This window comes from Eubalaena glacialis, chromosome 13, assembly GCF_028564815.1.
Source record: "Eubalaena glacialis isolate mEubGla1 chromosome 13, mEubGla1.1.hap2.+ XY, whole genome shotgun sequence".
NCBI lineage: Eukaryota > Metazoa > Chordata > Mammalia > Artiodactyla > Balaenidae > Eubalaena > Eubalaena glacialis.
In genome coordinates, this window is record NC_083728.1 from 27,652,193 (window position 1) to 27,716,752 (window position 64,560).

Here is a 64,560-nt window from a genome sequence, read left to right on the forward strand (position 1 = left end):
AAATGATACTAGATGGCAATATATGAATGATAGTGAACTATTAGAGAACTGCTGATACATGGGAGGGAGAAAAGCTATGGAGGAGAGACACAGAGAGGGGATCAAGAGATGAACAGAGAAAAACCAAAGCAAAGGGTGTTCAGAAAAGGAAGTTGTCCCACCCCCACCCAGAGAATCCACAAGAGATATGAGGACTGGGGTAGAACTGGATTTTTCATAGCACAAGGGATGGAGAACTCTATTTCTGTTTGAGGCTGACATCTAAATGCCATCCTTATCTACCCTCTCTCTCTCCGCGTCCAATCTGTTAGCAAGTCTTGTCAGTTACAGCTTCAAAATCCATTCAGAATCCAACCATCTCTCATCACCTCCACTGCTACCACCCTAGCCCAGGCCACTATCAGCTCTTACCTGGACAACATCAAGAACCTCCTCACCTTCCTGTTTCCAATCTTACATGCCCCCAAGTCCCCATCCCAGTCTATTTTCCACACAGCAGTCAGTCAGAGAAACATTTATCACCTGACAGAAGAGGACAGTTACTTGTTTATTGTCTGTCTCCCCTTCTAAAAGGTAACCTCCATGAAGTCAAGGTCTTCTATTTCTGTTCACTGCTATATGCCCAGAGACTAGAATAGTGCCAATGTATATAGAGTTAGTACCAAATCAATATTTGTTAAATGAACTACACAAGTTGTTATGGAACTGTACACCACATACCTCTAGGAAATGAATAAAGGAACTGCGCTTTGTATCACTCTGTGGGCCTTCAGGAGGCCCAGGGATCTGCAAATCACATCTTGTTTTGTTGCCCGTCACTAAATCTACAATGGCTTGTACATAATGGTCACTGAATGAATAAACAAAAGGAATATAACATAGGTCTAATATCATATATAGTGCCTAGGCCTAGCCTGGGCAGAAGATGGATGCATTTATATCTCGTGGCACAGGAATAGATGACTGGTACAGAGTAGAGCTCATAAACAATATCAAGTCTAAAAGAAAATACACTATTTATTGATAACATGGACCTAGCAAATTCTGTGCCAACTATGAGAAATACAGATATGATTAACATAATTTTTATCTTCAAGGACTAACATAATTTTAGTTATCTTCATCTCTACTAGTTTGTAAACAAGGACAAGTAACTCAGTGGTATAACTGTTCTACTAGAGATATACATAAGAAACATTTGGAAGGCACAAAGAAGGAAATCTTACCTTACCTGAGGAGGTCAAATGGTCAAGGAAAGATCTATGAAAAAGATTTTACTAGAGCTGAGTCTTATAAGGAAGAGTTTACCAGATGAGAAAAAACACATTTAGAGAAGAAGGCACAGTCTGTTTTGAAGGCATAACAGGCTTCCAGAGTGGTTCCTAGGAGGGAGTTGACAAAATATGGAAGGATATTCTGACATAAGACAGAAAAAAGTCACAAAGCTCTTTCCTTTAAGGACAGAGCCTATGCTTTTAAAAGTTCCTAGACCCTCCTCTCAAAGTACCCACTTCCCCAATAAGATGTGACCTCCAAAGGGGCTTGACGGATTTAAAAACATCAAATAACAAAGTCAGGGAGGGAAGACAAACATATTTATTCCAGTCTAGGTCACTGGAGGACTTAAAACGTGTACTACTCAGCGCCCCCTATTATCATCAGCACCAACAAGGGAAGAACGTGCCTGAACAGCAAGCTCTACCCGAAGCCAGCCGATGGCTGCTGTGAGGTTCCCGTCAGTCAAGTCTCTTCCTCGTCATGCAGTTAATGAGGCTTCCCCCCTCGTAGCGAAGGGCTCCTTAACTCTAAATTCATTTTGCACAGAGAAGAGGAAAGAATCTTACATACTACTGATGGTTCCTCATTTAATCCATGACTTAAATCCTATCTCAGTATTTAACTATCTTTATTTTCTGATTAAAATAGAAAAAAAAGGGGGGTGGGGGGTAAGGGCAACAGAAATTACACTGTACTGATACAGAGACTTTAAATTCTAGTCAGAGTTAAGACCCATATTAAAGGTCAACTGATGGTTCCAAGGAAATAACTACATGGAGTCTGGTTGAGACATACATGAGTTGAGTCTCATTACTAGCCACAATACTGTAGGAAAACAGCTCTCAATGAAATTGGAGTCCACACTTGTCAGGCATGGATAGGAAAAAGCCTGGAGAAATGGGTTCTCTCCATGCCCCCGTGACAAAGAAGGCTCCTGGTTTAATGGGAAGAGTAGCTCCAGTTCCCAGACGGTGTCCACAGCTCAGAGCCGAGTTTAGCAGTGGAATCGAGTGGAGAACTTAGGCGATACAGGCACGGTCAAGGGCTGGTCACTTGACTTGACTTCCACACCCTGGTACCTTCGTACTGGATTTGCCTTGTGTACCTGCAGAGTGAGAAAAATAAAGTTACCATTGATAAGGATGTTAGAGAACTACACTTATGGGTGTTTTTATTCCTCTTCTTGAGAACATTTTTGTATAGTTTTGCAAATCCCAGTCACTAATTTGGGGGTTGGGGGGAGGCAACACAGTCTAGCAGCAAAGCACAAGAGCTCTGGAGCTCAAGTAGGTTTCTATTCAGGTCTTGCTGGATCCCTCAGCTTACACCTATCTCCAGTTTGACTGTTCAGTACTAGGGTATAATAGGGCTGTACTCAATTGCAGCAGAAAGGAGATACACATTAAGAATTTGCCAGAGTACAATCTTAAGATTATTGAGTCTTAATATTCACCAAAAGCATGGACAAAAATAAATAAATAAAATAAAATAACCAAGAAGGGTTGCCAGGAGAAGGCATGGTCCCATCCAGTCTAAAATCAACCCTGAATCAAGCCAGATTAGTAGAGTTCTATGATACAGACAAACACAAGAGGCAGGACTCAAGCGCTGAAGAAAAGTCAAAACACTTGAGGCTGGTTTTGTGAGTACATCCAATCAGCATATGGTAGCTTGGATTTTTTCAGGAAGCTAGTCCCTTTAATAGTTTGTCCCTAGAGCCCTCCTGTGGCCAGTCACCTCTACCAACAGCTGTATCAGCTGCTGGCTTAGCGCTTTTAGACAAAACCTCAACAACTTACATATAGCTATATTCATCCTTTTACTAAGCATATGAAATTCCATCTAAAACTGTGTTCTTCCTTATTAATGCAGTTAATGTGGCTTGCTGCCCTCCTAGTGAAAGGGTCCTTAATGTGAATTAAGCTTTCTTTTTGGATAACTAATATTTAAATCATTATCTAGTGTTAACATGGAAGGGTCACCTGGACCGATACGCACTATAACTCCAAGGAATTTGAATCAAGTATTAAGAGGAAAATGAAAATATAGTTGTCACACAATTCCCATGTCCTTCCCTACCTATGTATTCTAATTGTAAAACACATTGGTTTCCTTAAGCCTTAAGGCAATAATAAAAAGTTAAATAAAGAGTCCTACAAATATATCACTGTGCACTGGTATAGCACCTGATGTCCTCCTTATTTAGACCCCTGGAAGAAATTCTGACTGAATTCAGGATCAAAGATAAATGTATTTTTTAAATAACTAGCTTGTTTATATCACTTAGCAGATCCATGGATCACAATGTATACATCTTTAGTCTCATTCACTCCTCAACTTTGTCACCACCCCTGGTTTGTCTGACTTCTCATTTTCACTCAACTTTGATGTGTCCTTGGAGGCCACCTTAGATTCTTTCTGGAACAAGGCAAGGTACAGATAAAACAAAACAGACGCAATCATGTGTTAGTCAGCGCTCATGCTGCCCAGTTACCAGTTCTTTCCGTAGTCTGGCCAGCTCCTCCTTCTGTTGCTCTTCCTCCTGTTGCCTGGCCTCCTCCAACTGCTGGGCTTTCTGGGCTTCCACCTCAGCCATTCTCTTCTCCAGCTCCTGCCGCTCCTTGGCTCTCTTCTCAGTGGCCAGCTGAAAAGTTTCTTGAACTACAGAACCAGAAAGGCCCTCTGAGTACAGAAACAGAGAGAATATTGGTGCACAAGCAAGACTTGCATAAACCTAGCCCCACAGATCCAGCAAGTGATAGATATGCATGGCAACAGAAAGGTGGAGCTCTAAGGAAGCCCAGTTGGGAGAAAGGTGGAGTAAACCACATACAAAAAGTCCTAAAATTTTAAGGGCCCCTATAAATCATCTAATTAGGAGAAAAGCAAGACCTACACAGGTGAAACAGCTTGCTCAAAACTACACAGTGATTGTAGACTACATAGACAGATTTAGGAAAAGAATCCCACTTTTCTGAAACACTGCCCAGTGCTTAAGGAATCAAATGTTTTCTATCTAAGGCTTGCTTTAGGGTGAACTCCAGAAAGAAGTCCTGGCTCTCCCTCACTTACTTGCTACCCTCTGGGTGGGGAAAGTAAAATTGTTGTTGAAATGCCAGGTGCTTGTTCTATGAATCTGACCCCAACACACTCTACAAATCAACATAGTTGCTGGATTCAATAAAGAGCTAGGGGAGAAAAAACTAGATCCTCTACAGGCAGATGCTTCTGGTTCACACAGCATTGTACTGACACAACTGAGTCCCAGGAAGTCTAACCATTCTGCCCCAATCCCCCAAGAATACATAAAATACTACCAGTAAGGGATTTTTTCTCTCTCTTAGGAACAAAGGGCTCCTGGGAGATGACGGTGTTTGGACGAGCCTTGAAGCAAGCTGCTTCTTTCTGCTGTTTTAGTTCTTCCTCCAGCTATTAGAAAGAAAATCTGTCAGATAAGCAGCCACACTACTTTCCATAACTACCATCTCAATGACTCAAGTTCGAATGTTTCTGAACAGTTTCATCTACAAAGACAGCAGGTGATTTAATCTAAACTCAATTAAAATCCCTTTTACATTAAGTAGATCAGACTAACAACATCTGAACCCACTGAGAACTAGAAAATACCTTTAAGATACTTTTAAGGCCTATCTTAACATCACAAAAAATAAACAAGTAGACATTAATATACCCCTGGATGTGATCACCTGTAAAGTATTCTCCCTCCCAACCCCCAAAAGAATCTAACCAGAATTTAATCAAGCCTCTACATCTGACTACTCATTTATAGGAAATACAGGAGATAGAGGAACATATTAATAAACACGTTGGGAATACAATGAGCAAAATCCAGATTGTAAAACCTATAGGAAAACTCTCACCACTATTATTTAACATAGATTTGGAAGTGCTAGCCATGGCAATCAGAGAAGAAAAAAAAATAAAAGGAATACAGATTGGAAAAGAAGAAGTAAGGGCTTCCCTGGTGGCACAGTGGTTGAGAATCTGCCTGCCAATGCAGGGGACACGGGTTCGAGCCCTGGTCTGGGAAGATCCCACATGCCGCGGAGCAACTGGGCCCGTGAGCCACAATTACTGAGCCTGCGCGTCTGGAGCCTGTGCTCCACATCCGCAACAAGAGAGGCCGCGATAGTGAGAGGTCCGCGCACCACGATGAAGAGTGGCCCCCGCTTGCCACAACTAGAGAAAGCCCTTGCACAGAAACGAAGACCCAACACATCCATAAATAAATAAATAAATAAATAAAGCTTTTTTTAAAAAAAAGAAGAAGTAAAACTGTCACTGTTTGCAGATAACATGATACTATACATAGAGAATCCTAAAGATGCCACCAGAAAACTACTAGAGCTAATCAATGAATGTGGTAAAGTTGCAAGATACAAAATTAATGCACAGAAATCTCTTGCATTGCTATACACTAATGATGAAAAATCTGAAAGAGAAATTAAGGAAACACTCCCATTTACCAACGCAACAAAAAGAATAAAATACCTAGGAATAAATCTACCTAGGGAGACAAAAGACCTGTATGCAGAAACTATAAGACACTGATGTAAAGATGATACAAACAGATGGAGAGATATACCATGTTCTTGGATTGGAAGAATCAACATTGTGAAAATGACTATACTACCCAAAGCAATCTACAGATTCAATGCAATCTCTATCAAATTACCAATGGCATTTTTTACAGAACTAGAACAAAAAATCTTAAAATTTGTATGGACACACAAAAGACCCCAAATAGCCAAAGCAGTCTTGAGGGAAAAAAACGGAGCTGGAGGAATCAGACTCCCTGACTTCAGACTATACTACAAAGCTACAGTAATCAAGACAATATGGTACTGGCACCAAAACAGAAATATAGATCAGTGGAACAGGATAGAAAGCCCAGAGATAAACCCACACACCTATGGTCAACTAATCTATGACAAAGGAGGCAAGGATATACAATGGAGAAAAGACAGTCTCTTCAATAAGTGGTGCTAGGAAAACTGGACAGCTACATGTGAAAGAATGAAATTAGAACACTCCCTAACACCACACACAAAAATAAACTCATGATGGATTACAGACCTAAATGTAAGACTGGACACTATAAAACTCTTAGAGGAAAACACAGGAAGAACACTCTTTGACATAAATCACAGCAAGATCTTTTTTGATCCACCTCCTAGAATAATGGAAATAAAAACAAAAATAAACAAATGGGATCTGATGAAACTTAAAAGCTTTTGCACAGCAAAGGAAACTACAAACAAGACGAAAAGACAACCCTCAGAATGGGAGAAAATATTTGCAAATGGACAAAGGATTAATCTCCAAAATATATAAACAGCTCATGCAGCTCAATATTAAAAAAACAAACAACCCAATCCAAAAATGGCCAGAAGACCTAAATAGACATTTCTCCAAAGAAGACATACAGATGGCCAAGAAACACATGAAAAGCTGCTCAACATCATTAATTATTAGAGAAATGCAAATCAAAACTACAATGAGGTATCACCTCACACCAGTTAGAATGGACATCAAAAGAAAATCTACAAACAACAAATGCTGGAGAGGGTGTGGAGAAAAGGGAACCCTCTTGCACTGTTGGGGGAATGTAAATTGATACAGCCACTATGGAGAACAGTATGGAGGTTCCTTAAAAAACTAAAAATAGAATTACCATATGACCCAGCAATCCCAATACTGGGCATATACCCAGAGAAAACCATAATTCAAAAAGACACATGCACCCCAATGTTCATTGCAGCACTATTTACAATAGCCAGGTCATGGAAGCAACCTAAATGCCCATTGACAGACGAATGGATAAAGAAGATGTTGTACATGTATATAATGGAATATTACTCAGCCATAAAAAGGAACGAAACTGGGTCATTTGTAGAGACATGGATGGATCTAGAGACTGCCATACAGAGTGAACTAAATCAGAAAGAGAAAAACAAATATCGTATACTAACGCATATATGTGGAACCTAGAAAAATGGTACAGATGAACCGGTTTGCAGGGCAGAAAGAGAGACACAGATATAAAGAACGAACGTATAGACACCAAGGGGGGAAAGTGGCAGCGGGGGGTGGTGGTGGTGGTGGTGTGATGCACTGGGAGATTGCGATTGACATGTATACACTAATATGTATAAAATGGATAACTAATAAGAACCTGCTGTATAAAAAAATAAATACAATTCTAAAATTTAAAAAAATGGATGAAAATTAAAAATGAAATTCTATAAGGTCACCTATAATCCCACCGTAAATAACTATTATTAACATTTTAGTGTATAACCCCTTTCATATCATATACATGTAAACACATATACTTTTAAAATAAATGGTCATATTATTCATATAAAAAAAAACCTATTGGAAAAACAATCCAGTTTATTCAACATATAAAATGCAAGTAGAGCAGCCTTTAGATTAAAAGGGATTTAGAGATTTATCACACAAATATAAAATGTGGACCTTTTCTGGATCCTGATTTGAACAATTCAACTGTTTAAAAAATGAGAGATTAGGGGATATATGAATGCTGACTATTTGTCACTATTAAGGAATTACTGTTAATCTTTTTAAGTGTGCTAATAGTATTGTGGTTATGAAATTCTTTTAATCCTTATATTTTAAAGTTACACATTGAAGTATTTTTGGATGAAATGAGATGATACTTAGGATTTGCTTCAAAGTAATCTTGTATAGGCAGAAGTATCCAGTGTAGAGATGAGTAGGTAGAAGTAAGATGAAATAAGATTTTCCATGTTTTGATCCCTAGAAAATCAGGTGACAGTTCATGGAAGTTCATTATACTATTCTACTTTTATGTATGTCTGAAAAACTTTAAAACATTCTATGTCATGGTCCTTGAACGAGAGGTTCACTACTGCTTCCAAAGCAACTGTCCTAAGTTCTCCTAGCGAACAGTACCAACAGGGAGCCTACATTTAGTAACTTAAGCAATCATATCGTTTGGGCTTCAAGAGGGATGACTTTCTACAAACAAAGATTAGGCCAAGCCCCTTTTGGACAGAGTCCAGAATAAGAGACAATATCAATACTGACAAATTTAGGAATTCAGGAGATTTTTTTCCAGACAGGTCAGAATTAGATCCAATTAAACCAGCCAACAACCAATTGACTGTTTTAAATCACCTGTCATCTATAAAGAGCAAATAGCACACTATGTTGCGAAAACAACATACCATATTGAGAATCTATTCTCACCTCACAGTTTCTTATCAAAGCACCAACAGAAAGGAGTGAACATTTAATGAACAAGTCTAATAAATGGAATAGATGAGATCTTTAAGAATCTCCTGACACAAAAAAAGCCTAACAGTTCTCACATTCCCCAGGTGATCACTTACAGCAGAGATCAGCAAACTTAAGCCGCAAGCCAAATCCAGTTTGCAACCTCGTTTTGTATAGCCCTTGAGCTAAAAATGGTTTTTATATTTTTAAAGGGTTGAAACACACATACACAGAGAACATGTGACAGAGACCACCTGCACAACCTAAAATAATATATAGCAAACTTTTTTATAGAAAAAGTTTGCTGACCCCTGATTACAGTGACAGCCCCTAAAATAATCCGGTATGTTAGTTCCCAGAAGAAGTTCAGTGTAGTCGGTCTACCTATTGTAACAAATCAACAATCAAACAATTCATATTTTAGCTGCTCTCCCCATCCCCACCTGGTGCTTCCAAGTCTGTGCCTTCAGAGCACCTCTTCTGTCGGTCTCAAAGCAGAAAGGCTCAACCTGGGTTGTATTCTTCACCTTCTTCTCCGGCAGGTTAATGGTGTCAAAATGAGGCAAAGGAAGTGCCTTGAATTTGGGCACCTAATAGAAAAGAAAATGTAAGATTTAAGATAAGGCCTTTCTAGCCAGAAAGCAACAGCTGCTCCAGAATATTTGGATGAATCTAAAAAACAGGAAAGGCCAGTCTTCAAAGCAGCATGGTGTAGCAGAAAGAGTAATGGGTTCAAAAGGAAATTGAGGTTTTCCTCCCAATATTGCCAATAACTAGCAGCATGATCATGGGCAAGTCACTTAAGCTCCTTGTGCCAGAATGGTTATTTAAATTACTTGCCCTATTTATACTTCATAAGGCTCTTAGAGGGATCAAAGGAAGTCAGTGATTTATAGTTAAAAGTGCAACATAAAAGATTACCTTTGAGGGATCAAAGAATAGTACTATGCTACTTGCAGAAATGGAAACACCTACCTCCCCTTTCTGCAGTTCTTTTATTTTCTTCTCCTTCTGTAACTGACGTTCTTTGTCTCGAGAATCAAAAGAGAAAGGGCATATTTCCACAGTTCTCCCCACTGGGATTTGGGGCTTAAAAGGCATTCCAAAATATGGCACAGGTTGAGCTCTTATCGCTACTGGCTCCTCCTCTTCCTAAAGAAAAAAATGCAGTTTAGAAACAAGATTCCTCACTCTCTCTCACCTCCTCTGAATGTGGAGTCAGAAGACGTTATATAAGAGAAGTCATTAATTAAGGCAAGTCACTCAACCTCTCAGGTGTCTTAGCTTCCCTTTCTATCAAAGAGGGGTATCTACCAACTCTCAGGGGTGAAACCAGTGTGAAAGCATTTGATAAACTAACACAATTACTCTTAAAGGATCTAAAATTTTTCACAGGAAGATTGTAAAAACTAAATGAGATCAAACAGTTTGAATAAAATGAAGAAAAGTACTAACCAAGCATATACCTTGGCCTCCTCTTTGACCCAGACTTCAGACTCCACTAAAACATGTGACTGGGAGTATTCCCAGTTGCCAAACCCAGAATAGGACCAAGTAAGTTGATTGGATTCAAGCTGGTAACATAAGATTACTGTGTATTTTAGTTTCAAATGAACCTATAAAAAGGCTTATGCCTGAGATCTGCTGTAAAATTACCCTAACTCTGGATATTTATAGATAAAATGGGGGATGTAACAAGAAACTAGCCTGATCAATGACAGTTTATATATTCCAACTTCATGAACCATCACCACACAGTCACCTTTGCAACCCTTGGATTAATGGAGATAGTTAAGGACAGGGTGGATGTAACTGCTTAGTATGAATTTTAAAAGTCCCTCACTGAATGGTGACAATAGCTGGGGCAAAATAGAGTATAGGTCTTGGGAACTTTTGATCCACGTTACAACAGGGTGATTTCCAATGCAACAGAAACATAACTCCAATACGTTACAACCAGTTACCACTGAAAGCCAAAAGATTCATACCCTTACTAACTACTTTGTTCTTGGAAGAGCAAAAACAGATGATCAATCATTCATACCCATTGTTAAGACAACTCCAGACAAGAGTGATGGCCTTTGTATTCCACTAAGTTTAAGAACGAATAATGCTTAGATTGATTATGTAGAAGGAGTAGAAACCCCCATCCCAGGGAATCACCTCATCTTCTTTGGTGGGCATTCTGATTCTGTTCTTCAGAGCAAAGGCCGGTGACTTGGGGACAGTGATTGGAAGTACTTTCTTTTCAGGAACACCCTGGAAGGAGTAAGCAACTCAATTAGATATCCTAGAACAATCTCTACTAGGCTGTGTGATGAGATCAATCCCTTTCTTAGAAGTTCACATATCAGGAATCAAAAAAAGCTATTTATTTCAGTATGTTGTTAACTTATCCAACTAAGACTGGTATGTATTAACGCTCCAAAGGTGGATTAACATGACAGAAGAACAGCAAATAACAAAAACATAGTTTGAGTTGTATATTCAACAAAAATAGGATTCATCAAAATCTTTTTTGGTATTTATGAAAAACACTACAAAATAAACTGTCAATATTTTATTGTTTCTCTCCCATTTTATACCCCAATCCCTTAAAAACAAAATCAAAAAGGACTTCCAAATGTTATCTAGGAACAGAATAGATACTGTCCATTCTCTTAAACCTATTCCACATACACCTCTAAAATAAGAACTTATATTTAAAAATATTAACCTCAAAAGGCAAATGGAAAAAAGTACTGGGCAAGGGCTAGCTTAATTTCCTTTTGCCAAATAACTGGACAAAGAACAAGCAGTTTACAAAGATATACAAGAGGTTCAATCTCAACTTTTAAAAATATAAAGTAAAATAAGGTATTTTTCACCTATAAGACTGAGTAATAATTAAAAGACTGGTTAATACCAGTGTTGGCAGGTGAAGAGAAATGGGCACTCCTATAGAGTTGGGTAAGGTACAGGGCACAAATTGGTACAACCTTTAGGAATTAGCTACTAAATCTTTAAATGGTCATACTCTTTCACCCAATATTACATCTCTAGTATTTGATCTCTAGTTTAGTTTTTAGGTATATTTCAATACAGCATTTTTAAATTTAAATGAATAAAAAAATTGCAAATAACCCTATTATCTATCAAAAAAGAACTGGCTAAATCCTTTCTTAAATTGTGGTACATAACTAATTGTGGTACATGACTAATAAGAACCTACTGTATAACTCTACTCAGTACTCTGTAATGACCTATATGGGAAAAGAATCTAAAAAAAGAGTGGCTATATGTATATGTATAACTGATTCTCTTTGCTGTACAGCAGAAACTAACACAACATTGTAAATCAACTATACTCTAATAAAAAATAATTTTAAAAAATTGTGGTACATCCACACAATAGAATATTATACAGTCATCAAAAAGAAGAAAATAAATCTTTATTACTGACAGAACAGTATTCATAATATTGAGGGGGGAGGGACAAGTTGCTGAAACAAAAAATATTATTATTTAATATTATTTCTGTGTGTTTTTAAGATGTCTTTTAAGAAAAACAAATATATGATATCACTTATATGTGGGATCTAATTTTTTTTAAATGATATAAATGAACTTACTTACAAAACAGAAACAGACTCACAGATCTTGAAAACAAACTTATGGTTATCAAAGGGTGGTGGGGACAGGCATAGGAGCTGGGGATTAACACACACACACTACTATATATAACATCAATAATCAACAAGGACCTACTGTATAGCACAGGGAACTCTAAATATTCTGTTAATAACCTATATAGGAAAAGAATCTGAAAAAGAATGAATCTATGTATAACAGAATCACTTTGCTGTACACCTGAAACTAACACAACACTGTAAATCAACTATACTCCAAAAAAATTTATTTAAATAAATTAACTGAATTAAATTTTTAAAAGATACTTGCACATATACTAAAAAAATAAAATAAAATGTATATATAATTAATCTAAGCATGGAAAATAAAATATGGAAAGAACACCAAGCTGTTAACTCTCACATCTCTTTGAGAGTAGATTAAAAGAGGGATTTAATTTCTATATTCCTTAATTCTAATACATTCAACTCCTCCAAAGATTTTTTTCCCCCTTTGTGATTCCAAAACACTGCCAACATCTCAAATCTTTTCAGACTGAATTATGTATACCATACTATGCACATCATTCAAAACTAATATAATTCTAACTCTCATAGAGTTTACACTATCATGAATCTGGCAATTAACCCTAACTGCAAAATGGTATCTCTAGGGCTACCGTCCTGCACGAAGTGTATGACCAGATCAATTTTAAAAAATCAAAACAACCTTGAGACATCCTCAGTAACTCCTTATTTCTTATACCCACATCCATATGCTGCCCCATCAGCTCTCGATTCTGCTTCCTCTCTAACTCTTCACTGTCATGACACAGGCCACATCATCTATTCCTGTACCATTCCACTAGCCTTCTAACAGTCCTTCAGCTCCTCTCATTCCACCAGTCCATCTTCTTATACAGTCAGAAGATTTGATGTTACTTCCTGACTTAAAATTCTTTAATGGCTCCTACTGCCTACCTACAACAGTATAACATATTCCTTGGCATGAAGTACAAGGTGTTTCATAATTTGGAACCCTGCCTGACTTTCCAGGCCTATCTCTTGCCCCTCTTTAGGCATCACCCTCTATCCACAATGAACTACTGACAGCTGCCAAAATTTAACACTGGTTCTCATCGCAATACCTTTGCTTATGCTCTCTCAGAAATGCTCTGGCTGCTTGGAAGCATCTAACCCTTCTTTTCAAGCCTCCACTAAAGCATCTCCTCTGATAAAACCCTTCAATAGATCGCTCCACTCCTCCAGACCTACTGGCCCCACTCTCCCCTGTATATAGTCTATCATGGTACATATGAAACTTCATTGCACTTGTTTATTTAGGTATTCATCTCCTCCTGCTAACCTATGAGTGCTTTGAGAGTGGGGACTGTTATTCCATCAACCCCTAATACCTAACACAGACCTTGGCAAGCATAAGGCATTCAGGAAATGTTTGTTGAATGAATACAGTAAGCATGAATAACAGAATTTATACTTTGGACTTGAAGCCTCTTGGACTCTAATTTATACCCTGGGAGACTTCTTAATCCCAACAATGCTGCAACTGCTCCAAACATGTTTGGAATATCTTCCTTGGAGTGGCCTTCAAAGCCAGTTTTAGGGCCATGCAAGGCAATTGCTCAATCTTTACTTTTAATTAAGCAAAATTGTTTCCAGCTCTATTATTTTAGACAACTCAGAAGTTTTAGTTCCCAATGACTTTAGACCAGCCCCTAAGAGCAAATTAATCTTTAAAATATGAAGACTTGCCATTGTTGAAGAGATCCAAAAGACTGTGCCACAGGATCCAAGACCAGTGGCTTTTCCAAAATGCTTTCTACAATATCAATCTTTGGAAAGAATTAATAAACTCTCAAGGTGACCACTGTAAAGGGAATGCTCATTCTGCTGTGAAAGTTCTCATACATTTTCTAAAGAAAACCAGAATCACTAGTATAGTAAAATTTAATACAGCAGAACTTGTAATCAGAGTGACAAAAGTCTATGAAATGGGTTTTCAAATAATGCTTGCCAGAAAACGACAACAAAAATCTGTTGTTCTACAACATCCTAGACACCTGTGGACACCAGCCTGTAGCTCGAACACAGCCAAGGATATGCAGTAATGGGAAGTACACTGAGCAAGGAGTCAAGAGGTCTGTTTTAGCCCGGCTCTGATTCCAGTCTGTACAACCTGTATAACATGAGATAGCCTTTTAGTCCTTGGTTTTTTTCCTTTCATAAAATATAGTAATTGAAATAAATATCTGAGGACTCAGTTTTTAAAATAATGCTGCTTTTCCTATTTTTCCCCTCTCTCTGCATCCTCCCATCAGAGAGATGTGCATTTTAAAAGAAATCTCTAATAAGTAAGCCATGAAAGAGATATTTATGAGTAGGATCAATCCTCATAATTACTTGGGGGAGAGGGAAAGGTGATTTATGAAAATCAACCTTGCAGCAACTATTTATCCATACCCCATCTCCACTGCAATCAAAGCCAATAGGGGGCTCAATCAGAAATAAAGAAAAAGACAGTGGGTTTCTAGAGACAGAGAAGGCTTCTTGTTTTATTATTTTAAGGTTTTTTAGTTATAAGCTCCTTGAGGGCAGCGATATTGCCATTTGCATTCCTTTGCATTCTCCACAGCACCTACAAGAAGTAGTAATTGTTCAATGAACATATGTTGATTAGCATTACTGTCCTTATTTGTTTACATGTCAGTCTGTTCTCCCAGACTGTGAAAGCTTTGAGGACAAAGGCTGTGCCTAATTCCATTTGAATGCCCAGTGTCTAACACAGGCTGGTGCACTTCAGCTTGTACTGCTGCTCATGCAGTTACCCAATATTGCAATGCCCATGCTGTGATGCTTAGGTGCTGGGGAAACAGGAGTGAACAGTACAGATATACATGGTCCCTGCTATCAGGGAGTTCACATTCTAGTGGAGGAAAGAGACAATGAAAAAGTAACAAATCAAGTATTTCCTGATTTTCACAAGTGCTCTGAAGAAACCCAACAGAATGTGGAGCTGAAGGATTATGGGGGAAACTCTGAAAGGAAGCTGAGGGAAAGCATCTCTAAAGAGGTGATACATGGTTAGAAGTGGGCAATGTGGGTGGACAGATGACACATTTTGGAAAAGCAGCCCAGGATGGGGGATGGGATGTTAGGGGTGAGCACTTCTCCCTGAGGCAGGATATGCCCCCAAGTGCCCTGGGACAAGTTCTCAGGCCTGTCCCAGAGCAATTAGATTACCATGAAGCAATGTTAAATCTCAGGTAGTATGAAAAAAAATTTTTATTTTTAAAGCCTGCTGGTCTCCCCAAGTCCCTAAAATGTTGCTGCTAAAATTACTCACTGGAGAGCACAAGAAACACCGTAAGGACACATGGAAAGAGAGCTTCAGCACCAGGGGACACGGATGGGGACAACAGTGGCAGACAGACAGCTGCATTTGGACTCTGGGAGGCAGGCTCTTCTGCTGCCTGAGAGTCCAACACTAGAAGTTAAGACACCTAACCTCAGTTCTGCCACCAACTTTTAAAAACGTTTCTGTGGGCAAGCCACATTCTTCTTTCAAAGCCTCCCTTTCTAAAAAATGAAGAGAGTGGAAGGGAATAAATACATCTTTGCCTCCTTTTATGCTTTGCTTCTCTAGAATCCAAAAGTTGAAGTGATGTCACTGGAAATTTCAGTAGGGAGAGAGCTGCAAAGAGCCAGCATCAAACTCAAAAACTGCATTTGCCAAAATAAACAATGATAACAGCATTGTGGGGTAGAATAACAGTGTTTAAGGAGATGACAGGTTCAAATCCTGGTTCTGCATACTAGACACCTCTCAGCATCTCTTTCCTCATCTGAAAAGTAGGGTTAAAAATAGAACATTATCTCTTAAGAGTTGTTATGAGAAATAAATAAGATAATCTGCCCAAAACACTCAGTACAACGTAAGCATGCAATAGTTATTACTATTAACAACATGACTGCTTACTGTGTGTCAGACACTAAGGTCTTCATCAGGGCTCTCTCTAATCTATGCTGCACCTAACAAAGCAAAACTCCAGGGGTGGAGCCCGGAAATCTGTTTACATAATAAAATCCCAGAGGATTCTGAGAACCAGTTGGATTTGGCAATCACTTCCCTACAGCATACCATAACCATTCAGCAGCATCTAACATACTTACCTAGTGTTTTGCTCATCTGTTTATCCAGAATTCTCAACAAGGCCTTACCTGGTACAATGCTACTCTAAGTTCTCACTTAACTCCTAATGAACTCTAGTCACCCTTCCCCACTTACCACTTCACCCCAACATTTCCAAAGTACAACAAACTGCCAAACCAATTTCCTAAATCAGTGTTTCTAAAAATGGAGTTTAGGTATTACCGGTGATATGGAAAAGGATGTTAGGTAGGATGTAGACCATGTTTTTTTAAAAAATAATCACGTATTTTCCTAAGAACCTTTCAGTTTAAAAGGTACCTTCTATTTTAACACAAGAGCATGGACCCTGGAACCATATTCAGATCCCAGCTCTCCCACTGGCTAGTTTGTGATCTTGGGCAAGTTATCTAACCTCTACAAAACAGACTGATAATAGTATCTACAGTGTTTACTTCATAGGGTTGTTATGAGAATTAAGTAAGTTATCATATAAAGAGCTTAGAATAAAACTTGGCACATAAGCTTTATAGAAGTATTAGCTATTATTGTTGTTATTCATGGCAAAAAGTACTGATTTTCCATTTACATAATGATTTAAATGTTCCCCTTAAAATTACTTTTAAAATGAGTTGATGATTTTAAGAATATATAAAGTCAATTAAAGTCAATATTGGTATATGAGATACAAAGAATACAGTAAAAATCGAGAGGGTGATAGGTAAATTAAATAAAAAACAAAAAACTTGTAGCAGGGAGAAAAGCCAGGAGCTTGGAGAAAAAGATGTTATTAAAAGTAAGGTGCCAAATGCACGTTACAGAAGCCTCATGGAAGTCATTTCTCTTTTCTGGGCCTTGGGTTTCTGATGTGTAAAATGAAAACATTGAGCCCTTCTGGGTCTAGGATTCTGAGGTCTGCATACAAACTACAGTTCCCTTGTTGTATTCAGAACAATTTCCTCAGCAGGTAATGACAAAGAAGGCACAGCTCTTGGAGACTAATCACTTGAGTGGGCAGAGGTTTCTTAAAAGTTTGTGTAACAGAGTCTGGCCTATCATACGTATGCATCACAGCAAAAAAGAAAAAAGAAAGAAAAAGAGAAAACGAAAAAAGAAAAGCATTGTGAATAGAAAAGAGGTCTCATGTGCAGAAAGTTCTCAAATTGAAAGAAGATATCGGGGAGGGAAGAGAGGAAGAACCATTTGTAAGCATCATCATGCTTTTTTTAAAGCCTGGAAAATATAACTTCAGATTGCTTCTAACTTAGTGCTAAGAAAATAAACAAAACTAAATATCCAGTCAAAGGTAATACAGTTGTCCCTCAGTATCCTGAGGGAATTGGTTCCAGGATCCCCAAAGATACCAAAATTCGAAGATGCTCAAGTCCTTTACATTGGTGTAGTATGTACATATAACCTATGCACATCCTCCTGTATACTTTAAGTCATCTCTAGATTACTTATAATACCTAATACAATGTAAATGCTATGTAAATAGCTGCCTGAGAGCAGCAAATTCAAGTTTTGCTTTTTGGAACTTTCTAGTTTTTTTCCTGAATATTTTCAATCCATGGTTAGTTAAATCTGCAGATACATAACCTATGGGTAAGGAGGGCCAACTGGATATTGGTGCACAGTTTCACTTAAAACTATGGGGACCCTAAAGGATAAGCAAAAAGAAAGAGGATGGGAAAACAGTTCTTAGTACCTGGACACAAGGCGATCCAAACTGGGAGAAGGATGTTTCCCCATCTGCCCGGAAATATACCTGAAAACCATCTTTGCACTTATGCAGGTGCTGAACTCCATTACTTCTTCTCTGACTGTGGCATCTCTTCTGGATTGTATATTTTCTCTAAAATCATGACTGTGAGCCCATCATCAAACTACAACCCACTTCTCTAATCTAGGTTCCAGCTGCTCCTCTTGATATACTTCTTTTCTCCAGCTTAAATGACCCATTTACAGTTCCCAGTAGCCACCCCATGCTTTCCACCTTTGGACTTTTTTAATGTTACTCCCACTGCCTGGAATGCTCGGCCAGTCCATTTCATTTGCATTTCTACAAGTCCAAATTCCACCATAGAGTGGAGAGGCAATATAATGAAGTGTTAAGGTCACAAACTCTGGAGCCACAGTGCCTGAATTCTTATACTTGTTCCACTACTTACCAGCTGAGTACCCTAGGAATGCTATTTAACCTCTCTGTGCCTCAAGTGCCTCATCTGAAACTGGTGAGAATTAGAGTAGACAACCTGAAGGGGTTCTGATCAAAATGAATGGGTTAATATACAAAAAGGGCTTGGAGCAGTGTCTGGCACATAGTGAAAGTGTCAGCTATCATGACAGTAACGACAGGAAGATGACGATGATGAGGACGACTACTATACATTGCCAAGGCTCAGATCAAATGCTTCCTCCTCCACAAAGCATTCCCTGAACCTTCTATCTGGAAGAAATCATTATCTCCTTTGAATACTTACAGCACTTTTAACTGTCACCTCTCTTAGAGCACTTCTGTCACTCTTTATATTATTTATACCTATACTGTATCCCTTACTGGACTTTAAGTTTCCTGAGAGCAAAATCCACCTCTGACATGTCTCTTTATCACCCACAGCTCCTAATATGATGCCCTGATCACGTATCTACTCAAACATTTGTGAATGGGTGGATCTGTGGTCATGAGCAGGGCACTTCTGCCAGCTCACAGAGCCTCCCCACTCTTACCACAACATCTTCCAAGATCTTAGTAGGGCAGGGCCTAGAATGAAATTCAAAGTGTTCATCCTCCAATTTCTTCTTTGACTCTCGCTCCTGGATCCTCTTCTCAATTTCCAAATCAAAGCCAATAGGCTGAGTGGATGGCTTCACAGGAGGTTTCTTAGGCAAGATGGGCCCACCTTCAAGAATTCTGGGATCAAGTTCCTGTGCTTTGAATTTGTATCTGTAAGGTGAGAGTTTAAGTGACAACCACAAAAAATATTTTTTTAATAAAATGAAAACTACATAAACAACAAAGTAGGCCAAAACCAGAAAAATAATACTCATTAAAATTACCCATCATGCACAGCAAAATTTCAACTCTCTTCATAGCCATTATCTCTACCTCTAGAGCAAAGAATAAATGAGACAGTCTAATATTCCCATCACTTTAAAGATTGGGGTCTCTCTGCAAGAGGAAACTCCCCCTTTTAAAAAGAAGTAAAAGAAGGGGACTTCCCTGGTGGTCTAGTGGTTAAGACTCTGAGCTCCCAATGCAGGGGGTCCAGGTTCGATCCCTGATCAGGGAACTAGATCCCGCATGCCACAACTAAAAGAGCCCTCATGCTGCAACTAAGACGCGGTGCAGCCAAATAAATAAATAATTTTTTTTAGAAAAAGAAAGTACAAGAAGGAAGAAAGACGAATACAGGAGACAAACTCTAGCTCTAATCACATTAAGTTCCAGCTCCCTCCACTGATAACAGCTGTAACAATCCCTTGGGTAGCCATAAAAGGGTGAGATCTACCTAAACTAACCTCAGAGGACACTCCTTGTTGGAGTTCTCCCACTGCAACCTCCACAATAGTGTTTTACCAGTTTACACTCCAGGACAGCTCCATATTCCCTCTTTCAATCCTTTCATCACAGTGGCAAGGCAGAGCCTGTAGCTCAAATGCCATAATTCCCAAGGCAAGAAAAATAGTTAACTGTCCCCCTTACAGAACTGAAAAGAAAGTAGGCACGTTCTTGGAACTCCTCCTCAAACACTGGCAGTGAAACTTACTGCTGCAGTTTCTCGAGCTCCTCAGCCTCCTGTTCCGCTGCACTTTTGCAGGTCACAGGTCTTGCACGCTGTTTGGTTTGCAGCACAGGAGTCTGTGGGTCTCTGCATATCTTGGCCACAGATTTGGAGGGTAACAGAGCTGTAAACCGAGACCACAGACATTCACTTAGCTCTCCAAGACCCCGTTTACCTGTAGGTGCTGACTCAGCTAGGCAGCCCAGAGATGCCAAACCACAGAGTGGCTGGCCCTCTACACTCAGCTCAGCTCATGTCAGTCAATCTGATAAACATTCAGTCCCTTCTCCCCTGTCACTCTTTATTGAAGAGTATGATGAAGGTAGCCCTTGGGTAAACTCTGCTATCATCTTCTGAATCTGAAATCCATTTATGTCTGATGGATTCCTTTTCACTGCACAGGCCTGTACTGACTTTCTAGTGACAGTGCCAACTATTTTGCTTGTTATTGACAAATAAGATTTTCACTTATTCCAGCTTTAAAATAAGGCCTTTCTAAAGACCAAGTAATAACTCCCAATATTATGAATTCCCTAAAAGTGTCTACATCAAAACATCAAGACCACCTCTCACAGAAAGTCAAATGGAAAAAGTAAGAAAAAACTAAGTCAAAGCATCAATATTAAGATCATCACCACCACTCATAGAAAATATTGATTTATCTGGCCAGGAGCAACCTTGTCAATTTTCATAATTACATAGAATGAATCTTCTAATTTAGACCTTATTACCTAACAGTGGGAGATGGAAACCAAATCTACTTATTTTAGAAATAAGCCAGCCTTCAAGTATACATATAACTATTTTTGAGCTATAACAGTACAAAGTTTTAAATAAAAATTGCAGAAAATAATTTTTCTATTTGCCAGGACCAAGATTCTAAGAGCAATGTATATAAGACTCTAACAGTCATGTATTATTTGGAAAGTCATGGTTAATATTTACATTTCCATTAGAATAAAGAAAGACATTTCATTATCTTCATAATATAAAATCTGACAAATGGTTACTAGAACATAATAACAATATTAGGAAATGCTGTCCTTAAAGGAATTCATCTGGCTACCTAACATAGCACTAAACAGTGCCTATGCAAAGGCAGAAAAAATTTAGAAACCTTCAAAGTCAAAACAAAAGGATTCTGCTTTATCCAGAATACTACCCTACACTCTTGACAACTATTGTATACCACACCTCCACTCCTCAAACTTCTTTACCTTCTTTTCGTAGGAATTATTTTCATAAAGATAGATGCTATTAGATTAGATTACTCTTATCTGTTCACCACCAAATCTACAAACTCACCAGTACAAAAATATACAATGGAGAAAAGACAGCCTCTTCATGGTACTGGCACAAAAACAGAAATATAGATCAAACTCAGCAGCATCTGCACCCATTGCTCTCTTCCACCCTCCTTTCAAAGAACAATCACTCCACTTGTGCTAAGTATCCCTCTCCTACCTGCCTGCACAGGGACTTAATCATCGGTTATCTCTTTTCTCTCCTCTATCTTCATCTTCTTTCCCTGCTAAGGACTTCTCAGCATACAGACCTAGACCTGCTCTCCCTATCTCGCACCTCCCTTGATTCTTACATCTCCCTCCACATGCACAGCACTTACCATAATTTGTAATGATCTATTTGTTTATCTGTCTCACTGAATTAGAAACTTGATGTTGAGTAGCACCAAGTCTGTTTTGCTCACCTCTATACTCCCTACACCACACAGAGTGTCTGCTTTGTAGTGGTAAAACATTTATTGAATCGCTGAACAAAAAGCACACAACCTTAAGTGAATGGAATGCTTTCATTTTCTGTAGGTGAGTAAATGTACACTGACACATGGTAAAGATAGCCTTGATGTGTAATGACATCTCAGGTTAACTTAATTCCCCTTGGCCAATTATTGATCAGGAGGATCAAGGTGGTTGATGGGTATAAGTGGACAGATAGCTGGGTGGTTTGAGAAATGCTCAACTATGTATACATCTGTTGTCTGCGTACAGGAACATGCCATGCTTTAGTTCAAAAGTGAGGATTTCAACTAAAGGCAAATTTGCGCCTAAGATGTAAGGAAAGGGAATTCTAGGGGAGGCTCCAGCCAGGTATGATACTGGAAAGAAACTTACTAATATCATCCTTCTTGCTCCTCAAGTGATATCTGTTAGGGGTTCGTTTATGGAAGGCTTCAACCTGCTGTGCAAGGGGCACATACGTAGAAGCCGTCTCACCAAATGTTCTTTTCTTTCCCTGGGACAGGTTGAAAGGCATAACAATGGTGCATCCCTTAGTCACTCGGGCCTGAAAAGAAAGAAGTTGTTCCCCAAATGAAGTGTTATGGAAGAGCTCAGATCTACCACAAGCCACAAACTCAGTACAAAGGATCAAAAGAAAAAGGGCCTGTGTAAAGCCAAGATGATTATTCTTCTTAAGTTGTCAGTCCTTGAGCAAGGGTTATAAACAGTCTATTCCCATCTTTTAAAAAGGGGGAGAGGGGAATTCCCTGGCGGTCCAGTGGTTAGGACTCTGTGCTTCCACTGCAGGAGGCGCGGGTTCAATACCTGGTTGGGGAACTAAGATCCCACAAGCCACACAGCGTGGCCAAAAAAATTTAAAAATAAAAATAAAAATAAAATAAAAAGGGGGAGAAAGCATCTAGTCCTTAACAAATTATCTGTTCTGTAAGAGTACATAAGGTGATTTTCCCCAAGCATGTTAATGTTTTGAAGCAATCAAGAGCAAGTTTTCTTAGAAGCGAAAAAAGCTGCAAAGGTATCCCATCCCCAGTCCCATTTAAAAATTTTTAATTGGGCTTCTGGATCTGAATCAGGTCAGGCAGCTGCCTGAATCAAATTCTCTCCACACATCCTACCAAAAACTGACTGATGAAGAAGCCTACTCTTTGGGTCATTAATTTTGATAAAATTGGTCTCTGATTGGAAACAAAATTCTTCAAGGACTTACGTCCCAAAGGAAGAAGCACAACCCCAGGATTTAAGACTGCAAAGGACTGACTTCAACAAGTGATGATGGTGACTGCAAATGCAAGGAGAAATTCTTAGTGCTAGCATTTTTATTTAGGATTGTTACTGTTTTTGTTAGTGCTCTGGTAACAAAACTGGATTTGAGTGGTCTGCCCCAATCCCATTTTCCCCATAAACCCTGTTATATTTTGCACACAACTTTGCAGACACAAGATTTTTTCACAAATTTTGTAATAGCACAAGCTGTAACAAGCCTGTACCTACGATTTGCCACACATAATTCTATGTGTTTTGTGTACATTCTCAATTCAGTTTTCACAGCAACTTGATAAGATGCTTCCCAGAGACATAGAGTGATTTATCCAAGATTACACAGCTAACAGGGGCAAAGTGAGGATTTAGATCTATCTTAACTCAAAAACATATGCTTCTCTCAATTATATTATTGTAAGTAGTGACCACAAATACTACACCGGAATCCTCACTGAATTATTAACAAGAATATTAATTTAGTCTATCAACTTACAGGAGATGGAGGATGCTTTCGCAGTTCAGATGTAAAGTTCACTTCCTTATACTCCTCCTGGTTCTTAGGATGTTGTTTGATTCGCTCATCTGTGAGGAAGTGGAAGTCAACTGATTTGGTTACCTGGCTCACTGATTTCTTCACAGGGAGCCCTGAGTGAGGAGCAGAGTAAAACACACAGATAATACTAAGAATAGAGAACATAAAGTAAGTCTCCTTTTATCCAGTCCTTTTGGTATTTCTATTACCATGGATCTAACTTTGTTCACTCTCTACATACAAGCCAACACATGAAACAGTCCTCAGGGACACCAATATATGTGCCTTATTCATTTAGCACTATTGGGTTTGAGGCCTTTCGGTCAGAGGCAAACTGTAATAAGGTAGCACAGGGGAGAAGAATCCCACCTCCCAGTTGTGGTCATAGCTCTGGAGACAGAGAAACTGGAATACTTTTGATAGGAAAAGCTATGAATTGACTTTAAAAGCACACTTAACTAAGCATCTCTAAGAGGGATACCCTATAAACTCCAGAGATGCTTTTCAACCCAGTAAGCAGAGCTTCACAGCTTTGACTCCACCAATAATAATTATGCCAAAGCAAAGCAGAACTCTGATCCCTTCAGCTCTCTCAGTCATACTTTCCTCCACAACTACAACTGGATTCACTCAGCTGTCTTTTCCTCTGACTAGGATAAAATGGGAAGACAATAACAAAAAACTGGTCTGCCCAACTGCTCTATCTTCTGTCTCAATCCTAGTTCCTTCTTACTCTAATACAAAGAAGAAGAATTACGAGAAAAAAGGAGGGAGGAATTAACTGCACTTAGAGAAATGAGGTAAGAACTCATGGAAAAAGGCCTCAAAAGATGGGTGTGACTTCTTCAGTTAGAGATGGAGAGGAACAGCATGCTCTAAGAAAGGACCAACATATGTAAAATGTTCTAGGGAATGATCACTGGGATATGAATGGTACCCATGTCCAGGTTTCTAAATAAACATATCTTTTTATGCTGACTACTGACCAAGAAAGACTTTTGTGCTTTAGAGACTTTAAAAACCCTACCAAGATTATGAGAAGCACCCCCTCATAAATCAGACTCAATCAGAACCAAGCTGACCTGCTCCTGCAAGAGCAAATTTCTTGAATTCTTCATTCTTTTTCCGCATCTCTACCACCTCTTGCTGCATTTTCATTCTCTTCTCCAACTCCTGCTCCTCAGTACTTTTTAGAATCTTCTGCCTAAAAGGCAAATCAGTAAAGGAGATGACAGAGGAGAGGAGAGGAGAAAGTGACTCAGTGGTTAAAAAAATCTAAAGGCATTATATAGATTAGATTTTTAACCTGTGATAAAATAACCAACAAAACCAAAAAGTATTACCTAATAAATTGATATTAACTTAGATAACACTATGAAAAAAAGATACAAAATTTATTCTAAAATATTGAAAAAGTTTCTGAAAAAACAGCTAAAATAGACTATAGAAGATATTACAAAATATCCACAAATTTGACTATATAATGATTAACTTTTATGCCACAAGAAAAACTAAAACTAAAATACCAGTAGTAATATTTTCAACAAACATGGCAAGAGGTTAATATACATAAAATATATACTGTGATAGAGAGAACAGACTTAGGAGTAAAGCCAACCAGAATTCAAATCCCAACCCTGTTGTTTCATTTTCTGCCTATGTGATCTTGAGAAAACTATTTAACCTCTGTGAGCCTCAGTTTTCTCCAATATAAAATGGGTAATATGAATACTTGTTCTCACAGAATACTTGTGACTATTAAAACAGATAATGTTTCTGAAATACTGGACACATAGCACAAGTTCAATTTAAAGTAGCCATTCTTAAAAAAAAAATAACAATAAAATAAAGTAGCCATTCTTAGTAATGAGAACATCACTAAGACCACTTATAGATAAATAGAAAAGGAAACAGATGATTCACCCAAGAGGAACTTTGGAAAAGATGCTTACAATAACAGTTATACAATCTTGTCAGCAAACACATAAAAATTAAAATAATTTGATGCCATCAACATATCAGTTAAATTTGAAACAATTTTTAAAGTAAAAAAAATTCAATGCAGATGAGACTACAAGGAAATAAAAATATTCATTCAAAGTTGATGGCACTGTAAATTCACACATTCATTTCGGAAATAAAATTAGCAATAAATATCAACAGCCAGAAAACTGACCATAATCTTAGATCAAGGAATTTCTCTTTCCTTTTCCTGAGGAGACTACTCAAAGAAAAGGATCTGCCTGTAAAGATGTTCATTGATTCCTCATAATAGTGAAAAATCGGAAACATTATTTTCAACAGGAAGTAGTTAAATATAATTTGATAGAATGCTAACAATCTATCAAAAAAAGGGTAAATGTGAAGATTTTGTAGCAGTACAGAAAATAAAACAGTCTCATAGCGAGTGAATAAAGCAGAACCCAAAGATTGCTTACACACTGATTGTAAAAATATGTATTTTACTTGAGTAAAGTCCAGAAGGGAGCTTGGCAAAATAAAAACTGTTCAATTTAGGTAGTAAGAACCTTCACTAACTTTTTCCTTCTATGTTTCTTTTACGTTTGTTTTAATAGTTAATTTTTTTCAATCTGTAAGACTCAAGCACCCACAAGGACATAAAACAATTTACCTTACCATGGTTACGGCTTTCAGAGTTTCCCAAGCTCCATGTGCATCAAACAGACTGTAGATGTACCCATTTGTAATTTTACTCTACTGACTCTAAAGCTGAAATTCAGGATAGAATCATACCTTACAGGTGGGATACAAGGCACAGTATGTCTGCCCTTGGCTTTCTCTGGGGAAGACTCATTCTTTTCAGAAGTATCTTGATGAGCACTGCCTTCTTCCTCTTCCTCTGGCTTCTTTTTATTGTGAGAACTTGAGTTGAAAAGGACAATATTCTCTCAATTCCCTACAGCATATCCAGCTCTACCCTCCTCCCCAGATCTACCACACATGGCTTAAATTTTCTCATTCTTCAGGACAACAACCATGTTTCAACAGCAAGATTCTTCCAATAGTATCATCAGATCATATATACCAATGGCTACAATGGGTAAACTTTGAGAATGCCAAAAGAAGTCAGGGTAAGAGTTGTCTGGTGATGGTTCAAGAGGGCAGGAAGAGATTCCAACTGCTCATCATCAAATGAACAAATGCCAGACAGCTAGTTGTCTTCTCAATATTTATTCCACTTTCTTTCTTATTAACAGAAACCCAATTTTGTTTGGGGCAGCAATGTATGAAGGCAAAAGTATTGTACTTGCTTCAAGGGTCTCTACTGCAACTAGAGGGGATCTAATTTACAGTTCAGTCAACTGAGGTATAACATAAGCGTTTCTGGAAAATATTTCACTTTCCTGATATGGGTGCTGCCCCTCTTTCTTTGCCAGACCCTTCTTCTTCTTCTCTCAAACATGGATATGATACCTAGAGATATAGCAGCTATCTTCAGATAATGAGGCAACAAGCACAAAGAAGAAGCTAAGAAACACAGAGCAGCCATCTTGAGCAACAAGTATGAAAAAAAAAACTAAGACTCAAAGAGATGTCATTGAACCAAAGCTAGCAGCAAACTACTTTCAGACTTCTGTGAAGCAAATAAATCACTATTCTTTAAACCTCTCTAGTTAAATAGGCTATTACCTTCAGCAAAATACATTCCTAACTGATAAAAATAAGAACAAGCACCATGTATTCTGCTTGCTATTACCATAGGAGCAAACAGGGTAAAATCTATGTCAACAGACAGAAGCTGTGGCTACTTACACTTTCATTTTTTTGGAGGGTGGAATTTCATTGATGATTACAGGAGTAGCACATCTCTTGGCTTTCATTTGTACATGATGTTTTTCTTTCTGTTCCAAATTCTTCTGAGCAGAGAGCCTAAGAGATCTTCTATGGTAGAAGAATCGACAAAACTTATTTGTAATGAATACATTATATAGTCAAATTTGTGGATATTTTGTAATATCTTCTTTGTATTCATTTGTAATGAATACTCCTCAGAAATGTGAAAATATGTCAAACTACAAAGGGCTATAAAAAGTATTATTTCTGCTCTAAAAAAAAAGTGGTATTATTTCTGCTCTAAAAATCTAATACCTTCTTGTCTTGCTGATAGTTTTTGAAAATTCACCATAAAATGTTGATACTTAAGTGCATTGGTGTTTGTAAATTAGACCTCAATAGAGCTGATTTAATTTTGTAAAAAGGCACTGGCAATCACCTAGTACAACTTCCTCCTTTTGGAATTATGAGTAAAAGTAAAAAAAGATGAGGTAACTTGACCCTGTTACACAGCTAGTTGCTGTCAGACTTAAAATTAGAAATCAGATCTCCTGGAAATTTACTACCAAGTGTTTATTTTCTCCTCTTTCTTTTAGCCATGGCCCCCTATTTTTGTTAAAATATATAACACATAACAAAAAGTACACAAAACAAAAATTAAGTTAAATGATTACAAAGTGAAGACTCATGAAATCACCACATAGACTAAGAAACAAAACAATGGCAGCAGATGCTATCTTGACTTTTACAGTAATGATTACTTTTTCTTTATCATTTTACCATGCATTCCATAAACATGGTCTGTTAGTTTGGAAAGGAAACAAAAAACATTACGTAATAATCAGACTACTGGGCTTCCCTGGTGGCGCAGTGGTTAAGAATCCGCCTGCCAATGCAGGGGACAAGGGTTCAAGCCCTGGTCCGGGAAGTTCCCACATGCCGCGGAGCAATGAAGCCCGTGTGCCACAACTACTGAGCCTGCGCTCTAGAGCCCAAAAGCCACAACTACTGAGTCCTCGTGCCCCAACTACTGAAGCCCGCGCACCTAGAGCTCGTGCTCCGCAACAAGAGAAGCCACCGCAATGAGAAGCCCACGCACCGCAACGAAGGGTAGCCCCCGCTCACCGCAACTGGAGAAAGCACGCACGCAGCAAGGAAGACCCAACGCAGCCAAAAATAAATAAATAAAAATAAATTAATTAATTAAAAAAAAAAATCAGACTACTGCAAGCATTTTTTCTGTCTTGGTTTATTTTACTCAACATTATGTTTGTGAGATTCAACCACATTGACTCACGTAGTTCTAATTCACTGATTTTCAATGCTGTGTAACATTCATTGTAGGAACATACCATTATTTATCCAGCCTACTGTTGATTCTCACATAATGTCTCTTGATGTACACATTGTTGTTGGGTATGTTAAATTGTAAGATCGCTAGGTCATTGATAGACATTGGTTTATCAACTAAAGTTATTTTCCAAGGTGCTTGTACCAATTTATGCTTACACTGCCTAATTTATAAAAGTCTACACTGCTCTACATTCTCCAAAACACTCAGTATTGTCAGATGACTTAATTTTAATCATATAAATTGGTACAGAGTAGAAACTCATTGTGGTTTTAATTTGCTTTTCCCAGTGAGACTGAGCACCTTTCCACATGTTTACTGGTCATTTGGCCATCCTCTTTCATAAAGTGCTAGTTAAGTCTCTTGGTTGTTTTCTACTGCATTGTCAATCCTTTTCTAATTGATTAGTAGGAATTCTTTATATTCTGTGAATATGAGGGCCTTTGTAGGTTTTTAGTGTTACAAATATCTCCTCCCAATCTGGGGGTTGGCTTTTCACTCTCCTTATGGTTATCATCTGATTAGACAAATATGCTCAAATACAACAACCTCCTTCCCTAAAAGCATGTCAGTGTTCTTCTGTGTGGATTCTATTTAAGAAATCTTTCCTTATTCCAAGGTCATGAAGATATTCTCCTATATTTCCTTACATGAGCTTTAGCTTTCACATTTAGATCTACAATCCACCTTGTACTGACTGTTTTCTATGGAGTGAGGTAGGGGCTAAGTCTCATTTTGTTTTATGTGGCTATCCATTGTCCAATCATTGTTTATTGAAGGGGGAAAAATAAAAACACCCTCTCCCCAAAGGTCTGCAGTACTACATTTGTCATATATTGTGTCCATATATGAGACAGTAAGCTTTTATTTGATTCCATTGGTCTCATTTATCCTTGGGTAATACCACAAAGTCTTAATTACTGTAGCTTTATAATATTGCTATCTACTAGACACTTCAAAAGTATTTTGACTATTCTTGGACCTTTGCATTTCTGTATAAATTTTACCATCAATTTATCAATGTCCAAAATGAAAACCTTTGGGATTTTTGCAGAGAGTGCATTGAATCTATATATCAGATAAGGAGATTTGACATATTTACATTATTGAGTCTCTCAAACCATGAACATGGTTATGTCCTGCCATTTATTTAGATCTTGTTTAATTTCTCTCAAGTCTTAAGATGTATTAGTATATATTCAAATTTTTATTAGATTGCATAGAGCAATCTAATTTTAAAATCTTTATCATAAAGAATTTAAAACTTAGTAAAAAGTGAAGAGAATAATATAATGAACCACCAGGTACTACTCATCATTCAGCTTTAAAAATTTCAACTTATAGCCAATCACACTGTCAATTTTCCTTCCATCCACCCACCCTCCCCAGCTTTTGAAGCAAATCCCAAATTTCAGATCTTTCATCTGCAAATAATTTCATATCAATCTCTAAAAGTACTCATAAAAACAATTACATGGAGTAATGCAGAGTGCATTTATCATGCAAATCTTCTTGCATATTATTACAAAATGTACACAATATATAAAAATATGACTATTTGAAGGCACTGAAAAGTGACCAAAAGCAGGCAGAAAAAAGAGAAACATTTATCCATGAAAAGCAACTACAAAGGTTAAGAGTTATGAGTTAGTAGCTTTTTTGCCTGAGGGCACACCCCAAATGCCGCAGCTCCAGCAGCAGAAAACTCTAATCTCACTGGCCATAGATAATGGAAGACAGAATTCAGGCCAGTACAGCAGCTGGAAACTTAGGAGGAAAGTCCCGAAAGTGAAAGAGCTACAGAAAAGGTATCACCCGAAGTCTGAGCCAAAACTCTGCACAAATTCCTATGTATTACTATATATGCTAACTATGCATGTTTAGAGGAGACTGGGGGGCCCAGTGAAAAAGCAGAAACTGGTGAGGTGTCCATCCTTAAAAGACATAAATGCACTAGGTAAGACTGGTGAGTTCGCTGGGTTTTTTTTGATTCAGTGCATTCCGCAATGTGTATATAGTAGAATGGCACACAGCTAAAGTCTTACTAGCTTTAGGTATCAGAAGACAAACATTAGGGCTGGCAAAACAACTGGAAATTTAGAGGCAAAATGAGAAGCAAGAGAACCAGAGAGGATGAACACTTAAGCCTGAGGATAAACTCTACTCGGTCTTGGCTGACCGCTAACATTTTCAGGCACAGGGGAGACTCCAGGGAGCCAGACTGAAAAAACAATTGTATATGCAGATATATGAATGGCCAGTAATCACATGAAAATGTGATCAACATCATCAGTCATCAGAAAAATACAAATTAAAAACACAATGAGGGACTTCCCTGGTGGCGCAGTGGTTAAGAATCTGCCTGCCAATGCAGGGGACACGGGTTCCAGCCTTGGTCCGGGAAGATCCCACATGCCGCAGAGCAACTAAGCCCACGTGCCACAACTACTGAGCCTACGTTCCACAACTACTGAGCCCACGCGCCTAGAGCCCGTGCTCCACAACGAGAAGCCACCACAATGAGAAGCCCGCACACCGCATCACAACGAAGAGTAGCCTCTGCTCGCTGCAACTACAGAAAGCCTGAGCACAGCAACGAAGACCCAACGTAGCCAAAAATAAATAAATAAATAAATAAATTTATTTTTAAAAAATACAATGAAATATCATTAAAAAGACTGACAATACCAAGTGTTGGCCAGGATATGGAGCAACTGATACTCTCATATACTGCTAATGGGAATGTAAAATGGTACAGTCACTTTGGAAAAATTCTGTTTCTTATAAACATACACTTAGCAGTACAGTCCAGCAATTTCACTCCTAGGTATTCACCCAAGAGAAACATGTCCTCACAAAAATCTATAAGCAAACTACTCATAGCAGCTTTATTTATAATAACCCCAAACTGGAAACAACTCAAATGTCCTCAACTGGTTAATGGATAAACTGTGGTATATCCATCCAACAGAATTTATTATCAGCAATAAAAAGGAACAAAATATTAATACATGCAATGACATGAATGAATCTCAAAAGCACATGCTAAGTGAAAGAACTCAGATATAAAAGAGTACATACTATACAATTCCATTTATAAAAATATCTAGAACAGGCAAAGTTAATCCATGGTGACAGAAATCAGAACAGTGACTGCCTCTGGGTGGAAGGCAGCAAAGTGAGAAGGCAGAAAGAACAGTAAAAGTTGACTTTAAAGGGAGAGGAATGAGGGAATGTTCTGAGGTGATGGAATTTGTTCTATATTGGTATCGTGGTTGCATTATAGACTTGTCAAAACTAATCAGACTGTGCCCTCAAGAGCTGTACATTTTACTACATGCAAATTATACCCCAATAAAATTAGTTAATTTTTTTTTAATGGACAGGGTTTCATTAAAAATTAGAAGGAAAGAAGGCAAAGTACATGAAGACATGGCCATTTTGGACCACTACTTAAATTCAATATACAATGATATTATAAAGTCAAGAGAAGAATTGCTGAATGTCTTTAGGGAGAAGTTGCTAAGGGATGAGACTATAAAAATTAAAACATATATGTGGGGCTTCCCTGGTGGCGCAGTGGTTAAGAATCTGCCTGCCAATGCAGGAGACACGGGTTCGAGCCCTCGTCTGGGAAGATCCCACATGCTGTGGAGCAACTAAGCCCGTGCACCACAACTATTGAGCCTGCACTCTAGAGCCCTCGAGCCACAGCTACTGAAGCCTGCGCGCCTAGAGCCCATGCTCCGCAACAAGAGAAGCCACCGCAATGAGAAGCCCGTACACTGCAACAAAGAGTAGCCCCGCTCGCCACAACTAGAGAAAGCCCACGCACAGCAACGAAGACCCAATGCAGCCAAAAATAAATAAATAAATAAATAAATAAATTTATTTTAAAAATATATGTGGTAAAGCAACACCTGTATGGAAAAATTATTATTATAGACTAAGGCCTTATTGACTTTTAACTATTCTGAGTCAAAGGAGTTTTGGCCATCTTTTAGCTTATCCATCAAAATCATGTGAGAAGAAAATAGTAGGAAATCTGTATGATCATCTATACCTTCCTATTCCATCTGCTATTCTTTTCTAGATTAGGCATCCCTAGACTAAGATAAATCTGAGATCTAAGATAAATGGCACTAATGTTTTACCTCTTTATGCATTTTCATAATGCAGCCTCATTTACAAACTACTACCACATGTTATCCTATTTGGCCATTTCTTGCAATAAGCCTGAGAGAGACGGTTATTCTCAGTAAACTAAGGTTTTGAGTAGTAGAGATACCTGCCTTTAAAACAAACGAAACAAAAACAATTCAGGTCTTCTGACTCTGTGAACAGCTGGCTTTCTGTCATACCATCATTTCCAAAAAGCATTCAAAAATTCATTCAGAATGTGGGGCAATTTTAGTAATCATATACATATTCAAAATGCAGAAGCCAAGATACTAGCACTATCTTGGACTCTGAAGGAATCTATAGGATACTGGGTCCCTTTTCCATAGGGACTTAACAATCTAAACATGGAACAGAAACCATAGAATCAACCTGTAGCAATCTCTTAAATCTCCTGTGATAGCTGGTTGAATCTCACAGAATTTTTCAATCAAAAGGGGCTTCTTCACAAGAAAAGATTAAAATAAGCATGTATGATACCATCTTCAAAAGATGATCCCCTTATACCAGCATGAGGCTTTGTAAAGGGTAATTTCATTACTTCTGAGCAATAGTATTATAAATACCCTGCCATTCCTCAATATTGTTGACATCAAAGTATAAAGCATTAAATAGTTCTGGAATTTATTTATTTATTTTTAAATATTTATTTGTTTATTTGGCTGCACCGGGTCTTAGTTGCGGCACTTGGGATATTCATTGCAGCATACGGGATCTTTTAGTTGTGGTATATGGAATCTTTAGTTGTGGCATACGAACTCTTAGTTGCAGCATGTGGGATCTAGTTCCCTGGCCAGGGAACTAACCCGGGCCCCCTGCATAGGGAGCGTGGAATCTTAGCCACTGGACACCAAGGAAGTCCCCAGTCCTGGAATTTAAACTCTATGGGTGAGTGGTAATTATTAGATGGTGAAAGTTTTTTTTTTTTTTTTTTTTTGGCCATGTTGTGCAGCTTGTGGAATCTTAGTTCCCCGACCAGGGATTGAACCCAGGCCATGGCAGTGAAAGTGCTGAGTCCTAACCACTGGACCACCAGGAACTCCCAAGTGAAAGTTTTTAAAAATCTAATTCAAATAATCTTTTGATTAGTGCCATCTGAAGGCAACTAACATTAAGACTAACAGCTTTGTTTTGGTTAAAAAGAGGATACTGATACAAAGTGCAACATTCAAAGACGTTAGATTTTCAGAGGCTCCTAGTGCCAAGAGTACAGCTTACCCCACCCATCCATCCACCCCTTCACTCAAGACTTTATTCAGCTTTGCTCCTGCAAGACACTGTTAGGTACTAAGGATACATGACACTTGCCCTTATGAAGTGTATTTACAACCTATACACAGGAAAAAAAAAAAAACCCTGCCACATATCCATACAAGTAAATGTAAATGGCAACCCATGTTGACAGCGCAAATAGCAAGGACTTTGGAACCAATGTGATCAGTCTGAATCCTGTCTCTGAAATAAATCTGCCTTGGGCATGCAACTTAGTACCTCTGAGCCCTTATCTATAAATTAAGCATGTTAACTACAACTCATAAATGTTATGAAGATTAAATAAGGTAACATGAAGAGTCTAATGTAGTATGGGACACATAGTAGGTGCTCCAGTAACTCTTCTTTGAACATTATTAATATAACCACCACTTTTGAACACCAAAACAGTCTTACCTCTGAGGCTGAGCTAGAATATTTCTTGATGTGGTTCCTTTGACTTTCAGAGAAGAACAAACATTTGTTGGAATGGACTCTTCCACCAGGTTTTCTTTTTCTGCCTCTTTGTTATAAGTGTTGTCAACTGCAAGAGAGCAAAAACTAGTCAGTACTCAAATGCCAAGGAAATGAGTTGGAGATGAGAGATACATGTGTGTATATATATATATATATATATATATATATATATGACTTAATACAGAATTCTAGATTGCAAATTTTGTGTGTGTGTGTGTGTGTATCCCTCCTAAGCAGTGAAATCTTATGCAGAAGAGCAATTTATAAAAGCTACTTTGGTTGAAGCAGAAATGAAGTATCCAGGGCCTGCCTATTTGCCAGCCTAAGGCATCACCTCAGAAAAAAGTATCCCAAACACATTCTCATGACATTTTTTTTAACATCTTCTCATGACATTTTAAAAAGATAAAATTCTGAAAGCTTCCACAGAGAAAAAGAAATCACCTAAGGAAGGAAAATAGGATAAGCTGAATTCCTCATCAGTAACACAGGACGATAAAAGATAACAGAACAGTGCCTTCAGAGAAGTCAAGAAAAAAATCTTTTAATCTGCAATTCTATATTAAAAGTAGCAAGGAAAAACCAACAAGTTACATACAAGGAAACTCCCATAAGGCTATCAGCTGACTTTTCAGCAGAAACTGCAGGCCAGAAGGAAGTGGCACAATATATTTAAAGTGATGAAAGGGAAAAACCTACAACCAAGAATACTTTCCCCAGCAAGGCTCTCATTCAGATTTGATGGACACATCAAAAGTTTTACAGACGGGCTTCCCTGGTGGCGCAGTGGTTGGGAGTCTGCCTGCCAGTGCAGGGGACACGGGTTCGAGCCCTGGTCTGGGAGGATCCCGCGTGCCGTGGGGCAGCTAGATCCGTGAGTCACAAATTACTGAGCCTGCGCGTCTGGAGCCTGTGCTCCGCAGCAAGAGGGGCCGCAACGGTGAGAGGCCCGCGCACTGCGATGAAAAGTGGCCCCCACTTGCCGCAACTAGAGAGAGCCCTCGTACAGAAGCGAAGACCCAACAGAGCCATAAATAAATAAATAATTAAATAAATAATTTAAAAAAAAAAAAAAAGTTTTACAGACAAGCAAAAGCTAAAAGAATTCAGCACTACCAAAGGCAGCTTTATAAGAAATGTTAAAGGGACTTCACTAAGTGAAAAAGAAAAGACCACAACTAGAAACATGAACATTACACAAAAGGAAATATCTCATTGGTAAAGGCAAATATACAGTAAAAGTAGTAAATCAACCACATACAAAGCTAATAGGAAGGTTAAAAGACAAAAGTAGTAAAATCATCTGTATCTACAATAAGCAGTTAAGGGATACACGAAACAATCAGATGTAAAATATGATGTCAAAACAGTAATCATACGGGGAGGAGAGTACAAATGCTGGGTTGTTAAAATGCATTTGAAATTATGAGATCAGCAACTTAAAATAATCAAAGAGATATACAGATTGATAAATATAAACCTCACGGTAATCACAAACCAAAAATCTATAATAGGTACACACACACACAAAAAGAGAAGGAATCCAAATATAACACTAAAGACAGTCATCAAACCACAAGGTAAGAGAACAAAAAAAGAACAAAGGAACAAAACCTGACATACAAAAACAACCCAAAAACAATTAACAAAATGGTGATAAGTAGATACATATCAATAATTACTTTACATGCAGATGGACTAAATGTTTCAATCAAAAGACACAAAGTGGCTGAATGGATACAAAAACAAGACCCACATATATGCTGCCTACAAGAGACTCACTTCAGATCTAAAGACACACTCAGACTGAAGGTGAGGGGATGGAAAAGAGTATTCCATGCAAATGGAAATAAAAAAAAAACGGGGTGGCAATAATTATATCAGACAAAATAGACTTTAAAACAAAGAATGTTACAAGAGACAAAGAAGTACACTACATAATGATCAAGGAATCAATCCAAAAAGAAGATATAGCAATTATAAATATATATGCACCCAACAGAGAACCACCTAGATACATAAAGCAAATATTTACAGACATAAAGGGAGAAATTGACAGCAACACAATAACAGTAGGGGACTTTTAACACCCCACTTATATCAATGAACAGATCATCCAGACAGAAAACCTGTAAGGAAACACTGGCCTCAAATGACACATTAGACCATATATAGAGAGAGAAAACATTCTATCCAAAAGCAGCAAAATACATATTCTTTCCAAGTGCACATGGAACATTCTCCAGGATAGATCACATGCTAGGCCACAAAACAAGCCTCGGTAACTTTAAGAAAACTGAAATCGTATTAAGCATCTTTTCTGACCATAACACTATGAGACTAGAAGTCAACTATAAGAAAAAAACTGCAAGAAACAAAAACACATGGAGGCTAAACAATATGCTACTAAACAACCAATGGATCACTGAAGAAATCAAAGAAGAAATCAAAAAATACCTGGAAACAAATGAAAACAAAAACATAACAATCCAAAAATCTATGGGATGCAGGAAAAGCGGTTCTAAGAGGGAAGTTTATAGCAATAGAAGCTTACCTCAGGAAACAAGAAAAATCTCAAACAACCTAAGCTTACACCTAAAGGAACTAGAAAAAGAAGAACAAACAAAACACAAAGTTAGTAGAAGGAAACAAATCATAAAGATCAGAGCAGAAAGAAATGAATAAATGGAAATAAGTGAAATAGAGACTAAAAAAAATATAAAAGATCAATGAAACTAAGAGCTGGTTCTTTGAGAAGATAAATAAAATTGATAAACCTTTAGCCAGACTCATCAAGAAAAAAAGAGAGAGGGCCCAAATCAATAAAATCAGAAATGAAAAAGGAGAAGTTACAACTCACACCACAGAAATACAAAGGATCATAGGAGATTACTACAACCATCTATATGCCAATAAGATGGACAAATTCCTAGAAATGTTAAATCTCCTAAGACTGAACAAGGAAGAAATAGAAAATACGAAGAAACCAATTACTAGCAATGAAATTGAATCAGTAATTTAAAAAAAACTCCCAACAAACAAAAGTCCAGAACCAGATGGCTTCACAGGTGAATTCTGCCAAACATTTAGAAGAGTTAACACCTATCCTTCTCAAGCTATTCCAAAAAACTGCAGAGGAAGGAATGCTTCCAAACTCATTCTATGAGGCCAGCATCACCCTGGTACCAAAACCAGACAAAGATATCATAAAAAAGGCCAATATCACTGATGAACATAGATGCAAAAATCCTCAACAAAATGTTAGCAAACCAAATCCAACAATATATTAAAAGGATCATACACCATGATCAAGTGGGATACCATATCTTCTTTATCCATACCACATACCACTATAAGGAGAAATAAACAAATCCACAATTATAGTCTAAAATTTCAATACCTCTCTCTCTAATTGATAGAACAAGTTGACAGAAAAATCAGTAAGATTATAACAGCCACAAATAATATATAAGCAAATGAGCATGGCTGTATTCCAATAAGACTTCATTTACAAAAATACGTTGTGGTCAAATTATCACGAAGATGTTAACAATTATAAACATATACATACCTAACAACAGAGACCCAGATACCTGAAGGAAAAACTGACGAAACTCACGGGAGAAATAGCCAATTCAGCAATAACAGTTGAAGACTTCAATATCCCTACTTTTAATAATGGACAGAGCCATCAGATAGATTATCAATAAGGAAACAGAAGACTTGAGCAACACTATCAACCAACTTGACCCAACTGACATTTATGTAACTCTCCACCCAGTGACGGCAGAATACACATTTTTTTTTTAAGTACACCCAGTACATTTACCAAGACAGACCATATTCTGGGCCATGAAACAAGTCTCAAAACATTTAAAAGAGTTCAAGTCATACAAGTATGTCCTTTCACCACAGTGGAAATCCCCCAAGAAATCAATAACAGATAAGATTTTTGGACCACCCCCACCCCAAATATTTGGAAATTAAATAACACACAGGTAACTAGCAACTAGTAGATAAATTAAGTCCTGGAGATCTAAATGCATAGCATAAATGGTATAGTCAACAATACTGTATTATGAACTTCAAAGTTGATGAGACTAGATATTAATTGTTCTCATCACAAAAGAAATGATAATTATGTGATATGATAGAGGTGTTAATTACATTGCATTATATAAATGTATCAAATCAACACTCTATACACCTTAAACTTACATGATGTTATAAGTCAATTATATCACAATTAAAAAAAACACATAGGTCGGGACTTCCCTGGTGGTACAGTGGTTAAGAATCCACCTTCCAATGCAGTGGACGTGGGTTTGATCCCTGGTCTGGGAACTAAGATCCCACATGCTGCTGGGCAACTAAGCCCACGTGCTGCAACTACTGAGCCCATGCGCTCTAGAGCCCGTGCAGCACAACTAGAGAGCCTGTGCACCACAACTAGAGAAGCCCGTGCAGCCAAAATAAAAAAACAAACAAAAAAAACCACATAGGTCAAAGATCTCAAAAGGGAAATTAAAAGTATTTTGAATGGAATGAAAATAAAAACATAGCATTTCAAATTTATGGGATGTGGCTAAAGCAGTACTTAGGGGATATTTACAGCAGTAAACACATTAACAAAGAAGAAAGATTTCAAATCAATGGCTTCAGCTGCCACCTTAAGAAACTTTATATATATATTGAACCCAAAGTAAATAGAAGGGAAATAATAAAGAACAGAATGGAAATCAATGAAATAAAAACCAGAAAAACAATAGGAAAAAAAAAAAAAAAACCAATGAAACCAAAAGTTGGTTCTTTGAGAAGATTATTAACACTGATAAATCTTTAGCCGACTGATTAGGAAAATAGAGAGAGATGACACAAATTACCAATATCAGGAATGCAAGAGGTGATATCACTACAGAATTTATAAGTATCAAAAGGATAATAAGGAAACATTATGAACAACTTTTCGCCTATAAATTCAACAACTTGGATGACACAAATTACTTGAAAGACAAACTACCAAAGCTCATTCAAGAAGAAACAGATAATCGATATCTGTTAAAAAAAATTGAATTTTTAGTTAAAAACCTTCCTGCAAAGAAAACTCCAGACCCAGATGGCTTCACTGGTGAATTCTACCAAACATTTAAGAAAGATGTAATATCGATTTTACACAAATTCTTCCAGAGAAATGAAGAGAAGGGAATATTTATAGAGTAAGGCCAACATTACTCTATCAAAATCAAACAAAAGCATCATAAGAAAGGAAAACTACAGATCATTATTCCTCATGAACATAGATGAAAAAATTTTTAAGAAAAAAATGTAGCAAACTGAACCTAAAATATATATAAAAAGAAAAATACCATCCTGACCAATTGGGGGTTCATCCCAGAAATGAAAGGTTGGCTTAAAATTGGAAAATCAGCATACTGAACATAGTTAAAGAATAAAAGAAAAAAGAAAAAAAATCATGTAAACTTCTTAATAAACGCAGAAAAAGCATTTGAGAAAATCTAGCATCCATTACTATAAAAATTATCAGCAAAATAGGAATAGAAGGGAAATTCCTCAGCCTGATAAAGGGCATCTATGAAAAAACTAGTTAACATCATACTTAATGGTGAAAGCCTGAATGTTTTTGCCCTAAGATCAGGAATAAAACAAGCATGCCTACTTCTCTACTCTTATTCAGCATCCTACTAAAGGTGCAGTATGCAAGAAAGAAAAAGAAACAAAAGGCAGATAACATAATCACCTTCGTAGAAATCTGATGGAATCTACAAAAAAGATACAAACACTACTGAGTTTAGAAGATTGTAGGATATAAGATCGACATAGAACAATTAATTGTATTTCTTTGTACTAGCAACACAATAGAAAGTTGAAATCAAAATAGAGGTCTGAAAAGTGCTTTGAGAACACAAATAAGGGGAATCAATTAGAGAAAAAAAGATATTTGAGCTGGAACTTGAATGATAAGTAAGGACTTTTCAGTTAGATTAAAGGTATTCAAGGCAGAGGGAATAGCACTAATGAGACAGGTAAGAATGTGTGCTAACAAAGAACAAAAAGACTGCGGGGCCCAAGGGGTATACATGCATGGAAGCAGTGTACATGATCTTTGCCACATGATGGGCCATGCAGAGGTCTCTTGCTCTGGGGCTTACTGCTGATATAACAGTCTTAAACTGAAAGTGGTCCAGACAAACTAGGTACATCACATCCTCTTTCAATTCAAGAAGAGCACAAAGACCATCAAAGCAACAGAAAATCTGCCACACTTCTAAGCACCTCAGGTGAAACGTGCACATAGTTCTAACCTCTTATGCAAGAAAGATGGATGTAAAAGTTCAGGATCCTTGTCCAGATCCCAAATTCAATAGATATCACCTGTGCTCATGAATGAACTATTTAAAAATCAGCCTAGCAACTCAGATTCTGCAAACTACACAAGTTCACTGAAAATACAGCTATTTTCTGATACAGCCCTCTAGTTATTGGTGTGACTGAGGCTAGTTTCAGATTTACCCATAAGATTAATTTTCAAATGTTCTAAATTGATTGTGGTGATGACTGCACAACTATGCTGTGAATATATGAAAAAACATTGAAATGTACATTTTAAGCAGGTGAATTGTATGATATGTGAATTATATCTAAATATAGCTACTATTTCAAAACAAGAATCATTTTTGAGGATTTAAAGAATTTTTTTTGTTTTAATCAAACAAACAGTATTTTGCAGATTTAGTAACTACTAGTTTAAGTGTCAATCATCTTTTAAAATCAGATACACGACTCAAAGAATTCTTGTACAGTTAGCAAGCAGTACATTCTTCCCTCCTGCTGTTTTGTTTCCCAGCCAGACCGAGGTTAGGTTACATTAAATCTAGTCATAAAAAGAAAATAGTTATATATCTGGCAATAAAATTCTATGTTAGCTTAATTTCCAAAAGACTGGAAAAAAAAAAAAAAAAAGAATGTAGCACATCATTAGTTTCACGTTCAACATGAAATGAATAAATGAATTAGCACATTTCACCAATTAAAATCCAAGGGATACATCATTTAGGTAATTTCCCCAGATCCCTCAGGTTCCTAATATACTGTTCGACCATTCTGCCAAGCAGCTTTTTTCTAAGATGTTCTTTCTTACCTGGTCTCAAAGGTGTGACATCTTGCTGAAGATTAGCTGTTCTCAGAGGAGTTTTGCCCTGAAAAAGCCCTCCTGTACCACTCTTCCCAGGAAACTTATTCTCCAAATTGGCCTTCTCTTCTGTGAAAAGGTAAAATCATCATCGTGTAAACAATCAGCAAGAAAGCAAAATAAGTTAGTGCCATACACTTAATATGGGGCCTAAATAAAGCCTCCTACCAGTATACTTCTAACTCATTTGCAAGTACCAGCAAAGTTCTAGTGATCAAAAAGGAATAAGTACACATTATACGTCACAGATAGCGACTGCAAAAACTATCACTAAAACACTGGCAACACTGAACAATGTATTATAGAAAAGAAGTGCAGACTCTGCATTGTGAATAGCTCCTTATCTTTGCTTGATACACATTCAGGACCATACAAGCATAAACTGGCCTTATCTACCACCTAAATACATCATGTTCCTCTTAAAGAAAACTGTATCCAGCAAGACCTGCAAGGCTTACAAGGGACATCTGAGAGTCTAATTGTGTTGAGGTTCTTCCTCAACTAGGAGAGTGTGGGGTGTATGAGGATGGAACAGAGTTAGGCTCTCTTAAGGAATTTTATCTTAGGTTCTGCTGTGCCCAAAAGCCAGCGCAAAGCAGTGAAAAGTGTGTTCTACCAACAGCCTACCGAAAGAAATTTTAGGAATGCGGCGAGCCCCAGCCATAACTCTGTGAATGTACACTCTGATTGCAACTGTGTAAAAAGATGTGATTATTTGGAAGAAAATTAGAAAGTAATATATTAGAACTAAGGTGATTTTGAAAAAAATAGTGGGATTCATTTTTTCTTCCAAACTGTATCTCATAGTATTGTTATATTAATATTTCCTTTCTTGTTTTCAAGGAAAACTTGGAAAAAGAGATAGACAACTCAGCTATTTCCTCAGGGTTTCTGTGGGCCAAGGGCATGGGGAAGACCTCTGTATAGCAGCTGGCCGTCTTATCCACCCTTCCTCCTACACCACGCCCAAAAGACCCCTCCTCTCAGGATACCCACTGGATTTTATTAGAATCCTTTTCCAAGAGAATGGCATATGCCATCACATTTGGACACTGCATTCTAAGTGTTAAGTACAGCTGCAATGGACTAATTTCTATCCCCCATCACATACTGATTTCTCTTAATGAGGAGGATAAGGACATGAGATAGAAGAAAATGAAGGAGCCCCAGCAAATACTAGCCTCACATATCACTGGGCTCAGATATTATTCCAACGTAATATAAAAACAAAACCACATCCTTATTTGTTGACCTGGTGTCAAAGTTTGTGTCATATCACCTGCCCCAACATCAGGCAATCCTATCTCTATTTGGAGATTGGGTTCTGAGTAGCATAATCCCTCCATTTAAAAATGAACTGGGGGGAATTTCCTAGAGGTCCCGTGGTTAGGACTCCCTGCTTCCACTGCAGGGGGCACAGGTTCGATCCCTGGTTGGGGAACTAAGATCCCTCAAGCTGTGTGGTGGGGCCAAAAAAAAAAAAAAAGAACTGGGGAGAAGCAGCAAGAGGGAGATGAGTATAGTTATAAAAGGGCAACACAGGATCCTTGTGATGTTAGAACTGTTTGATATCTTGACTGTGGCAGCAGATCAACAAACCTACACAGGTGATAAAATTGCATAGAATTTAATACACATAAATAAAAATAAATACAAGTCAAACTGGGGAAATCTGAGTAAGACTGTCCACATCCCAGTTGTAATATTATATATACTCTATGCCCAGTGACAGTAGAGCAAGTTTTTATGTGACTGCCATCATTACAGACATGTCCTAGAACTTCACTCAACTTTGTTTCATCTAGATTTTACCATATGTCCCTAAAGCTTAAATATTTGTCATTCTTAACTGGAAAACATTGATTTCTACTGATAGTCCATTCCCAAAATACTGGGCACCTCGATTATTTCTATCATATCGTGGATGACAAAGTATCTTGGTGCAGAAAAGAATTTATATTTTTTTAATTTATTTATTTTTATAAATTTATTTATTTTTGGATGCGTTGGGTCTTTGTTGTTCCACGCAGGCTTTCTCTAGTTGCGGCGAGCAGGGGCTACTCTTCGTTGCAGTGTGCGGGCCTCTCAATGCAGTGGCTTCTCTTGTTGCGGAGCACGGGCTCTAGGCACACGGGCTTCAGTAATTGTGGCACGCAGGCTCAGTAGTTGTGGCGCACGGGCTTAGTTGCTCCGCGGCACGTGGGATCTTCCCAGACCAAGGCTCGAACCCATGTCCCCTGCACTGGCAGGCAGATTCTCAACCACTGCGCCACCAGGGAAGCCCTCCCTTCTATTTTTGAAAGGTCCCCAGCACAAAGCAAGTCACTAACCCTTAAAACAACCAGAGAAAGCAGACACTTACCAAACCAGGAATCTATGTTTTGGGTATCTTCCTCATCATTCAAAGATGTAAAATTGATGAAGTCTGTTGGAGCATCATAGGAATAGGAGGTTGTAACTTGTGACATTTTTCCCAACCTTGGTGCAGAACAGCAGGTTTGCCCAGTGTTTGTTTCTCAATAGGTCACCTCCTAAGGAAAGAAATAGTTCAGAAACTTGGTAGCACATTTATCTTAAGGTACTGATTGCCTAACAATTACTTTGCTTTTACGATCACATTTGCGATTCTGAAAAACACCTGGGCAATATGTCTTACTTTTCAAATCACATTAACAGTTAACTTCGCTTTTTCAGTAACTTGAAGACACTCCTTGAGGTAAATATGTTGGAATTAGAAAGAGGTCAAATTTGATGAATACCTACAACATGACATGTACTGTGCTAGGTGTTTTACATTCATTATCTTATTTTCCTCAATCTACCGTTTTCTCATTTCCAGTCTCCTCCACATCCAGTGTGCTTTCTCTCTGCCCCGAATAACTCAATTTCTGAAACACACCATTAAATTTTATACCTACCGACCGAAATCTTACTCATCATTCAAATCCAGTCCAATTCTCTGTAAAACCTTTCCCAGTTTCCACTTATCATACCTAATTGTTGCCTCTCCAAAGCCATAGTGCTTTTATACCATCTAATTTTGTATTAGTTAACTATGCAAATGTCTCTCCTAGTAGACGCTAAGTTCCTGTAGATAAGGATGAATTTTACTCACTTGTGTATACCTCATCCATCAAGGTGCTTAGAACAGTATCTCATACATAGTAAAAGCTCAATATAGTTTTGCCAAGTACAGTTTTGCCAAGTACAGGTTTTTTCTTTAGAAATACTTTCATAAAAATACTATTCCTGGGCATGAAGAGAAAGACTTCAAAAAATACATAAAAGAAAAAAAAAGTACATAAAAGGCACAACATGCAGATTAGGTAAAAGAAACATGTCAAAGATATGGGTCCATCTTTACTTCTGCATACTGTGTACAGAAGTACTGTCGTGTCCTCTGTGCTGTGGAAACCTGTGTAGGTTTAAAGTCAGCCCCCACTCCAGCCTTGTATGGTTAAGAAAATAGCTGGAAGTAATCTGAAAAATAGCCGAAAGGCCACACTCACTGGCAAATAATTTCCCTATGAAACCCAATGAGCCATTTGTCTTCATCCATGAAATGACATGTACTTAAAGTATTCTGTATCTTGGAAGAGAAGTAGATATCAGTAACAACTTGCATACACATTTATTAAACTAAGTACCTTTCTGTAAGCCCTTATTTTAGAAATACATGCTCATTTTAAAAAATTAGATCACAAAAATAGTTTTCATAAAAATCTACAATGCCACACTGCTCCAGACACACACACAATACCTCTATCAATCTCTCTCTCTCCACACACACACACACACACACACACACACGCACACACTTTTGTTTTTTCAAATGGGATCATTGACATTTTGAATCTGCTTCACATATCCTGAGCATATTCCTTGTCAATAAATATAAATATATCAGCAACCACAATTTACTTATCCCCTATTTTAGGATTTTCCCAATATTTTCACTTTAAAGATACTACTAGAAGAATATCCATGTAGCTAAATTTCTGTACATATTCTTAATTCTTCCCTTAAGACAAATTCTTTTTTTTATTATTTATTTATTTATTTATGTTTTGTGTTTTTGTGGGGGTTTTTTGGCTGCATTTGGTCTTCGTTGCTGTGCGTGGGCTTTCTCTAGTTGCGGCGAGTGGGGGCTACTCTTCGTTGCAGTGCGCAGGCTTCTCCTTGCGGTGGCTTCTCTTGTTGCAGAGCACAGGCTCTAGGCGCACGGGCTTCAGTAGTTGCAGCACGCAGGCCCCAGAGTGCGTGGGCTTCAGTGGTTGCGGCGCATGGGCTCAGTAGCTGTGGCACGCAGGCTCTAGGGCACACGGGCTTCAGTAGTTGTGGCACGCAGGCTCAGTAGTTGTGGCGCACGGGCTTAGTTGCTCCTCGGCATGTGGGATCTTCCCAGACCAGGGATCAAACCCATGTCCCTTGCATTGGTAGGTGGATTCTTTTTTTTTTTTTTTTTTTAATTAATTAATTAATTTATTTATGGCTGTGTTGGGTCTTCATTTCTGTGCGAGGGCTTTCTCTAGTTGTGGCAAGCAGGGGCCACTCTTCATCACGGTGCGCGGGCCTCTCACTATCGCGGCCTCTCTTGTTGCGGAGCACAGGCTCCAGATGCGCAGGCTCAGTAGTTGTGGCTCACGGGCCCAGTTGCTCCGCGGCATGTGGGATCTTCCCAGACCAGGGCTCGAACCCGTGTCCCCTGCATTGGCAGGCAGATTCTCAACCACTGCGCCACCAGGGAAGCCCGGTAGGTGGATTCTTAACCACTGCACCACCAAGGGAAGTCCCAAGACAAATTCTTAAAGATGGAATTGCTGGCTCTTGACACATACTGTGAAAACATTCCTCAGAAGAGTAATACCCACTAGCATTACCAGAGAGGTGTGCCCATTCTCTTCTGGGCACTAACAGCCCTCAGTACTCATTTTCTCTATTTTATACCACTATACTTATGCTGTGAGATAAATCATGAGATTAGTTCCACCCAACCTCATTGCTGCTCAGTGGTTTGGCCATCATTTCATTAGCTTCTCTCAGTGGACTTGGGTAATTCAGAAGGAATTTGTTCTGACAGATATTTAGTTTACATAGTGACATCAACCTATACACCAGAGAACCTCATTCTCCCATGGTCTCTCTTATGAACTCACCGAAGCCAGAACTCCACAGATACCTTTATAACAATGTGCCAACTGAGGAACTTAGTGTAGAAATATGACATTTTGGAATTGGGAGGAATTTCAAATAACACCTAACTTTTTAAGTTTATAGATAAAGATTAATTAAAGCGAAATGGGGTCCTCCAAGATCACACAACACTACTAATGATTATGGTAGAAACAGTTCCCAAAGGTGATTATACATGCCAGACACCATGAGGTACTAAATTGTACTATTTTAATAACCCTCAACAATCCTCTAAAGCATCAATTATTATTTCCATCCTAGAAGAGGAAGCTGAAGGTAAGGGAGATTAAAAGACTTCCCAATATCACACAGTTATATAAAAGCAGAATTAGATCTAGAACTGAGGCCCCTGACTTCAGCACAGTGTTCTTCCTATATCGTTCTGCCCTCTCACCCTATGAATTAGAGAAGCATGTTAATGTAGTTATAGTCTCTATTTGCATAGAAAATAGTATGGTATTTCTTTCCAAGTAGATCCATTCTTCATAGTCTTTTGCCCTGAATAGAGTATTCTTTATTATCCTCCCTCTAAGTTTTCATTCTCCCCTATTTCTACTTTCATTATTCAGTTTAACTCAATAAGCTATTTATTAGTAGTCCACTCATATTACACACTTGCTAGAGGTCATAAATGTGGGCTTGATAATATCGGAGCTCCTTTCTCACTAATATTCAAGGATGAGACAATATGTCTCATATAAAAGGTAGAAGATCTAGTCTCAGACACAAAGGAATTAAAACCTAGACAGGAGTCCTATCAGACTCAATAAATAAGACAGTATAAATATTTAAATTATATAGTATAAACCATAAGTATAAAGAAAATTAGAGGGACTTCTCTGGTGGTGCAGTGGTTAAGAATCCGCCTGCCAATGCAGGGGACACGGGTTCTAGCCCTGGTCCAGGAAGATCCCACATGCCGTGGAGCAACTAAGCCCACGCGCCACAACTACTGAGCCTGGGTGCCGCAACTACTGAAGCCTGCGTGCCTAGAGCCCGTGCTCCACAACAAGAGAAGCTACCGCAATGAGAAGCCCGTGCACCACAACGAAGAGTAGCCCCCTCTCACTGCAACTACAGAAAACCCATGTGCAACAATGAAGACCCAACACAGCCAAAAATAAATAAATTAGTTTCAAAAAAAAAGGATGAAAATTAGAGATGAACGTGGCTTAAGTCAAGTTATGATTAAAAACTTTTCATTGAACAGCATCAAAACAGTAAGAAGTGCACTGTAACAGAAGTCACCTCCTTGATTGCCAAGCTTCCAAGCTTGGAGTAGCCATGGGACAGTTCTGGCCAATGAGAACGATGAGAATCTGCTGAGGGATTCATAGGAAAACTCGTACTTACCTGATACAGCTACAGCCCTTGCTCCTGCCCTCTTCCTTCAGCTTTCTTCTTGCCTTGAAGGCAGATGTAATGGCTAGAGCTATAGCAGCCATCATATACATAGGAGTAAATGATCAAGAGAATAACGTACAATGGCCCTGATATCACTGAGCTATTGATCACTCATGATCAAATATCAGCAACCACCTACCTCTAGACAATAAAACTCTTTTCATGTAGGCTGTTAAAGTCACATTTTCTGTCACTTAAAGCCAAAAACAATCCCAACATAGAAATCCAGAATTCTAGCCCTCTCCCTGGCATTACTTGATGTATATGATAATGGGCAAGTCACTCGACCTTTCTGCCTACCTACTTCCCATAAACAAATGAGAAGGTATTTTGAGTGCTATGAAATACACTACCATATGATATTATCACTGCCTTTTGACCTACTGATACCTTTCCTCTCCTTGACCACATTTCTATTCAAAGGACACTGTTGAAAGATTCTCCAGCAACTGACAGTGGTTAAAATTCCCCTGCTGCAAGGAGGAAGTTTTCCTATTCTTGTGAACAAACATGCTGGAAGACATGGGAAAATCTTGGATTCCCATGATCTTAATGCCTAACCCAGGTCACTGGGAAGACTTCCCAGGCAGGAATGTAATGAAGACAACTAAAGCTGGGGGAGGGAAGAGGCAGGAATGTAATATGCAGCAACCCCACTTAGCCTCCTAAAAACTATGATTCCACCAACGCATGCTGCTGAAAACCACCTGGAAAGTATTCAAATTTAAACCCTCACATCCTTTTTTCCTTTTTTTAATTATGGAGCTACACTGCTAGCCCCTTTGGAGGGCAATTTACATTTTTCTTTTTGATACATCTTGCCAAATGTAGAAATTTATCTTACAGATATGTATTTATACATATGTAAATGTAAGAAAATTCACATAGCAGTGTTCATAAAAGCCAAAAAACTGAAAACCCAAATTCCACCAATAGATTAGTTGAATAAATTATGGCACAACCATATATTGAAATATTAAGTAACTTTAATATTAGATAACTTTACATATGTGATTTGTACAAAATGAGCTCCAAGAGCTACTAAGTGAGAAAAGCAAAATGCACAAGTGTGTGCTCCCATTCAGGTTATAAAAGAGGGAAAGGGGCAGGGCTTCCCTGGTGGCGCAGTGGTTAAGAACCCGCCTGCCAATGCAGGGGACAGGGGTTCGATCCCTGGTCCGAGAAGATCCCACATGCCGTGGAGCAACTAAGCCCATGCGCCACAACTACTGAGCCTGTGCTCTAGAGCCCGCAAGCCACAACTACTGAAGCCCACGTGCCTAGAGCCCGTGCTCCGCAACAAAGAGAAGCCACCGCAATGAGAAGCCCGTGCACAAAGAGTAGCCCCCACTCACCCCAACTAGAGAAAGCCCGCACGCAGCAACAAAGACCCAATGCAGCCATAAATAAATAAATTTATTTATTTTTTAAAAAAAAGAGGGAAAGGGGTAATGTATACTCATATATACCTTTATATATACATAGACTATTGTGGAAAGAGACACAAAAGTGTTAACAGCATTTGGTCTGGGAAGAAAGCTGGGAGGTCTGGGTCAAGGGAAGACTTTTCACTATATGAACTTTTGTATTCTACTATATAAATGCATACCTTTTCAGTTTAAAGAACTAGTTAAGCAGTATTATTTCCCCCTAAATCTATGTTTACAGTCCAGAAGACATTAGGTTTTCTGGAATTTTTATTAAATATTCTTATAATCCAGCAATAATTGTTAAACCTTTTGATTTTTGGAAATAATGCTTCCCATTTACATGGTCTGTAAACTGACTACTAATTTCACATAACCAAATGCTAAATATTTTCTTTTTTCGTGTTTTTGTATAAAAATAAAATGTTCCTGTGTATTGACCTAAAAAAATAATAACTATTAATTACTGAGTCCTTATGACAGGCCAAACAGTGTTTTCATATATTAACTCACTAAATCCTCACAATAATCCTATAAAGTAGGTACTGTTATTATCTTAATTTTACAGATGAGGAAAATGAGGCACAGAAAGATTTACTATTTGTTCATGGTCATGAAGCTAAGAGGTAGCCGAGCCAGGATTCGAACCCAGACAGGCCCTAAAGGGAGTGTCCTTACCCACTGCCTCTCATATTTATTTAAAAATAGGTATTTATGTAGATCAATATCAAATGTCAAGGAGCGAGAGACAAAACCATTTACAGATAATAATAACTTCCAAATAATGATTGTCTACCTCAGGCCAAGCACTTTACGAGGCACTTCACATAAACCATCTCATTTAAACTGCATTAACAATGTATAAGGTAGATATAGTCATCACCATCTTACAAATAAGGAACTGGCTCAACTACTCCAAGATCCAAGCTACTCCAGGATCACCAACTAGTATGTAGCAATATTGAGTTTTAAGACCAGGTCTATAGGATTCCAAAATCTGGAGTCACTATAATATACAGGGTTTTCCTATAAATATTCCTTCAAAAATGAGCCAAGTAGGGACTTCCCTGGCAGTCCAGTGCTTAAGACTCTGCGCTTCCACTGCAGGGGGCACGGGTTCAATCCCTAGTTGGGGAACTAAGATCCCATATGCTGCACAGTGCAGCCAAAAAAAAAAAAAAAAATGAGGTATGTAACCAAATCTTACTAACCTGTTAGACAAATACAGAAATAAACTCTGCTCTATAGAAAAATTAAGCATTCCTGACAAGTTATGCAAAAAGAACACTTTGGTTAATTAAAAACCCTATTCTAAGTATACCAGGAAAGCTCTGAGCTGAATCTTCTCATAAACTAAAATATCACCCCTTAATTTCTCTTTTTCTAAGTTTGTACTCTTACATATAAATTTTTGCTGTAAACAAGATGGAGGTTAGTCTGAACCTCTCAGTGGATATTCCAGAGTAGACTATTCACGCATCTGAAGGTGGGATGTCCTCTGAAGTCTAGGACTGCATTTGATCGGTGGGGGTTAAAAGGCAAAGGGGGCTCAAACCTAAGTATACCTTATCTTTATTTAGATGAAATTTTAAAACCAAAATACTATTTTTTAAAACGACCTCTTACTGGAGAGGGTGTGGAGGAAAGGGAACCCTCCTGCACTATTGGTGGGAATGTAAATTGATACAGCCACTATGGAGAACAGTATGGAGGTTCCTTAAAAAACGAAAAACAGAACTACCATGTGACCCAGCAATCCCACTGCTGGGCATATACCCTGAGAAAACCATAATTCAAAAAGAGTCATGTACCACAATGTTCATTGCAGCACTATTTACAATAGCCAGGACATGGAAGTGTCCATCGACAGATGAATGGATAAAGAAGATGTGGCACATATATACAATGGAATATTACTCAGCCATGAAAAGAAACGAAATTGAGTTATTTGTAATGAGGTGGATGGACCCAGAGTCTATCATACAGAGTGAAGTAAGTCAGAAACAGAAAAACAAATACCACACGCTAGCACTCTTACATGGAATCTAAAAAATAACAGTACTGATGAACCTAGTGGCAGGGCAGGAATAAAGACGCAGATGTAGAGAACGGACTTGAGGACACAGGCTGGGAAGGGGAAGCTGGGATGAAGTGAGAGAGCAGCACTGACATATATACACTACCAAGTGTAAAATGGATGGCTAGTGGGAAGCTGCTCCATAGCACAGGGAGATCAGCTCGATGCTTTGTGACGACCTAGAGGAGTGGGATGGGGTGGTGGGAGGGAGGCTCAAGAGGGAGGCTCAAGAGGGAGGGGATATGGGGATATCTGTATACTTACAGCTGATTCACTTTGTTGTACAAGAAACTAACATAACATCGTAAGGCAATTATACTCCAATAAAGATATTAAAAAATAAACGACCTCTTTTTCAAAAAGCTTCTTTTGAGCTATCTTTTGGTCTAATACAGCCCCTCGCCCCCACCCCCCAACCAAAAGAGGGGAACAAACAGATAAATACATATCCATTGAGAAGTCTGATTCTCCTCAATAAAGAGTGATGGCACAAGTACATGAACAAAACCAAAAGTAACTACTGGGTTATGCTAGTGTCACTATGCTGCCTCTCCCACAAATAATAAATATTAGGATGTGAAACCTTCAAAAATTAAAGGCCTAGTGGGAAATGGAACAGGCCAAGGCCAAAGCTAACTGTTTAAATGAGAGCCCCAAGCAAGGTGGAACTGGATGCCTTCCTGCACCCCTTAATCAAGATTGAATTTCTGTCAACAGGTTTCACTGAAAAAAAAAACAAAACAAAAAAGGCACATGCATCAACCACATTTCCCCACACAAATCAAGCTGCCAAGCAAGAGAATCGGCTTCACATTTCAAAATTATCTGAATCCACCACAACTTCAGACTCTTGCAAAACTAGAAACATTCTGAGTGAAGAAATAGCTCTTCCTGACCAATAATCCTATGATAGACAGGGAAAGGTTTCTCCCATATGTTATGAACTAGTTAGGTTCCTTTTAAAACTGCTTATCAAGTGCCATCCATCATATCACATGGCTAATTTTTGTTTCCAAAAAACAAAGATTGAAAAGATATACATAATCCTTTCCCTTAAGGAACTCACAGTAATTTTGACACAGGGTGATCTTTGCTGTGGAAGTGCAGAGGAGGGGAATAGATGAAGGAGGGTCAGAGAAGGCTTCCTGGTGGAAGTGATACATAGAAGATACAGATAGACCTGCAGAGTTCTACAGGCTAAAGATGAATATTGACTTTTTCTAGGGGAAGAAATAAATGGAAAGGGAAAACAAATAGGGGGAAGTACACAATTGAGGAAGATTGCAAAAGAAGCAAGGTAACCTATTTCCACATTCATCTGAAATTAACCTCCAAGGGCCCCTGTCTCTCTTCACTATCAAACCAAAAATAACCAGCCATGACAAGCTCTATAAATCAAAAGGTGCAGGTTCAGAGCCGGTGGAGGAAAGCTGTAAAAGGCTGCGTTCTAAGCAAGGTTGAAATAGACTAGCAGCTCCTGAGCAAAACGAAGACTTTGGTGTGATAAATGATCTCAAGTACCTCACTATACAAGCTTGTGAACTGTGTCTTGCCTAATTCTATTGGAGGAAAAATCATGAGTTAAATAAATGGTAATGTAATAGAATAAACAGAGTAAGTCAAGACCTCATTAGAAGTGTAGTTAGTTAAAATGGTCCCATCCCAGGCAGTGCCATTTCCCCAGGGACACCCTCTCCTATTTTCACAAGGGATAAGAGATCCTGTTACACTACCACAAGTTAGAGTTGAGTTATTGTCATCTTAACCAGGGAGAAAACACCTACATTTTTTTTTTCTTGTACATAAGGATTAGCAGGAGACAGTAAATGGCAACATAATACAGACAGCAATTTTAATTGTTCATCAAAGTCACAAACTAAGTCTGAAGGAAGTTAATGGACTTTGTGTTTCCACATTTGTTTGCTAACTTCTATGATGAAATCGGATCTATTTACAGAAACAGATCTATGAAGCTTCCAAAATTGGGTCATTTTAAAATCCAATGACAATCTCTCACTGTCCAAGCACTTAGAAGTCAGCACAGGACACATGGACACTTGTTCTAATTCATCACTGTCCAGAAATCTCAAGCAAATACATTTTTCTACCATTTTCCTCCCAAACTTGTGAGTTTCATATCACTGTTTTTGAAGGATTACAAATTCAGTTCCGCTTTTTTTATTCATCCACAGAACTCTATAAACCATAATCCACTCTTACATGACTAACAGGACCTGGATAGAAATCAAAGATGCCATTTACCTCTAGGCCAAATAACAACACAGATCTTTGTAATACCAAAGTGTTCTGATGTTCCAAAAGTAAGAAGCTAAAAGAGTTTGTAAGGGTTGACAGTGGGGCTACAGGAGGTTACAATCCTAGTCAAATCTCAATCATTCAGTCTTGTAGAGATTTATATCCCTCAAAAGGTATCTGGTTTGGAAAGCAGACAGACAGAGACACACCCACATACACACACACCCTAAAAAAGTGATAATCAGTGAGGTGGCAGGGAGTGAGGTAGACAATGAGAGGGTTGGAAGGTTTTTAACTATAAACCTTTTTATATTATTTTGATTTTTGCACCACCTGAATCTATAATATATTTTAAAAATAAAAAATTGTGCCTGTGTGAACATACACTGCTGGTGGATGTGTAAATCACACAATTTTCCTATAAAGCAATTTGGTGTTACGTACCAAAGTCTTAAAAATACACATTCTTTGGGACTTCCCTGGCAGTCCAGCGGTTAAGACTCCGCGCTTCCAATGCAGGGGGCGCGGGTTCAATCCCTGGTTGGGGAACTAAGATCCCACATGCCACACGGCCATAAATAAATAAATTTTAAAAATTAAAAAAATAAAAATATGCACTCTTTTTGACCAGTGGTTCCACTGGGTAAAATGCTATGGTAGAACGATATAACGGAATAATATATAGCCATTAAAATTATGTTATAGAAAATTTTAATGAAATGAAAAAATTTTCATAACCTAATTATTAAATGAAAAAAAATGAAGGTTATTAGAGCATGATTTCTTAAAACCAAATATAGATACCCTCCAAAATTTGGAAAGAAATCTATCAAAATGCTAGCCATAGTTTATCTGAGAGGTGGGATATTGGGTAACATTATTTTCTTTGCTTTTACATATTAAATAAATTTTCTTCCAAAATAAGTGTTACTTTCTAAAGATAAGCTAAACTTATTTAAAGAATTTTGAAGCTAATATATTAATGTCCCCCTTATTCCTTTTTAATGTAATACTGTGGATACAGCCTTACCTGTGGTTTAGTCCGTCTGTCAGTCCACCTGTCTACAGGCTTGACTCAAAGTTGCAATATACTCTTTCACCTCTCTTCTGAAATCTTGAAGTCTAGAAAGTACTTCTTATCAAGAACCTGGAAGAAGCAGAAAGGCGATGAAACAGGTTCAAGTTCTTTGTAGTAAAAAAGGTTAACAGAGAACAGAAGGAGCTATAAAACAGGGGTCCCCAACCCCCGGGCCACGTACCAGTACCAGTCCGCACAGCAGGAGGTGAGCGGCAGGCGAGCGATCGAAACTTCATTTGCCGCTCCCCATCGCTTGCATTACCAACTGAACCATCCCCCCCACCCCCACCACCCCGCCCAAACCCATCCGTGGAAAAACTGTCTTCCACAAAACCAGTCCCTGGTGCCAAAAAGGTTAGGGACCGCTGCTATAATACACCAAGGATACCCACTCTTAAAACCAAAGAGTGCTTCTGAGAGCTAAGGTCTAAATAGCATGGATCCCCCCAAATGCCAGACTTCTTAAAAGATTGTTGTTTCATTAGTGTAAAAATGTTCCTCAAGTTTTTTAGTGTACATGTGCTGTTTCCCAGTATCTTTGTGGTTACATACTCCCACTTTAAAGCAACCTTTCTGAAACCTGCGACTTAGGAACACTGACATCAAGGGGTTGTAGTGTGCACTTCTATCCTATTCAAACATCAGGACAAAGAGTAGGCACACTCAAAATATGAAAAAACTTCTACTACCCTTTTAAATTTAAAAAAGTAGAAATAGGGACTTCCCTGGTGGTCCAATGTGTAAGACTCCACGCTCCCAATACAGGGGGCTGGGGTTTGGAACTAAATCCCGCATGTATGCCACAACTAAGAAGTCCACATGCCACAACTAAGACCCAGCACAGCCAAAATAAATAAATAATAAATATTTTAAAAAATAACTTAGCTTTAAAAAAAAATTAATTAAAAAGTAGAAATAGCATTTTATAAAAATTTTCTAAAGTATGCTCCTACATACAATTTTATACCTTTCTCACTAATCTTTAATTTCCCCCTATAATCAAGTTTCTCTATGCAAACAAACAAAAACAGAACCCCTCCCAGTTATCTGTATTTTTTTCACAAAGTACCCTAGCTGCTGATCTGTCTCAAACACAGATCTATTCACAGAACTGATTGGCCTGTTCCCTGCTGGCGCAGGGGTTAAGAATCTGCCTGCCAATGCAGGGGATATGGGTTCGAGCCCTGTTCCGGGAAGATCCCACATGCTGCGGAGCAACTAAGCCCGAGCGCCACAACTACTCAGCCTGCACTCTAGAGCCCAGGAGCCACAACTACGGAAGCCCGCGCGCCTAGAGCCCGTGCTCTGCAACAAGAGAAGCCACCACAATGAGAAGCCCGCGCACCACAACAAAGAGTGGTTCCCCCGCTCTCCGCAACTAGAGAAAAGCCTGTGCGCAGCAACAAAGACCCAACGCAGCCAAAAATAAAAATAAATAAATAAATTTATAAAAAAAGAATTGATTGGCCTGTTCAATCTCCCTGTAGTAAATTCTGCTTCCTACCTTTACCCATGGCAAAGAAAATTCAGTTTGCCAAAGGACATTTAAATCTCTCCTCCTCCTTTCTTCCCAAGCAATTCAAAAAGAATTAGGGAAGAGACCCAGGAAAGGCTGAAGAAAAAATACATATAGGAAATATAGGTGAATTCTGAAACCCTCCTGATACCTAAACAAGAAATGAAGGACCTTCCCACGTAATCCTGTCTCCTGTTGAAGCTTAATTGCAGCTGCAGGATAAACTAACTTTATTAAGGTTGGAATACACAGACTTAAGCATAAGGTGGGCCAAAATAACTATTTTCTTTAAATGATTTGAAAGTTTAAACAAATTTACCAATCTAATTCAATATATCCAGTTTTTCATACCTGAAATTTTGTAGTCAATTTAGATAATGCCTTCTTGCCTTTCCAATTCAACAGATATTGAATGGGTGATTTCCATGCACCAAGACTGTTCTGGTTCCTGTCTAACTAAACTCTCCTTATCAAGAACGGTTTCTGTCCCACCTGCTTCACAAAGCCACCCTTGCCTGTTTTAAGCCTCACTGATCTCCCTCACCTCTAAACTGCCAGGGCGTTTACAATACAAAACAATAGAGCACTCAGATGCTTTCTTGTCTTGTTCTAATTGTCACTTGTCAGTTTGAATCAGACTTTTGGCCTCAAGCATACCAGAAACCATTCATCTGTATACACACAGTATCTAATACTGAGCACACAGTACAACCTCAAAGGTCAATTAATTAGCTGAGTGAGCTGGGAGCCACAATAATTTTGATCCCAAGAGTGCCAACTTAATACTGAATTGACACACCCACAGTACAACTCCAAAACAACTCAAGTTTGATTTAGAGGTGGCTTGACAGGGGGTGATACACTGAGGCCACAACACAAAAATATCCTTAGTATTGCAGCAAACAGTTTGAATTTTGACATCTGATGAGTGAGACAAATTGAAAGGCCATAGAATGTCAAGACAAGGTAAGGCTGAACCAGAGAGAACTCCAAGTGATGGTCTTGCAGCAAAATCAGGAGAGCACTCAGATGCTGTCTTGTCCTAAGCAGGACTGATAGGGAGGAAGTCCTTGGTACCTAAGTACTAGGAAATTGTAGGTGAGAAAAAGAAACCATGTATCAAGAAACCAGGGATTAAAACAATCCTACAATATTACAGCCTGGTTCACTTTTCCTTCCCTCTCCAATCTATAAGTGTTTTAGGACAGGAAATTAGAAAGGCAGTAATACCTAGTGATACCACACAAAGAGGGAGGGCTGGGCAGATAGGGATGAAACAGAATGAATTGTAAATCCCCAAATAGAAAGACAACTCCAAGTGGAATTAAGCTCGCCCTCAATTATGTTCTCACCTCATTTACCTTTCTACCTTACACAACAGTTTTGAAATGTAGTTGTTTGTGGCCACATCTTTTTCCTCCACCAAATGCCACACGTCTTGAGGGCGGGTGGGGCTACTGCATCACCCATTTCGAGAAATGTATCTAGATTACGGGCCTCAGTTTCCCTCCTATAAAGGAGGGCTAAAACTAGCACCGACTTCACTGGATTGGGGCGAAAATTAAATGAGAAAACGCAGAGTGCTTGTTCCAGTAAACGCTTATTTCATGTGTGCTGGGTAATAATATAATTGTCGTTACCGTTATCCTTAGCCCACAGCCTGCCCCCACTCCTCCTTCCGCCTATTTCCCACGCCGGCCTCCGCCTCTACCTGGAGACACAGCCCGCTAGTCCCGGTCCGGCCGGGGAAATCCTGTCATGAAGGGAAGGGTGGCCGGAAGCCCGGCTCCTGCTCTGCGGGTCAGGTCGGCGCCCCAGGAGCACAGCGTCCCAGAAGCTGAGCCCTCGAGGAGGAGGAGACCTCCAGCCACTTGGAAATCAGGGAGAAGGCTGCCCGGCGCCCCAGCTGCTCCCCTTTTCTCCCCTCGGCTCACCTCGCCTCAGCGCTGACAACCGACCGCCAGTAAGACCCGCCGCGGGACTCATTCTGTACCGTTGAAAATTTGAACCCAGACTCTCCAGTCAAACGCACCAATCAGAGTGCCGGGAACCAGCGATCCCGGCCTTCCGATTGGCCCTAGGGATCGTAGGGAGACCGGAAGTCAGGTTGAGGGACAAGCAAACAACCGGCCCCGGAGACTCATGGGAAATGTAGTGCGACTGCGTGAGCCGACTGCAACAACTCGAAACAGGAAATTACTACAAAGCCCAGAATGCTCGGCTACAGACTGTTTGGGAAAGGTGGTACTACCCACTGAAGAGAGAGGGAGTCTATTTAGGTAACAGGACGGCGCGCGTCCTGAACCTCCCCAAAACTTTCACGGAAGGAAATTCTTCATTAGTTTATAATTCTCCCTGTAGTTGTGCATCGTGCCTTTGATTATTATTAGGAATTCACTTCGTTTTAAGATCGAGTCCCCTGCAAGCAACATAGTCTCGCCCCCAGATTCTCTGCCAATCGTGAAGGAGTCTCTCAAACTCTTTATCCAGTCCACGCCCCAATATTACTGGCTAAAGCCGGCGGCTTTTTGGAGGCTTGGTCTTTCACTTTTAATGCCGTCTGCATCCTTGTCTCTATTACCCTCGTATTGTAGAAGAGAAAAGAAATGCTCACAGAAGTTGAGTAAACTTATCTAAGATCACATTTTTTAAGTAGAGGAGATGGGATTTGAGTTAAGAACGTCTGATCCTATATGTCATCAATAGTCAATTAGAAGATAATAGCAACAACAAGAACAAAAAGATCCACGTTCATAATAACAAAAAAGGCAACAAAGTTTTTAAAAATAAGCCTAAGACCTTTCCGGGAAATTTTAAAACTGTAAAACTTCGTTAAATAACTATAAAAATAATTAAATAAGGCTATAGACCTTATTAATGGATGGGGAGATCTAATATTGTAAATTCTCCATATTAAAAGTTCAAGGCAATTCCGATGAAAATCCCAATAGGTTTTGTCATGGAATTTGCCAAGTTGATTTTAAAATTCACATGGAAGAAAAAAACACAAGAAGTGGCATCTGAATTTTGAAAAATAATAGGGGGCAATCGCCATAACAGATCTCACAAATATTAACATACTACGAAATTATAGTAATTTAAAAAGTATCGTCAGTTGACTCTATGGGGATACAGTCAGCAAAATCCAGACGAGAAAACTCTACAGGACAAAAGATCTACTTTCTTCAAAAAATAAACAGAAAAAACAAAAACAAACAAAGAAAAAAACAGCAAGAGTTGGGTCTTTTTGTTTGTCTTTGTTTTTCAATATTCCTTATTTTTAGAGATACACATGGAAATGATGAGGATGAAATGACCCTAGAATTTGCTTCAAAATAATCTGGAATATGCCAGGAAGGGAAGTAGATGGGAGTATAGGTGAAACAAGATTCGCCACAAATTGATAATTGTTAAAACTGAGTGACAGGTTCAAGATACATATATACATACACATACATATATGCATTTGAAATTTTCCACAATTTTTTAAAGCAGGGTATTGGCATAGAAATTTTTTTTAACAACAAAAGATCAGTAGAAGAATTTAAGAGTTCAGACACAGGCGCATGTATATTAGAATTTAGTAAATGCTGAGTAGAATTTCAAATCAGATGGAAACAAATAATGGAGTTAGGACATTTGCTTTTCATTTGGGGAAAATATTATGTTAGATTTTTATCCAACACCGTTTACAAAAACAAATTTCAGATGAATTAAAACCCTAAAGATATTTAAAAATTAAAATTTTTAGGGACTTCCCTGGTGGTCCAGTGGGTAGGACTCCACGCTCCCAATGCAGGGGGCCAGGGTTTCATCCCTGGTCAGGGAACTAGATCCCAAATGCATGCCGCGACTAAGGAACCTGCATGCCACAACTATGAGCCCACATGCCGCAATTGAGGATTCTGCATGCCACAATGAAGTTCCCATGTGCTGCAACTAAGACCCAGTACAGCCAAAATAAATAAATAAATTTTTTTTAGTTAAAAATTTTTAAGTTAAAATATATGTTTATTACATCGTGTAGGAAAATTTTAAGTAAGACATAAGGGGAAAACTAAGACATAAAGGAAAAGACTAACCAAACCAAAATTTTAAAATTCTGTTTGACAAAAGAAAAACAAACAAAACTGAAGGATAAAATATTTCCAACACATGTAACAAAATATTAGAACCTAAAATGTAAACAACAACAACAACAACAAAAACTCCTAAGAATCAGTGAGAAAAGGACAAAAGCTCAATAGGGGGGAAAAAATGGGGAAAATAGGCAATTCTTAGAAGAAGAAACAAAACTGACCATTAAAGACATGAAAATGTGCTTGGCCTCAGTAGTAATATCGAAATTAAATTTTAAGCTTAATTTAAACAAAGAGGTACCATTTTCCACCTATCAAACTGACCAAAATTAAAAGTTCGATGGTATCAAGGATTTACAAGGTAACTCAGAAGGTTGGGAAAAAGGATGGGTTCAGCTACTTTAAAGGGCAACTTGGCAACACGCATTTAAAATGTCAAACATGTGTGCCCTGTAACCTAGGACTTCTATTTCTAGGTTTAGTTCCAAGAGACACACTTATCATCTTTCCCACAGAGACACAGAGGCACAGTCACTGCAGCATTTACTGAGCACCTACAATGTGCCAGTCGCTGTGCTAAATGTGGGGATATAACAGTGAAAAGACAGACAAAATCTCTGTCCTCAGGGAGCTGACATTCTAGTGGAGAAGACAGACACTAAACAAGGTGAATAAATAAATAAGTAAATAATATCTCGTAATAAGAGGTGATAAATGCAAAGCCATGACAAGACGAGGAGGAAGGGAGGGCTGGACAGGGACAAAGGGAGGGCAGGGTCTGCCTATGCTGTGGCTGCCCACCGACCTCAAGGTATGTGCAGGGCCACGGGTAGGGGTGGAGGTAAAGGTACTTGCTTTATATTAGGAGGGAAGGGGTATCAAAGCTGTACTGTGTCCAGGGCCTGCTAGGCAGAAAGTGCTCAGTGAGTGAATGAGTGTATGAGGCAACGCCAGGAGGCCAGGATGTGTGCAAGAACTTCCCAAGTCCTTCCAGATTAACAAGAGGTAAGCCTGGCCCAAAAGATTCCTCTCTTGTCATTCCTTCTGCATCCATTGTATTGTAGGCTGGGTCTCAAGTTCCCATTATTTACGAATGGGAGACTTCAAGCTCTGAAATCACCAAAGCAGAATTTTAGACCTGGAAGGAAGCGCAGACCTATCTGGTAGACTCTATCCACAATTTTAGTCATTACTCTTTTGTTTATTTATTTTATATATTTATTTATTTATTTTCTTTATTGTTTTTTTGGCTGTGTCGGGTCTTAGTTGCAGCACGCGGGATCTTTCGTTGCTGTGTGCGGACTTCTCTCTAGTTGTGGTGTGCGGGTCTTTCTCTCTCTAGTTGTGGCGAGCAAGCTCCAGAGCGCGTGGGCTCTGTAGTTTGTGGCATGCAGGCCCTCTCGTTGAGGAGCGCGAGCTCAGTAGTTGTGGCGGGCGGGCTTAGTTGCCCCGTGGCGTGTGGGATCCTAGTTTCCGGATCAGGGATCGAACCCACGTCCCCTGCATTGGAAGGTGGATTCTTTACCACTGGACCGCGAAGGAAGTCCCTCAGTCATTACTCTTTTGGCCTTATCCATGTGAAAGGGGTTTGCAATTATAAATAGGGTAGTTCAGGGACGTTTGAACAAAGACCTGAAGGAGGTGAAGGAGTAAGCCATGCAGATATCTGAAGGAAGAATGTTCCAGGCAGAGGGAACAGCAAGTGCAAAGGCAGGAGCAGAGAGGCATGTTTTAGAAATAGCTAGGAAGTCAGGGTGACTGGATCAAATGGACAAAGAGGAGAGTATCAGGAGATGAGGCCAGAGATATTCTGGGGCAGGATGCAGACCAACTGGGCCTTAGTAAGGAAGCTGATTTTTACTCTGAATAAGGTGGGAGTCCTGGAAGGGTTTTGAGCATTGATTTAATCTCTACTTTTAACGGGATAACTCTGGCTGCTGTGCTGAAAACAGGGGGAAGGGGAACAAGAGTGGAAATAGGGAAATCAATTAGTAGGCTGCTGCGTTGTAGTTGTGAAAAATTGGAAACCACCTAATGGTCCATTAGTAGAGGGGGATTGTTCAATAAACTGTCTATAGGATGGAATACTAAGCATCAGCTCAAAAAGAGTTTGATAGATCTGGACTGATATGGAGATATCTTTGAGACACATTCTTGAGTTAAAACACGAAGTGCTGATTGATTATGTTTTTTTTTCATTATGAAACCATTATGGGTTTTTTTTCTGAACTTTAAGAACTATATTTTTTTACTGAAGTATAGTTGATCATTATGTTTTTAAAAAATATGCAAAACAGTGTACCACTTTTCCCATGGGTATGATTAAGTATTAACAGCTAGCAATTACCTGGCACTTACCCTATGCCAGGCATTGTTTGGAGTACTGTGCACATAGTTAACTCATTTCATCCTGACAATAACCCTGTGAGGTAGGTAATGTTATATTTCCATTTTATAGATTGAGGAAATTGAGACTCAGAGAGGTTAGACAACTTCTTCAAGGTCACATAGTTTGTATGTGACAGAGCCAAGATTTGAACCCAAGGAGGCCAGCTCTAGAGGCCAAACCCTTAACCACTGCCCTATACTACCTCTCCTAAACATGGATGTGTATATATAGAGAAAGGTATGGAAGAATTCACAACAACCTGACAAGAGTGGGAACTTCAGAGGGAAGGAGCTAAACAGGACTCGTGGACAGAAAGGATAGATAATTGGATCTTTATCTTTAATCTTTTTAAAAGAATATATCCATGTGTTATTTGTGTGCTTTGAATTTATTATTTCTTATTATAGAAGAGGAGAGAAGTCTGCAAAGGAGACAGGAGGGGGAGACAAGCTCTATATTTAAAAAGTGAGAGGGAAAGACCCAACGTCTACTCCTGCCCCTTCCAAATCTTCTTCACTCTGTGTCTGTCACTCCCTCCACCATCCAACCACTGGTCACCAGGCCAGAAATCTGGACCTGCCTTCCAGCTCACTGGAGACCTCCTGCTTCATGGAGAACAGACAATAGCTGGTCACTGGCTCTGGGTAGCGATGTAACCCTCAGACACCTACAGGCAAGGTGGCTGTGATCACCCAAGGACACCCCCTGGAGAAGGTTGCAAGTGTGAGCCATTGGTGACAGTCATCAAAAAGATCTGTCTTCTGCAGTTCCCCTCCAACCAAACACAGGGATCTCTGTGGGTGTCCTGGTCTCTTCCTTCCTAGCTGATGTGTAATCCATTTTGGATTTGATTAAAAGCGATGAATTATAGGAAACAACCCAAGTATCCACCAACTGATGAGTAGATAAATAAAATGTGGTAAATCCATACAATGGAATAGTATTCTTTAATAAAAGGAATAAAATACCGATACATACAACAACATAGAGGAACCTGAAACATTATACTAAATGAAAGAAGCCAGACTCAAAAGGACAAATATTGTATGATTCCATTCATATGAAATTTCCAGAATAGGCAAATCCATAGAGACAGAAATTAGATTAGTGGTTGCCAGGGGATGGGGGATGGGGGGATAGAGAGGAACTACTGATGCAGCGTTTTGTTTCAATAAGCTCATGTAAGGTAAGTGGTAGCCAGAC

General features: G+C 38.6%; 1 protein-coding gene across 5 annotated transcripts; it reads right to left on the reverse strand.

The window, feature by feature from the left end:
- Positions 1–1,252: 1,252 nt before the first annotated feature.
- Positions 1,253–58,888, reverse strand: TPX2 (TPX2 microtubule nucleation factor). Of its 5 annotated transcripts, none has more exons than XM_061210330.1 (18): positions 58,824–58,888; positions 55,326–55,442; positions 44,301–44,469; positions 41,888–42,007; positions 34,669–34,795; positions 27,450–27,578; positions 26,430–26,558; positions 24,758–24,879; positions 23,637–23,788; positions 22,256–22,376; positions 20,109–20,247; positions 19,069–19,285; positions 10,726–10,821; positions 9,538–9,714; positions 9,006–9,152; positions 4,596–4,707; positions 3,773–3,960; positions 1,253–2,383 (listed from the first exon to the last, which is right to left on the reverse strand). In XM_061210330.1, exons 3-18 carry the CDS (start codon positions 44,404–44,406, stop codon positions 2,273–2,275), a joined length of 2,193 nt encoding a protein of 730 aa, XP_061066313.1. In that variant the 5' UTR covers positions 44,407–44,469; positions 55,326–55,442; positions 58,824–58,888; the 3' UTR covers positions 1,253–2,272. The 5 variants fall into 5 exon arrangements, with proteins under 5 accessions (XP_061066313.1, XP_061066312.1, XP_061066310.1 ...); XM_061210329.1 differs by having other exon boundaries at positions 3,773–3,939; positions 22,256–22,427; XM_061210327.1 differs by having other exon boundaries at positions 22,256–22,427.
- Positions 58,889–64,560: the final 5,672 nt, after the last annotated feature.

Bases quoted from the DNA above. Each gene is read 5' to 3' on its own strand.
- TPX2 (XM_061210327.1), bottom strand. From the start codon at position 44,406: ATGTCACAAGTTACAACCTCCTATTCCTATGATGCTCCAACAGACTTC. The intron at 19,286-20,108 runs GTAAGTTTCACT...CTCACCTTACAG, and splicing joins GAGCTCGAGAAACTGCAGCA to ATACAAATTCAAAGCACAGG. The intron at 9,153-9,537 runs GTAGGTGTTTCC...CTTTTCTATTAG, and splicing joins AAGAACTGCAGAAAGGGGAG to GTGCCCAAATTCAAGGCACT.